The sequence below is a fragment of the Diospyros lotus genome, chromosome 6, assembly GCF_014633365.1.
Source record: "Diospyros lotus cultivar Yz01 chromosome 6, ASM1463336v1, whole genome shotgun sequence".
Lineage (NCBI taxonomy): Eukaryota > Viridiplantae > Streptophyta > Magnoliopsida > Ericales > Ebenaceae > Diospyros > Diospyros lotus.
Window position 1 is genome coordinate 15632507 of NC_068343.1, and position 60769 is coordinate 15693275.

The 60769-nt window shown below is 34.6% G+C and overlaps 4 protein-coding genes, 1 long non-coding RNA gene and 1 other non-coding gene across 9 annotated transcripts; 4 read left to right on the forward strand and 2 right to left on the reverse strand.

Moving 5' to 3' along the window:
• The first annotated feature begins 7736 nt into the window (after positions 1–7736).
• On the forward strand, positions 7737–21214 carry LOC127804931 (probable glycosyltransferase At5g03795). Of its 2 annotated transcripts, XM_052342035.1 has the most exons (6): positions 7737–8142; positions 8234–8512; positions 9721–10007; positions 16713–16945; positions 20578–20735; positions 20846–21214. In XM_052342035.1, the coding sequence occupies exons 1-6, from the start codon at positions 7954–7956 to the stop codon at positions 20945–20947; spliced, it is 1248 nt and encodes a 415-aa protein (XP_052197995.1). In that variant the 5' UTR covers positions 7737–7953; the 3' UTR covers positions 20948–21214. The 2 variants fall into 2 exon arrangements, with proteins under 2 accessions (XP_052197995.1, XP_052197996.1); XM_052342036.1 differs by lacking the exon at positions 20846–21214 and having other exon boundaries at positions 20564–20693.
• Positions 21215–32306: 11092 nt separating this feature from the next.
• Positions 32307–36321, forward strand: LOC127804999 (probable 1-deoxy-D-xylulose-5-phosphate synthase 2, chloroplastic). 2 transcript variants are annotated; one of them, XM_052342154.1, is made up of 10 exons: positions 32307–32449; positions 32569–32739; positions 33147–33311; positions 33647–33797; positions 33943–34214; positions 34317–34590; positions 34663–34970; positions 35082–35363; positions 35452–35736; positions 35837–36321. In XM_052342154.1, exons 1-10 carry the CDS (start codon positions 32366–32368, stop codon positions 35993–35995), a joined length of 2151 nt encoding a protein of 716 aa, XP_052198114.1. In that variant the 5' UTR covers positions 32307–32365; the 3' UTR covers positions 35996–36321. The 2 variants fall into 2 exon arrangements, with proteins under 2 accessions (XP_052198114.1, XP_052198115.1); XM_052342155.1 differs by having other exon boundaries at positions 35849–36321.
• On the reverse strand, positions 32670–35261 carry LOC127805000 (uncharacterized). Its single transcript, XR_008023792.1, has 3 exons — positions 35113–35261; positions 33694–34949; positions 32670–32818 (listed from the first exon to the last, which is right to left on the reverse strand). It is a non-coding gene; the product is annotated as an uncharacterized LOC127805000 (long non-coding RNA).
• A 10649-nt stretch (positions 36322–46970) lies between the features above and the next one.
• Positions 46971–47043, forward strand: TRNAE-CUC (transfer RNA glutamic acid (anticodon CUC)). Its single transcript has one exon. It is a non-coding gene; the product is annotated as a tRNA-Glu (tRNA).
• A 1474-nt stretch (positions 47044–48517) lies between these two features.
• On the forward strand, positions 48518–59329 carry LOC127804043 (probable carboxylesterase 11). The gene is made up of 2 exons (XM_052340755.1): positions 48518–49800; positions 58304–59329. The coding sequence occupies exons 1-2, from the start codon at positions 48953–48955 to the stop codon at positions 58839–58841; spliced, it is 1386 nt and encodes a 461-aa protein (XP_052196715.1). The 5' UTR covers positions 48518–48952; the 3' UTR covers positions 58842–59329.
• Positions 52930–58305, reverse strand: LOC127804044 (uncharacterized). Of its 2 annotated transcripts, none has more exons than XM_052340756.1 (3): positions 57963–58305; positions 53899–53982; positions 52930–53513 (listed from the first exon to the last, which is right to left on the reverse strand). In XM_052340756.1, the coding sequence occupies exons 1-3, from the start codon at positions 58137–58139 to the stop codon at positions 53409–53411; spliced, it is 366 nt and encodes a 121-aa protein (XP_052196716.1). In that variant the 5' UTR covers positions 58140–58305; the 3' UTR covers positions 52930–53408. The 2 variants fall into 2 exon arrangements, with proteins under 2 accessions (XP_052196716.1, XP_052196717.1); XM_052340757.1 differs by having other exon boundaries at positions 52931–53513; positions 53926–53982.
• Positions 59330–60769: the final 1440 nt, after the last annotated feature.

Here is a 60769-nt window from a genome sequence, read left to right on the forward strand (position 1 = left end):
AGAGCTATAAAGTCCTTTAATAACTAGCTCCCAATATTGGCCTCTATTTCTTGTGCCACTAGAGCAAGATTCGCAGTCTGGCCATCAGTATTTCTTGTTGAACTTGGATCATCACTCGTCTCTTGTTGTGCCTGTCCCTGTCTCATCTGGTTGGTCATGAGCACATATATTGCCCTTAGTATACCTGCCTGGGTCCCACACATCTTGTTCATTTCCTAGCACAAGTCCCCGGTAGACTAAAGTGATAGGGGTAGGTGGTGGAACATCCTGGTCTCGACCCTTACTCGACAGTCTCCCTCTTCCCCTGCGTGCACTCATTTCTTGCATAACCACATCGCTTGAGAACTCAATCCAATTATAACTCACTCTGGACTACTATGCATAGCCCTAACTCTACCCGACACTCCTATGTGTACAAAGTCTCATCTCATCCCAACCTTGCTTTAATACCAAACTGTAACGACCCACATTTCCGAGCTCTCGCTAGCAAATGAGATCCGTGAGGAAGTTATAAAAGGAATGATACAGAACAAATTTAGACATAAACAACCCTAAATAACCATATACATCCCTTTTATTTAACAAGGCTCACAAGATATATACATACCACACTGCTCACTAAACAATTTGGTTAGGGCTTAACTGCCTATATTACAAAATAAAAGGGTAATGTAAACAAACCACAAAACAAACTCTACTCCGCAAGCCCTCAAAACCAACACTTAGGGATCTTATGGCTACGACAACTCTTTACACAACCTACCCCAAAAACTCATGCACTACTAGGCTCAGCTCCATCTTTAGCTTTGCCTTTATATGGAATGACGCAGAGTAAACAAAAATGAACCACAAGGCCAAGCAAATTTATACAAATGAACAGTTGGGAACATCATAAATTAGAAGCATGAATATAAAATGTAAAAGTGAATGAACTCCCTAAAACAAACACATAATTCCCTGTCCATCATTCTCCATACCAGATCTCATCATGTCATTCTATACAACATTAAACAACTATGAACTTTAGTGCCACAACCATAATGTTAACATATAAACATACATATTGTGGACCATTATCCCCTTACGCTCTAGCTTTAAACCAGGCGAGCATTGTTTTGGATATTCTTCTCCCCACACAGCATAGCCGTAACACAAAATAATAGGCGCACAATTGTATATATTCATGCACATACACTCAGCCACAATATATATAATTTGTGCACACCCACCTATTAATCTCCCCTCATTTCATTCATAGGAAGAATGGCCAACGCAAAAAGATTAATTAGGCAAAACTCTAGAAAATTTATAGATTTTAGGTGGAGATTAACTAGAATGTTATGAGCTCAAAAAGTAACCAAATGATACAAGTAATATATCAAAACTAAGCTTAGTATGTCTAGTTTATGAATCAAAAAGCGGATCTCAAATCAGATATAACCATAAAAAGTTATACCTCAAAAACCAAAACATGGTCAAATTACGCAAGAGTAGTAAATTCTAGATTTCAGTCAGAGACTAAAAAGTTTCATTTAGCTTACATTGATTTTTTTTTCCCCCTTGTCTACTTTTACATTGATTTTTTAGCACAAGTCAAGTTAAGCTTAACTTAATCAAAATCACCATCCATAACATTGTAACTAATAAGAGTGATGACTTGGGGTGTTGAGAGACGAAAAAGTCTCATTTACCCTTACACTGATTTTTTAAACCCTATAGTGTACTCATACATTGATTTTTGAGCTTGGGTTGAGTTATGCTTGACTAGACCCAAATCACGATCCATAATATGATAATTGATAAGGGTGACTGACTTGGGGTGTTGGGAGACTAAAATGTCTCATTTACCCCTAAAATGATTTCTAAGCCCTCTTATTTACTCATGAATTGATTTTTGACCTTGGGCTAAGTTAGGCTTTACCTAACTCAAATCATCATCCATAATATCATAATTGATGAGAATGATTAGCTCGGGGTGTTAAGAGACTAAAAAGTCTCATTTACCCCTACATTGAATTTTTGAGGCCTCTAATTTACTTATACACTAATTTTTTAGCCTAGTTTTGTTGGGCTTAACATGACCCAGATTACCATCCATGATATTGTAGTTGAGAAGAGTTATCGATTTAGGATGTAAATAGATTAAAATGTCTCTTTTAGCCTTACATTGATTTTTGGGCCCTATCATTTACTCCTACATTGATTTTTAAGCTTAGGCCAAGTTAAATTTTATTTAACCCAAATCACTAGCTATCATCTCGTAACTAATTAAAGTGATCGACTTGGGGCGTTAAGAGAATAAAAGTCTCATTTACCCTTATAATAACTTTTGAGCCCCTTCATTCACTCTTATATCAAATTTTAAGCCTAGGTCGAGTTAGCCTTGACTTGACCCAAATCACCATCCATAATGTTGTATTTGATGAGAGTAAGTGACTTGGGTCTGGAGAGACTAAAAGGTCTCATTAACCCATACATTGGTGTTTAAACCTCTTGCTTACTCTTATATCAATTTTTTTAGCCTAAGTTAAATCAGGCTTGAATAGGCCCATATCACCACCCATAATGAGAGTGATCGACTTGGGGTGTCAATCATCTACCTCTATATTTATTTTTAAGCCTGAGCCCAATTAGGCTTCACCAACCCATTATCATTGATTTTTCAATGCCTTTTATCTAGGAACTTATAGTATTCTCATGGAGTCATGAAAGTCTTTGTGATTTTCATTTACATAAAATAATATTTTTTTAAAAATATTTAAAAAATAAGTTTATATGAAAACTACACGTCACTCGTTGAAGGTGAATCTTCATTTTTTTTTTTCTTTTTTCACGAGCTTAACTATTCAATGATTTAATAAAATATGACATGTATAGTAAATTTATCTCGTTTGCCTTTTTTCCCCTTTGAACATAATATTGAATCGCATAACGTCCTCCTCCATCTAGATTGCTTAGATGTCGTACTTAATTTTGAATAGTCAGATGTATGCCAATCTTTATTTGAACGTCTGTATTCATCTCGATTCTCGAATGTTTTGCTTCATTTTGAACTACCAGATGTCCTCATTCATCTCAAATTGACTGTTGAACCATTCATCTCCCCTCAGTATGTATTGTTATTGTTGGTAATTTATACTTTATGATATTGTTTTATTTTGATTCTTCGATCTTAAATGTTTTGACTTTTCATTTTAATGTCAGATGTTTCAATTAGGATTTAAAATCTTTTGAATGCTTGTCTCTTGACATGGATGTTTTTATTTAGATCTTTGAAAAAAATTTAATTATTTGTTCTAGAACTTCCGGTGTTTATTTCATATTTTATGCATTTTTCTCATATCTTTAGATTAACTCAAGCATGATTGATTTTTTTTGTTTCAATTTTTTGAAACCATTTATGTAAACTATCATAGTATTCTCGTGATTCATGAAATCTCTGTGCTTTTTTATTTTACATAAAATATTATATTTTAAATAAATTATTTAAGAATTATCTTTAATTTTTTTATTTGCACATGTATGGCACGAGGTAACTTATTTGGCGAAATAATAAAAGATAGTAAGTATGATAAATTTATATTCTTAGCCCTAATTTTGTTTCCCATTTATCAATTTGAATGCAAATGTTAAATTGCCAAACATCTTCTTTCATCTCAATTCTTCGAGCATTTTGCTTCATCTTGAATTGTCAAAATCTTATTCAAATTGTAAATGACATCCTTTTTATTTTTTTTATTTTCTTTCTCTTAGTCAACCCATTTCCTTTTTTGGTAAGTGGTCCACTATATCATCTCTCTTGCACGGTTGGGCAAATCAAATGGAAGGGGTTCAGAGCCTTAAGCTCCCCTGCTTGAGGGGTAATTAATTTGGCCTTTTGGCCAATTGCCACTCCATTTGTATATTTTACATAAATGCTTAAAACTTATATATTAGGCTAGTGGTTCACCCATGGATATTGTAAAAAAAAAAATAATTATTAAAGTGAAAATTATATAATTTATTTAGTAGTTATAATAAATGAAAATCATAATAAAAAATAAATAAAATAATCGTGTTATAATCATGAAAATACAACAAAAGGATCACATATTTTGAAAGATTTCCTTATATGCATTCAAGGGTAGACGAATAATTAAAAGCACATAACTCTATCCCGAAATCATGTAAAAAATAAACTTAAATTAACATGTAATACAATAAATAATGCGTAAAAAATAAAAAAATTATACAATAACAGGAAAAAAAAAGAAATAAACGATAACCAACCTATTTATTCTAAAATATGTATTCAAGGATAGATGTTTTTTTTTTTGAATTTTCACGTGTATTTGTCTCATATGTGCTTACCATACAAACCTTTAAGGCCTAATTTTTCTTAATTGCATTCACATCACTCACTTGACAGAATAATGGTGGTATGTTACACCAGAAGACCAAACTAAGTAAAAAAATACGGTTAAATTTTATTAAATAAAAGTAAAGAAGAAGAGAAAATTTGAGAAAAAAAATCGAGAAAGGAAAAGAGAGGAAATGGAAGGGTTGAACGAGAATGGAGAGGAAGAAGAGAGAGATATTTGCTTTCTTTTATTAATTTATCTTTCTTCAAATTCTCCTATTTCTCTTAATTTATCAAATTACATGCCACCATTAAATTTCTCTTTTTTCCACGCTTTGCTACACAATTTGAATCTTACTTAACAAAATTTTCAAAACACAAATTTAATTTACATTTAAGTTCTCTAATTCCAACATATAGCAAATCTTCAGAGTAGACTAAGGGAGAAAATGAGAATTAAATAAATGACAATAATCAATTAAGTTGAAAAATAAAATTATGACATTTAAAATTATAAAAAATAAATTTAAATTAATTAAATTGTAAGTAAAATAAAGATAATTTAAATAATCAATTAATTATATAAATAATAATAATCAAATTTTTAAAATTGATTATCCATACATGACTTTACATATTTCTCCTAACAATTAATTACCACATTTAAGATTGGTCAAATTTTTAAGAAAGCAAGAAAAAAAAAAAGTTAAAAAAGAAAATTATAACATTTAAGTTATATATAAAATTATAATATTTAAAATTATAAAAAAATTAATTTAAATTAATTAAACTATATATAAAATAAAGATAATTTAAATAATCAATTAATTATATAAATGATAATAATCAAATTTTCAAAATTGATTATCCATGACTTTACATATTTCTTCTCGCAATCAATAACCATATTTAAGATCGGTCAAATTTTTAAGAAAGTAATCAAAAAAAAGTTAAAAGATAAAATTATAATATTTAAATTATATATAACATTTAAAAATATAAAAATAAATTTAAATTAATTAAACTATATATAAAATAAGAATAATTTAAATAATTAATTAATTATATAAATGATAATAATTAAAATTTTAAAATTGATTATTCATACATGGCTTTACATATTTTTCCTGACAATCAATTACCATATTTAAGACGGATCAAATTTTTAAGAAAGTAACAAAAAAAATAAAGTTAAAAAATAGAATTATAACACTTAAGTTATATATAAAATTATAACATTTAAAATTATAATAAAATAAATTTAAATTAATTAAACTATATAAAATAAAGATAATTTAAATAATTAATTAATTATATAAATGATAATAATCAAATTTTCAAAATTAATTATACACACATAACTTTACATATTTCTCCTGACAATCAATTACCACATTTAAGACATGTCACATTTTAAAAAAAAAAAACAAACAAAAATAAAGTTAAAAAATAAAATTATAACATTTAAGTTTTATATAAAATTATAACATTTAAAATTATAAAAAATAAATTTAAAATAATGAAACTATATATAAAATAAAGATAATTTAAATAATTAATTAATTATATAAATAATAATAATCAAAATTTTAAAATTAATTATCCATACATGACTTTACATATTCCTTTTAACAATCAATTATCACATTTAAGACATGTCACATTTTTTAAAAAATAACAAAAAAAATAAAGTTAAAAAATAAAATTATAATATTTAAGTTATATATAAAATTATAACATTTAAAATTATAAAAAAATAAAATTAAAATAATTAAACTATATATAAATAAAAATAAAAGAAATTTACTTGGCAGTCAGTATTTGACGATATAACCTAATATATCAAGATTTCTCCCGATTTAAAAAAGTCTCATTTTTTTATAATTTATTTCAATTAAATTTTATGTTAATATTTAAAAATTAATAATATGGATAAATTAATAATATTTATCTTGTCTTTTCATATACTAACATGCTTACACATTCTTCAAAACACTATTCTATCATGAAAAAAACCATTTACATGTTTTAAGAATTACATGTTTTTCACAAATATAGACTTAATTAATGACTTATAAAAATTTCATTTTGGATAAGCAAAAAAATTAAAAAAATATAATAAAATATCAAAATAGTAACTGGAAATGGGCGGGAAAAAAATTGACGGCTATTTTGTTATAATATATATATAGATAGTGTTTGTTAATTAAAATATAAATAAAAAAAATTATAAATAAAAATATTTTTTATTATATTTATTAAATTTATCTGACGACTATTAAAAAAGAAGCTATGTGATTTTTTATCTAGATTTTTTTAGATAAGTTTATCTCTCTCTCATCTAGATAAATTTATCTTAGTCTTTACAAATATGAAAAAATGACGTATGTGTCTTTCAGTACATTTCAAAATATTTAATAAATAGTTTGATAAAAATATTAAAATGTTTTTCAATTTTATCTTAATCATTCTATATGTTTAGTCTAAAAAATATTCTAAATTTATTTAATCATTTTAACAAATATTAAATAAAAAAATCTCCATTATCCACGCATAGGCCATGAACGTCCCTCACAAATCTTTCACCTTTCTTACTTAACCATGTCACACATAAAATAAAATGAAGTCGTGATTATATATTTTCCTCATTATATATTTTCAATGCCATGACAACACCTCATTCACCTTGACAATTGCCATTCATTTTGTTATTTGGCTATTTTTTTGTATTTTCATGTCATATGTCTCATATTTTGTCACCTTTAGGAGCTTTTAATTTATATTGCATAATAATATTATCTTTTTATTTTTTGTTAACAAGAGGCTTATCATGATTTTTTTTATATTTATAATGACGTCTAACTTTGCTAAAATGTTGATATTTTAGATTTATAGTCTCACAATTACTTGTAATTTAATTATAAATTATCAATCATCGGTACTAATGATTTAGAAGTTGATTGATAATTATGGCTTGTCGACCAAATGAATGGATTTTTTCGATCGATTGTGATTTTAGTTATCGTTTTATCTTTTGTCATAGTAATAATTGATTGATAATTAATTATAAAATGTATTTTAGCAAAATTTTATGATTATATTATATTAAGTTTAATATCTTTTTAATAGATTGACAAAAGTATTGAAAAAATTACTATAATACAATGTTTGAATTATAAAATTTGAATGTAACTATTGACACTAATAAGTTATTTAAACTATTCTTTGAATAAATAAAAGCCACCTTAAATAATACTTAAGAGGTAAAAGATACATGCAAGTAAAAAGAAATACAAAATTTTGAATCAAATTATTAGATAATAAATTTCCCTGAGAATTTTATTTTCCAATTATGAGCCTTTTCTCCATCTCCCCTCTTTAGAGCGTCTGCAGCGACTAACGAGGCTCCTTCGAGAGAGAGAGAGAGTTACATACATACATATATATAGATAAAAGACTGAAAGAGGGATCCGTGGCTTCTCCTCGGCCGATTCCCGTCCCTCTGCATCTCAAATTAACATCAACGGTGGCGGCGTTGTTTCGCTTTCGTTTTGCGGTCACAGCAGGTCAATCAGTGGTGTTCCAGGGGCCTGATTAGCCAAGTTTTTCCGGCAATGTTGGTGGCGAAGCCTGCCCAACCGCCAGCCTCCTCCGCAGCTGTCTTCTCCCTACGCTCCTCGCTCCTCGCTCTTGCAATACTAACCCTTATCTCCTTCACGTACCTCTCTCTCAAATCCCTCCACTTCCCTTCTCAATACAGCTCCTCAACTCCTCCTGAGGCTCTCCTTGCCCCTGCTTCCAAGGTACTCCTCCATTTTACTTCACATTATTTTTGTTTTCGAGGGAATTTCTAACTGATATCGTGGTTTTCTTTTGCGCTGGATGTGCCTTTAGGTGGTGGAAGCGAACGATGCCGAGGATTTGTCGGATGTTTATCATTTACCGGGGATATTTAGGCTGAACTATGCAGAGATGGAGAAGAAATTTAAGGTGTACATATATCCCGACGGAGACCCCAATACTTTCTATCAGACGCCGAGGAAGCTCACCGGCAAGTACGCCAGCGAGGGTTACTTCTTCCAGAATATCAGGGAGTCTCGGTTTCGTACAGACGATCCGTATCGGGCAGACCTGTTCTTCATCCCGATCTCTTGCCACAAGATGAGAGGCAAGGTGCAAATTTTCGTACCCTATTTCCACTTGATTTTCGGACAATGATTTCCATTATGCGAGCGAATTGATCAATATTAGCCCGTTAAATGCAAGATCCAAGTGTTCTTTAGGACCAGAATAATGGCATTGCTGTTTCTTTCAATTAAGAAACTTCCATGAAAGAACTATTACCGGAGCCTTTATTATTTCTAAATGTATATACCCGTAAAATTGCTTTTTTAATGAGATTTGCAACCAGGAATCAAAATACTGATTGCTCAGCTTCATTCCTCTAATACTCTGTATGTATATTATCTGATAGTGCAAGTTTTATAGGAGGAACTGGAATTATTATGTGACTTCTTTTTTGGAAAAAAGGTTTGGTTCGCTCTGTTGAGAATGGCAAAGGATTCTATCACATTCCTATTGGTACTGAGTGCAACTACTTTGGCTTCAAATCTGAGTGTGAAAAATGGTTATAATGCTACAGTTCATCTTGATACTATGTGTTTTTGCTTTAAATCTTGAAGTAAATGATCGAAATATGGAAGAACGCTTTTCTTATGAATATTGTTACCTTTTCTGGGTCAATTACTCAATATCTTTTCAAGTACCTTTTCACCCATGTCATGACAATGTGGAGAAAATTAACACTTTTTTTTATTAAATTCATATACAATTTGTCTGGAAGAAAAACTATCACAAGGATGTTTGCCAAAAAGTGGTTGAATGATGGTTCCACTTGAAAAAAAAAAGCAGCTGTAATTGAACCTTCTTACTTTTAAATGACAAAATCTGCTGTTGTACCACAAGAAAGTCACCATTGCAAAAATCTAGTTGCCATTGTTCCCTTCTGGCTCTCTATCTAACTGATAAAGTTAGTTGAACAAAGTGGGTGACCTGCCAGTTTGCAGATGAGTCAACCCCAAGATCCAACGTGGTCTTGATAATTATGATTTGGTGTACCGGTGTCAACAGGGTGAACTTGCATAATCTGAAGACTTATGTTATGTCTCTTCACTAAAATGTTCTAATCTTTATCTTGACTCCACCCGTGATCATGTTTGATAAATATTGACATCTGTGCCCAAATTCTCTTACAATAGTTTTCTACTGTACTGCAATGGTCATATGAAGCCTGTAGATAAGCTACCTTGCATTGGGTTGTTAATTTTCTGTCAACGGGAGGGTTGTTGTCTTGCATATAATAATTGTATGATGGTGTGCAGGGTACATCCTATGAGAACATGACCATAATTGTCCAAAACTATGTGGAGAGCTTAATATCGAAGTATCCTTACTGGAATAGAACGTTAGGTGCAGATCATTTTTTTGTTACGTGTCACGATGTTGGTGTAAGGGCAACTGAAGGTGTTCCATTTCTTGTAAAGAATTCAATTCGAGTTGTGTGTTCCCCAAGCTATGATGTGGGATTTATTCCACATAAAGATGTTGCTCTTCCTCAAGTGCTGCAGCCATTCGCCCTTCCAGCCGGAGGAAATGATATAGAAAACAGGTAAAATTGTGGAGTTTTTACTTGGTCATGCTGATTAAGCTAATAAATAGTTGTTCATGTACTAATCGAACACACACACTGGGATGAAGAAAAGATATGATAGATATCTCGTTCCTACTTGGTGTTTGTTTTGTCTTCTTTTGGTTGTTGATAGTTACCTGTTCATATTTTCTCCCATGAAATTATGAAACAGCTTTTAGTGAAGCCTATTAATTAAATCTAAAGATTGAATCTGCTTGAAATTTTAGTATCAGGCTCTATTTGAAGAAGGAAAGAATGAGAAGAAATTCTTTAGATTAGTTTATACCTTCCTCTTTATTATGCCTTTATGTGGCATTTCATGTTGGAGAATGGTTCATGTCTAACTTATTAACTGCCTCATAGGCTTAGGGCAAAGTATCTTTTAGTTTGCCACAACTTGGTGAAAAGCATGGTGAATATGATCTTGCGCATTATGGGTTTTCCATATATTTTCTAACTTTTAGATTTCTGCCTTTTAGTTTTTATTTTTATTCAATACAAACTTATGGTTTGTTATGGGCATAGTTTTAATTGCCTGTACATTAGGGGAGACCATCAATGAAAGTAGTGAATATATAAGAAAGGTGTACACAGTTTGACTTTCTAGATCATGATTTTATTGACTAAGCTGGATCTCATGGTTGCCTCATTGGCTTGGAATTTCACAATTCTAAGCAAGGATTTTAGTGCTGATTAAGATGCTATCAATCACACCAGAAGTAAATGACATGGGACTATATGACATTGCAAAGTAAACTATTGGATTTACTAATGGAAGATCTAGATGCTCCTTGGTACAGATTCCAATTAAAAATAAATAAATTTCTCTACCAATGAATATCAGATTGTTGTTAGACTTGTATGAGGGGCACTAAGCTATTCTTTTGGAGGTCGGGTCATTAGGGTCTAAGGTCTGTCAAGTAAATGACCTGACTGCTATGCAATAACCGATATGCTAACTCTTCAATGATGAAGGCCAAAAGTGAAAATTAGCAAAGAACTGAGGGATGAGAAGAAGAAGAGAAGAAACAAAGAAGAATACTAATAGTCATTACAGAGAAACAATGAGACAATAGAGAGAGTAGAGAAACTAGTATAGTAGAGATGAAGAAATGGGGCAGATTAGGAAATAGAGAATTAGAGAGACAGGGAGAATCTGAGAGCAATTCTCCAATATATCTGTATTCAATAATCAACAACCAAATTTGAATAGTCCTTACCTTGTTGAGGCACTTATATATTCCCAAAACTATCCAAACCAGAAATCTATTAAATTCTAAAGTAATTAGAACCCTTGGTATTCATCATCCAATTAGGAAAAATGGAAAAGGAGAAACTGCTTCATACTACTTATATTTAGGTATTTAATCTGATCCTAAAATCAAAAAGGATGTCAGGCAAGTGGAGGAACAACACTTTAGTGCCTATTATAGAGGAATCAAGCTAATTAGCCATACTATAAAATTTTGAGAGAAAGTGATTGAGCAAAGATTAAGATGAGAAATCAAGGTGTTTGATAACTAATTTAGTTTCATGCTTGGTAAGCAACAATGGAAGTTATATACTCGTTAAGGTGCTTAATGGAAAGATGTAGAAATTAAAAAAAAAAGAAAAAGGATTTACACACGGTGTTTATGTATAACAAAGTTCTTAGAGAAATCTTATGAGGGTGTTAGAGAAGAAAGGAGTTCAAATTGCTTATATACAAGATATAACAGACATGTATCATGGAGCAGAAACACATGCCAAGACATGTAGAGGAGATACTTCAATTACAATTGGATTACGACAAGGATTTGCATTAAACCCTCATCTCTTTGTCTTGATGCTGGATGAAAATGAACTCACTAAACATGTTCAAGCATAATTGCCTTGGGGGGCGTTTGTTAATCAAGATATGGGGTGCAAAAGCCAAGATATGGGATGTATCACGGACTTCTATCATTTCCAACATGTTTGTTAAGCTTATCTGACCATTCTTGGGAAAACCATTTTGTGACCTCTTATCTTGATTTTTCAAGATATGCATCTCTCTCCTTCCCCTCAAGATAAGCATATCTTGGTCCCTGCATATAAGAAAAAAATGACGCATGTGTTCTCTAATGCATTGCAAAAGATTTAACAAACAGTTTGATAAAAATCTTGGAATGCTTCCCAACCTTATCTTGACCATTCCATATCTTGATCCGAAAACCGTTCCGGGCTTATCTTGATATACCCTTATCTTGCTCATTTTAATAAACGTTACCTTGGTGTATTCCATTTGCAGATGACATGGTCTTGGTGGATGAGATAAAAGAAGGCATGGATACTATACTTGAGATATGGTGGAACAATTTACAATATAGATATTGTAAGTTAAGTAGATTGAAAACTAGATATATGAAATGTAACTTTAGTAGAAATATAACTGTGGATGATGTTATGGTAAAACTTGAAGATCAAGTCATCCCAAGAAAAGATCAGTTTAAATATCTTGGAATTGGATTAATCATCCAAAAAAATTAGGAGATTAATTGTCCATAGAATTAAGACATGATGGCTAAAATGAAAAAGTGCCTATTTCATCTTATGTTGATGGTAAGCTTCCACTAGAGCTAAGAGAAAAATTTTGTAGGATGGCTATAAGATTAGCTTTGTTTTTTCTTTAGATTGGGCAGTAAAGAACATGTGAGAAATGAGGATCATGCCATCACAAAGATGAGGATGTTATGGGAGATGCCAGCCCATGCAAGAAAAGATAAAATTAAAAATGAGGTTATTCGTAATAAGGTTAAAATGACTCCTCTTAAAGAGAAGATATGCCAGACATGATTAAGATAGTTTGATCATGTGAAAAGAAGATCAATAGGCGTTCATATGAGGAGAGTGAATGAAATAGAACAAGTCTTTGGCAAAAGATGTTGACGAAGACTAAAAAAAACTTTGTGGGAGACTTTTAGTTATGACATGAGTTATAAGGGTTTTACAAAAGATAAGGTCATAAATAAAAATGATTGGCAAGCAAAAATTCATGTAGGTTATCCACGTAGTGGCATTAAAGTTGGATATGTTGTATTTATTTTTACTACATATATTTAAGTAATAATTACATGAGTCATGATACTATGTAACAGTTCTTCTACCTTTAAACATTTGGCATCTTCTCCCTCTATAATATTTTCTAGTTGCTTTCTTGTTTGTTACTTTGTTAGTCTGTACAGAATTGTAACATCATAACGTGCAATTGAATTACCTGAACTCGTTGAGAATTTCAAATTTTATGTAATCAGTGGCTAGCATTGGTTTCCAAAACTTTTTCTATGTGATAAATAAACAAGCAATAAATATTTTTATGATCACCTTAAGGGGTAGAACTTGTACAAGAGAATTGGTATTACCTTGAAGGTTCAACTACTTGACACAAGTGAAGGTAATTATCCAAAAATTGCACAAAGGGTGAAATGCAAAATGAGTGTCTCTCTTGAGAAATGGTATACATAATTGACAGAAAAAGAAGAGAGGAAAACGAGAGATTGGAAGGAAGAGAATCATTCAATTCTATTAAGCTAGGACTACAAACATTCTTATTGAAACACTATAACTGCTATGTACAAATTACCTAAGTTAGATACAAGGTACAACTAATATATGCAATGCACCTAATACAATCAAACTAATATGAATTTTCATCACTCCCCCACAAGCAGGCGCATATATATCATATGGGCCTAGCTTGGAACAAATGTACTCAATCCTTGGACCTTGAAGGGCTTTAGTAAACATGTCAGCCAGTTGATCCATAGTCCCAACAAATGCTGTAGAAATCTCACCAGAAATCAGTTTTTCTTGCACAAAGTGACAGTCTATTTCAATATTCTTGGTCCTTTCATGAAAAACAGGATTGGAGGCAATATCAAGAGCAACCTGATTGTCACACAAAAGCTACATAGAACCTGAATCACCAATCTGCAGTTCCATAAGAAGTTTTTTTTGCCAAATAAGCTCACATGTAGTTAATGTCATGGCTCTATACTCAGCTTCAGCTCTAAACCTAGCAACATGTTGCTTTTGACTGTTCCAAAAAACCAGATTGCCTCCAACCAAAACACAACAGCCAAAAGTGGACCATCTATCAAATGGACAACATACCCAATTAGCATCTACATAACCAGTCACCTGTTTATGACCTCTATTCTCAACTAATAAACTTTTTCCAGGTGAACTCTTAATATATCATATATATCGTAAAATACTCACCAAAGCCTACTAATGACCATCACAAGGAGAATCCAAAAACTGACTAACAACACTAACAACAAATGTAACTCATGTCACTATATAATTCAACTTCCCAATTAGTCTTCTATAACACCCTGGATCATGAATAGGCTCCCCTCACCAGGAACAAGCTTAGAATTAGGATCCATTGTTTTATCAATGAGCCTAGAATCCAACATGTTTGTCTCCTCTAAAATACCAAGAGCGTACTTCTTTTGAGAGATACAAGTGTCATGCCCAGATCTAGCAACCTCAATGCCCAAGAAATGCCATAGCGGACCCAGATTTTTAGTTTGAAAATGAGTCTAGTCTTCAATTGAGAAACGCCTTGCTCATCATCACCAATAATGACAATATCATGTACATAAACAACCAAATAGATAAGACCATCAGGAGCATAGTGATAGAAAATAGAATGGTCGGCTTCATTCGTAGTCAATCCAAAAGATTGCACTAGAGAGCTAAAGCAACCAAGCCAACACCCAGGTGATTGCTTTAGACCATACAAGATTTTTTGGGGTGACAAATTAGGTGAGACTCCCTCTTAGCAACAAACCCAAGTGGTTGCTCCATATGAACCTCCTCAAGAAGATCACAATAGAGAAAAACATTTTTGATGTCAAGTTGATGAATAGGCCAATGTCTAATGGCAGCCATGGGAAGAAACAAATGAATGGAAGCAATCTTAATCATAGGGGAAAAGGTATCTCCATAATCAAGACCAAAGATTTTTGTATAACCCCTGGCAACCAGACACGTTTCCAATCTATCAATAGATCCATTAGGACCAACTCTAACAATAAAAGTCCATTGGTAACCAACTAAAGACTTTCCACGAGGAAGTGGAACTTGTTAAACTAGGAGCACTGATAGTCCAATTTCAATTGCCAAAATTCACACAAGCAATCACCAAATACTTACACAACAGAAAATGTAAAAGACAGAATTGAAAAGATGAGTTAATTAGATCAAACCACACAAGAAACACACGGTATATCCTGGTTCAGATCGACGGAAATCAGCCCTACATCCAGCTTACTCCAATCCAAAGAGCAATCCACTAGAACAAGAAATCAGTACACAGGAGTCCCTCTCTTCTCACACCCGTGAGTATAATCCTCTTACATGAAATTACAAAAGCTATTCTACTCACAGCCTTTCCTCTCTTTCACTGCACTCATTCAACAACATGAGAATAGAATGATTGATCCCAAGTGACTGCCCTATGCCCTCATATTTATAGACATTTTGGGCAGACTAACCTAGGAGTACATAAGACATCACAATCTCCAATATACCCCTAATACATTAATTACCGTTGGACAAAACCCTAATTAACTAATCTGCCACTTGCATATCATAACTGACTCCACTGATTTCTTCTAAGTCTCCAATGCTAAACTCAGGCAAAACCGTAACAAAACTAAATCCCAAAAACCATTAGCAAGCAAAGTAGAGATCACCTCATCCATAGCATGATGCCTAATAGGATGAGCAAGAGCCTCTGCATTTGTTTTAGGAAGAGAATGGATAGAAGATAAACAATGATATATCAAGAAAGTGTAAATAGGATGAAGATGATGAGAAGAATGAGTACCTCTGTATAGAGAAGGGTAAACTTGGCCAGAAACTGAAAGAATAATGGCGCTTGTAGGGAGACAAGCATCTGAAGTAACTGCAGCATTTGGAGGAACACAAGGTCAAGAAACCACACCATGTGAAGGAGCTGGAAGAGAAGGTCTGGAACAATGCTGATATGTCAATAGAGGACGAAGACGAAGCAAAGAAAGGACTAAACTCATTAAACGCAAATTAATAGTCTTTATATTTCCTTTATTATCTTTGTCCTAAATATTTGGGTTTTTACATATTTGGGTTCAGGATTTGCAATTTGGAAGTTTAACCTTAGTTCTTAGTGTAGAGCTGAAAGATTTATTACCATACTATAGAATTCCCATGGAATTATATGACACTCATAATTTGTCGCCTGCATTTACCCTTACTGTTTTTTGTCTAGCAAATTTTAGCAATTTCTTCTTTTTCCATTTTGTTCTTGATCATCATGCCGTTTGCTTCTATTTCATTAATCAACTATGTTGATTGTGTTTTTTGACCATTCTTTATTTTGTTTTGTTCAACCTATCTTCCTTTGTTAAAAGCATCCTCCTATAGTTTCTAGAAAATCCCACTGCAGTCTGTCACCCTATGTCAATGCAAGAAGGAAACCAGTTGTCTGGTTCTTTTGCAGTTGAGACCAAAACTTGCATATTCCCTTCTGTCATTTCTGTTCTTCCAATTTAGGCCTTATTGGTGAGATTAGGTTTTAGTTAGCATAGGAAGTATTAATTCAACTTCTATATGATGTAGGTGGAACACCTTATCTCTCAGGTCATTGCTTGAACTAACCCTTTTCTAATTCTGCAGGACAACTTTGGGTTTCTGGGCAGGTCATAGAAACTCTAAAATTAGAGTTATATTAGCAAGAGAATGGGAGAATGATACAGAACTTGACATTTCAAACAACAGAATAAACAGGGCTGCTGGGCCTCTATTATATCAAAAGAGATTCTACAGGACTAAGTACTGCATATGTCCTGGTGGTTCTCAGGTCAACAGTGCTCGAATAGCTGATTCGATCCATTATGGATGCATTCCTGGTAAGACTATTCTTCCAGAAGTTGAATTAAGGCATGAAATTCTTTCCATGTAACCTTTTCCTGTCTTATCTCCTAAATGCCATAGAAAATGCTTGTGCCTACTGGATAATTATTTAATTATTCCATAAGCATAAACCTTAATCGCATTCATATTATGATGTTTATCTTTCTCTAATGTAGCATTAGTTCTTCTTTCTTTCTTTTGTTCTTTTTCAAACAGAATTAATACTTTCAAGGAAAAAAGACATCCCGCTCCTTGAATTGATGCATTCACCAACAAATTGTAATTGCTTCACAATATGGCCTATCTGTATACCAAAACAAAAGCATGCGAGTTCAAGAGTTCCCAGTACGAAAATAAGATGTTAGTAATATAACCTACTTCAAAAATGTGTGAAGGATAAGCTACATTTAACATCCCTAGTTTTACCCTTTCATGTACACGAACAAATATCAAAAGTGAGTTGATAGTGAGATAGCCCACCTCTGTACTTCAACATCTCTACACCATCAATAAAAAGGAGAGCTAAAACAAAACTAGATACTGTGAAATGGGTCCTGAAGAGGACGAAGGTAAAGCCCCTTGAATATTCATTGTTTGTGGGGACAATAAAGGCGTCCTAAATACAAAGTTCATAAAACAGACAAATAGAAATAAATTTAAGCATAAAATAGACAAATAGAAACAAATTCATGCTTGAATTTTTCAATACAACCTTTCAAAACTCATTGAGGGATAGCATTAAAAAGTGAACCTTGCATAATTCAAACATCACAATTAATTTGTCATTTTCCATTTAAATTGAACATTTACAATTATTGTGCAAACCACAATCTGACCATAGTGTTGCATTGCCTTGTGAACAAGGTGGTGAATTGTAACCATGAACACATCTGTCCAATTGGTGAACCACAAACCATATTATTGTCTATAGCCAGCCTATTTCACAACAGTCCAAGGGCCCCAGTGAATATTGGTCCTTGTCTATAGCAGCCTATTTCACATCAGTAAATTTTAGTTAGTGCTCAAGACCTCATTTCCTTAGTTTCTTATGGCTCCATAGACATTGGAATAATCCCAATGAAAGATGATAAAGAATCTATTGCTGGCATTGTAATTTGTAACTGATACAGAATCATTTGGAGAGAAGAATAAAGTATAAATGATAGAAAAAATGGAGGAAGAATATAGCCAATTCTATATAAAAAATTATTAATACCAAAATCTATTTAAGTCCTTAAGTCATAGGTGTTCATACACTCCCATAACAATAACATACAACAACATATCTAGCCTTTATCTCACTATATGGGATCAGCTACATGAATTCTAAACTTCCATGTATTTATGTCTTTTTGTCATATTTTCATTTAGGTCCATACATTTCATATCAAACTTTAATGTCTCTCCCAAAGTCTTTTTGGGTTTTCTTTTACCTATTTTTTTGACTAATTGTTCCATTTCATCAATTCTCTTCACATGAGCGTCTCTTGATCTTCTTCTCACATGACCAAACCATTTTAGTTTAGTCTCTCTCATTTTCTCCTCGATTGGCACTACTTCTACCTTATTACGAATAATCTCATTTCTAATTTTATATTTTCTTGTATGGCTGCACATCCATCTTAGCATCCTCATTTCCGCTACGCTCATCCTTATCTCTCATAACAATATCTAAATAAATTAAATATTGATCAAAACCAAACCAAATATATATATATATGCACACACATACATACATATATTCTTTTTCCAGTGCAAGGTAAATTTTTATTTTATTTATTTTTTTTTGTATGAGTAAATTCCGTAAACATTTCTGATGATAAATCATAACATCTAGAAAAGCTGAGCAATTTTAATATCCAGCCTTGCAAACACCTTTTTATTCCAGGTCTTCATATCTTCTTTAGCATCTTTAGTTTCATAGTAAGCTGAAAACTGGGGTCGTCCTCCATACCCTTCACCAACCCTTTAACTCCAGAATCCCCTCTCTCAACTACATGTTTCTTACTGGATATGAAGTAATTAAGAAAATGGCCTTGAGACAGTCTGAGGTAGGCAAGATTGACTTGCATCCTTGAGTACTCCTCCAATATCCAGATATCAAGAATTCATCAATCATAGACATACAATAAGCAATCTCTTCTGTCTCACCAGGTAAAATTCCCTCTTCCTGTTGGAAAATCCTTCCAAGATTTCTGACCAATAAATCTAAGAAGTTTAGTGTCACCGAATGTACCTTGGTAAAGATGAACAAGGGTAGTTCCAGGAGTCTGCTGCTTACACAACCTGCCACCATATTAATTGGATCTTAGATTCCCAACAATCAAAAGAACGACATCCCCTGAACTCATAAAAGGCAAGAAACAGGGTAGATACCAACAGCCATCTGTCTTGCATAGTGTCCTAGTTTGCCACAAAACATTACCCCTGCAGTATCTGCAGCACATGAGGACCCTAAATGCACCCACCTACCACCCCTCAAGCTCCTCATTACTTCGCTCTCCATTTTTCTTTCCATTACAGAAACTAAGTGCCTGTTTGATATTGCCATAAAATCTTTGCGTTTCTGAGAGTCAATTTTTTTTTTTAAAAAAAAAGGTTCTTGCGGGAATAATCTTGATTGTTTTGAAACTAATTCTACTTGTTGCTTCTGCATCTGCTTCATTTTTGCCTTCATGCAGAAGTGCCTTATGCTATCAGCAAAAGCACTTGTCTACCAACCAACATGTCCAAACTATGTGGTATATATATGGCCGCATGTTATATGCAGACCACCTATTATCCGAGGGACTTAAAAAGCAAAAATTAGGGGAGAGATTAAATGAAAAGAGTTATATTTTCTTTCAGCTCCAGTAACTATTGCTGTAAATCCTGGTTGGAATTCCCTATCATAGGAATCTACATCGGCAGCCTTGTATACAGGCACAATTTAATCCTAACTATAAACATAATTTTTGAATCCAGATCCTATCATGACTATAATTGCCTAGTAAAAATGAAAACAAAATAAAGTAACAAGTTAAATTCTAATTAAAATCTAATTTCTAAAATCAAAATAGGAAAAAAAGAAAATATTGTTATAATTATCCCTATCAATTACTGTTCTTTTATTCTTTAACAAAAACCACCTGTTTACACAAAGGTAAATTGGCCAACCTCAGATGCCACTACCAAACTCCATGATGATTTAACTGATGCCAGATGTCTGTCTGGTTTATGAAGTATGGAAAATGCTAGTGTTACTCCATGGACTACATCATGGGCTACATAATGTAGTTAAAATGTCCAAAATACCCCTCACCCAAAGTGAGAAAGTGAGGCGACATGAAGTAGTGAGGCGCATGACTAAAATACTCGTCACCTAAGGCAGTGAGGCGGCACAAGGCGGTGAGGTGAGGGGTATTTTTGTTATTTATGATGTATTGTGTAGCTCATGGTGTAGTCCATAGAATACCAATAGCATGGTCCATGAAGTATTCTGCAAAATTAGAATGGCGACTCCTGAAATCCTGGTGCAGCTGCCACCAATTCTAGTGTTAAAATCATTTTGTTTTCATGATAGAATTTTATTTATCCTTGCTAAAATGCCTTTGGAAGGTGTAACCAGTTTTTAGGTTCTTTATTGCAGTAATACTTTCGAACTTTTACGATCTTCCATTCAATGACATACTTGATTGGAGAAAATTTGCTGTTGTACTCAAAGAGATTGACGTGTATCAACTGAAGCAGAAGTTGAAGGAAATACCTTACACCCAGTTTGTTGCTTTGCACAACAATTTAGTTAAGGTAAGAACGTCTTCATTACTGATTTTTATATTAATTAGTCCAATCAATTCATGGTTCAAGAAAAGAACAAGGATTGGTTTTAATGAATGTTAAATGTGATGATTTTTCAGGTGCAGAAGCACTTCCAGTGGAATTCGCCTCCCATCAAGTATGATGCTTTCCACACGGTCATGTATGAGCTCTGGCTGCGCCACCGTGTGATTAAGTACTGATGATATTTTAAATGCACATACACTTCTACTTGTAGTTGGCCATTTACACACTCCACTGCACTGCACGGTTGCCCTTTCGCAACCCTTTAAAGCTTTTGTATATTACAACCACCTTCAGGTCCTCATGAAGAAAAAGAAGATGGTAGGATACTTGAGTCAAATCAATCACTAATCCTTTGTTTCTTTCTGCTCAAACTGAAATTGCCTCACCTTTGTAAGCGTCTCTGGGTTTAATTTATTTATTAAATTATATTTTTGTTTTGTTTTTGCTCTGGTTTGAAGATGAAAACAGTTAGGCTCGACAAAGGTTTATTTGGATGGATAATTATGCCTATACATCTATTCTTAGACAAAGTGAGATGATTTGTTGCCCCGGCGCGGGCTAACTGGGGGCTGGAGGCCCATCGGGGGGGGGGGGGGGGGGGGGGGGGGGGGGGGGGGGTGGGCCCCACCACCCCCATGGGCCCACGCCCTGTTTTTAAAAGTGCTTGCATCGAGTAATTATTATGTTGCTTGATACGAGTAACATAATAATTCTATCCTAGATAAATATATAAGTGTATTGAGATTTTTTTTTTTTTTTTTTTTTGTGCCAAGTGATATATGAAGACATCTTAATTTCTTGTGATGTTGGGTATAAAACTCGCAGCAACCAAGATGGCGTCCACAATTTTGTGGGGGAAATGCCATTGTATTCATGACATTGTGGTATTTTGTACAAAAATGTTGTATTGTACAATAGAAATGGTGGTGTACAAAACATTTTTCCCACCGTTTAGGGTACTGATGACTTTGGATACCATAGCATTGAAGCAAAAAATAATAAATATCCCGTAGATTTCATTTTAAGAAATATTTTTGACGTTTAGGTTAAACAAAGGGATGAAATTTTTATTTTTCTTTTTTTTTCTTTCTTCTCCCATTTGTCCTTGATTTTATAAAAATAAATAACAATTAATAGTCATTAGAAGAACCAAATTTGATTTTTCAAAGAGAGAGAGAGAGAGAATGAATCCTGGAGGATTTATTGGTGGGAATTCTCAAATGGGATAGAATTAAGGGTGTGTTTGATTAGAGGATGGAAAGTGGGAGTGGAATTTTAATTTCATAGAATTTTAATTCTCACTCCATCCTTAGGAATTTTAATTTTATGGAATTCCAATTCTCACTCCACCCTTAGGAATTTCAATTCCTTGATTTCAAGGAAAATCTCTATTTTTTGAACTATAAGAGAATTCGAATTTTATGAAAAAAAAAAAAAAACTGTTTAATAGATTTTCTTAGAATTTGGGTAAAAAATGAATTATACTCTCATTTTCCACCCTTATCAAATGCACCCTAAGAATTTTCGGATAGGTTAGAATTTGTCGATTTTTTAATGGGCTAGAATTAGGGATGCCAAAAATTTTTGCCTTGTACGAAAAAAATCAACAGTAAATTTTTGGGATGGGGAGGTAGGGAGGGATTATTAATCCCCATCTTGCTTTATAGTATATATACTAGTGGATCACCCATGCGATGCATGGATATCATAAAAAAAAAATGTTAAAGTAAAAGTTATATAATTTAGTAGTTACAATAAATGAAAATCACAATAAAAAAGTAAAGAATAAATAAAATAGTCGTGTTATAATCATGAAAATATAACAAAAAGATTACAGATTTTGAAAGATTTCCTTATATATATTCAAGGGTAGACGAACAATTAAAAGCACGTAACTCTATCCCGAAATCATGTAAAAAATAAATCTAAATTAACATGTAATACAATAAGCAATGCGTACAAAATACAAAAATTACACAATAACATGAAAAAAAAAAATAAACGATAACCTATCTCTTTATTCTAAAATATGCATTTAAGGGTATAGACATTTTTTTTTTTTTATTTTCACGTGTATTTGTCTCATATGTGCATACCACACGAACCCTAAATCCCTAATTTTTCTTAGTTGCATTCACATTACTCACTTGACAGAATTGTGGTGTTATGTTACACCAAAAAATCAAACTGTGTAAAAAAATGCGGTTAAAATTTATTAAGTAAAAGTAAAAAAGAAGAGAAAATTTGAAAAGAATAATCGAGAAAGGAGAAGAGAGGAAACGGAAGAGTTGAACGGGAATGGAGAGGAAGAAGAGATAAAGATATTTACTTTTTTTTATTAATTTATCTTCCTTCAAATTCTCTTATTTCTCTCAATTTATCAAATTACATGGCACCATTAAGTTTCTCTTTTTTTTCACGCTTTGTCACACAATTTGAATCTTACTCACTTAACATAATTTTCAAAACACAAATTTAATTTGCATTTAATTTCTCCAAGTCCAACATATAGCACATCTTCAGAGTAGACTAATGGAAAAAAAGAGAATTAAATAAATGACAATAATCAATTAAGTTGAAAAATAAAATTATGATATTTAAAATTATAAAAAATAAATTTAAATTAATTAAATTATATGTAAAATAAAGATAATTTAAATAATCAATTAATTATATAAATAATAATAATCAAAATTTTAAAATTGATTATCTATACATAACTTTACATATTTCTCCTAACAATTAATTACCACATTTAAGATAGGTCAAATTTTTAAGGAAGTAAAAAAAAAAGTTAAAAAATAAAATTATAACATTTAAGTTATATATAAAATTATAATATTTAAAATTATAAGAAAATTAATTTAAATTAATTAAACTATATATAAAATAAAAATAATTTAAATAATCAATTAATTATATAAATGATAATTATCAAATTTTCAAAATTGATTATCCATGACTTTACATATTTCTCTTGGCAATCAATTACTACATTTAAGACAGGTTAAATTTTTAAGAAAGTAACAAAAAAAAGTTAAAAAATAAAATTATAATATTTAAATTATATATATATAATTATAACATTTAAAAATATAAAAAATAAATTTAAATTAATTAAACTATATATAAAATAAGAATAATCAAATATTCAAAATTGATTATCCATACATGACTTTACATATTTCTTTTGACAATCAATTACCATATTTAAGACATATCAAATTTTTAAAAAAGCAACAAAAAATAAAATAAAGTTAAAAAATAAAATTATAACATTTAAAATTATAAAAAAAAATAAATTAATTAAACTATACAAAATAAAGATAATTTAAATAATTAATTAATTATATAAATGATAATAATCAAATTTTCAAAATTAATTATACATACATGACTTTACATATTTTTCCTAACAATCAATTACCACATTTAAGATATGTCACATTTTTAAGAAAGCAACAAACAAAAATAAAGTTAAAAAATAAAATTATAACATTTAAAATTATAAAAAAATAAATTTAAAATAATTAAACTATATATAAAATAAAGACAATTTAAATAATTAATTAATTATATAAATAATAATAATCAAAATTTTAAAATTGATTATCTATACATGACTTTACATATCCCTTCTAACAATCAATTATCACATTTAAGACAAGTCACATTTTAAAAAAAGCAACAAAAAAATAAAGTTAAAAAATAAAATTATAACATTTAACTTATATATAAAATTATAACATTTAAAATTATAAAAAAAAATAAATTTAAATTAATTAAACTATATATAAATAAAAATAAAATAAAAAATTTACTTGACAATCGATATTCGACAGTATTACTTAATATCTCAAAATTTCTCCCGATTTAAAAAAGTCTCATTTTTTTGTAATTTATTTCAATTAAGATTTTATGCTAATATTTAAAAATTAATAATATAGATAAATTAATAATATTTATCTTGGCTCTTCATATATCAGCATCCTTACACATTCTCCAAATACTATTCAGTCATGAGAAAAACCATTTACATGTTCTAAGAACTACATGTTTTTCACAAATCTAGACTTAATTAATGACCTATAAAAATTTCATTTCAGGTAAGCAAAAAAAATTAAAAAAACATAATAAAATATCAAAATAGTAACTGGAAATGGGCAAGAAAAAATTTGACGGCTGTTTTGTTATAATATATATATAGATGTAATCTAAAATTATAGTTATATATTACATATAATTCAATTATATTTTTATATAAAATCACAACTTTCATTTTATAATTATATATAGATATATATACTCTAATGGCAAACACTTTCTAGCTTCTAAATTAGTAATTTATTTATTTATTATTATAGAATAATTAATAAAAAAACATTAATCATTTTTTTTGGCGAACGAGAATTCCTATTCTTGCTTTGTCCTCCTTTTGAGCATAGTTAGGGTTCAATTTTAGTGTCTTATTGGGATTATCATCTTTATATGATTTCTCGTTACTTGTATTTTCGATTTCGACAGAAAAAATAAATCGTAGATGAATATTTTGTCTCACTGCGCAAGGTAAGAAATTGAACCCATGATCTACTAGTGAGAATCTTAGTTTATTATAATCCAACCCTTTAATTTATGCCTTGGGAGTAATTTTTTTTTTTTTCTTTTTAGTGTCCTATTGGAGACAAGGAAGGGTTTGGGATATAAGCTCAAGGATAGGGAAAGTCACCTCATCTCGTTACCATCCCTAGCTAGAATTAATTTGAGCCCTTGATATTTGAAACTGGTGACATGCTAATCCAATAAGATGGTGCTCTTGATACTATCTCTTTATTATACTACAATCTACAAATTTAAGAGTATTTATAATCTCTATTCACATGGTTGTGTCCATTTTCTTCATGTTTTTCATCCTCCAATTTTTTTTGTTTTTATTGATCAATGTGTCTTTGGTGTCCCTCCAATCGTGTAGAATCTACTGTCACATCACACTCTTCGAGTATGTTATTAAACTAAAATTAAAATATATTTTTTAACTTTTATTGTTAAATAATGTTCATCCTCTTAATTCATGTAGTAAGTTGCCTCGACTACTTTTTCGTAAGTTTATAAAGAAAAATTATTACTAGCGAATCCCACCTCTAATTCATTTTGAAATGTCATAATTTATTCTAAATTATTAATTAAGGGTGAAAAATTAGAATTTTAACACACATAAATATATTTATATTTAACTTCAATAATATTATCATTTTATATTATTTTTAAGTTATTTTCAATTTAGGATTGTCGTTTTTCATGATTTTCGGTACTCGTGTTTTCAATTATGTTAGAAAAAGTAAATTGTAAGTTGGGTATTTATCCCTTATGCAGGGTCATGATCAAACTAACAACTGATTAGATTGACATCGATATATTATTCATCCGACCACTCAACCTATGTATCGGAGACTTAAGTTGTCTTTAACTTGCTCTTAGGTTTAAGGGACCTATTAATTTATTCTAAAATATTGATTACAGATGAAAAATTAGAATTTTATTGCATATAAATGCATTTAGATTCAACTTTAGTGATATTGACATTTTATATTATTTTCAAGTTATCTTTTGACTCACCTTTCGGTTTAAGGGATTGATTGATTTCTTTTTTCTTTGCCATGGCTATCACCTAACATTATCCAACTTAAAATTTTAAAGTATACAAACCAAAATAAAAAAAATTGTGAAAATTTTTCAAAGACTAGAAGAACCATAATTTGACCTCGAATAAAAATATCATCTCAAAAGGAAACATGTTGAGCATTCAGAAATCATTATCAACAAAAGAACAGATAAATTTAAGACAAAAGCGAATCTATTTCACCAAAATAAAATTTATAAAGGAATTACACAAAATTCTCATTTACAAAAACTCTCATACTCTCTAATCTATCTCTCTAGATACTCTCAAGCTGAAAAGATGTTCTAAAATTGAGATACCATATACAAGATGGGAGAAGGTATTTATAGGAGGAGTCGTTCTACAAGGCCGGACGGGTCTACTGAGCGGCTCACAGAGAGGGGGCAAAAAGACGATTTTGTCCCCGCTCACTTTACAAATTTACAAAGCGGCCACTACCCCTTCTCGCTCTGCGCGTCTTCCCTGCCTGCCATGGCTGCCGCTCGCCTCTCCACCGCGTCTCGTTGTAGTCACCCGGTCTCACCTTCGTCACCTCGGCGCCTCGCCAACAATCGATACAGCTATTGTCTGTTAGGCGGTGAGGCGAGGCCGGGCGACTGCAGTGAGAAGCAGCGAAAAGGCGAGTGGCGGCCATGACAGATAGGGAAGACGCGCAGAACAGGGGGGAATCCATGGGAGGTGGAGAGGGAGAGCAGGGCGTGAAAGCAAAATGATCTTTTTGCCCCCTTTCGATAAACTCATCGATAAGCTTGTCGGATTCTCTAGCATTTTACTTATAGGAGATCTGATGTTGCCTAGCTTGCTACCAAAGTAACTTGCTGCCAAAGGTGCTTGCTGGCAAAGTAATGAACAGTGGCCGACTTGCTGCCAAAGTGATGAACAGTTGCTGGACGCTGGACATCTTCAAAATATTGCTCAATGGGTTATAATATTGATTTTATTAAGGTTTGATCTCATTGAATTTGGCCTAAAATCGATTGTTTTTGCAGATTAATTATGCTGTTCAATCTAAATTACTAAATTAATCATGTGTTTTTGCACACAATTAAGATTATCATGAAATGAATTTTCCTAAAATCTAGATCATAAGAGAAGTCATACATAGACACACTCATGGGTAAAATAGTCTATCATGAATAATTTATTAAAATTCCAAGACACCATTAAGAGAAAAGAGAGAATTATGCTGTATTTTTGCACAAGAAACAACGAGAGAGTGTCCCATCGCTACTAGTAATTTATTGTAATTACCGTAAGTTTTTGGATTATAGTGCAATAAGTTAAAAATTAATGATAAAAGTAAAAATAATAAATAAAATATAAAATAAAAAAATAGCCAATTACAACGGACCGTCCACCTTTACAACTCCGTTTGTTAAAATAAGATAAAATTACATCAAAATAACTTATTCAAATGGAGAAAAATAAATTTATTTAAAAAATTTAAGACAAAAAGTCATATAGTTTCTTTTCAGATAAATTTAACAAACACAATAGAAAACACTTTTTGTTCGGTATACTTTTCATATCTCATTTTTTTTTATCTATATCTTGATTAACAAATACTACCTTAAAAGAATAATAACAATTATTATTCAAGAAATTAGTAATCTCACTTAGACGATGCCTTTATGATTTAAAGCCTTCAATTAATTCAAAAAAATTTGTCTCATCTCTCGTAACATCTCTTGAACTATCCGGATTCATAAAAACAACTTACAATTACAAGAATGCCCTTATATCTAATTATACATAATTCCACGTTAGGTGCATAAAGATTGTGTTAGAATGTCATTTCTAGTTGTTTGTCATTAGGTTCCTGTTCAAATATTCCTTCCCGTAACAACCATATATTCTCGCATGGCAGCGGACACGCACGCACGCATGCATGCCCCTACCCAGCCGGAAGCAACCGCGAGCGCGCGTGTTGAGGGGAAGGAGACAAAGGGTGGAGGTGGTGGCATCTGGACATGGCGGCCGGCCTCTTGATGCTCTCTTCGGCCCTCCCATTCCACTTCTATCTAGTTTCTAGAACTAGAGAAAGAAACCAAGAGACACGCTACAACATTACACTCCCATACCATACATATGCATATAAATAAAACTATTCACTAGGAAAAGCAAATTATATATTTATCCATGTTCTAAGTGTTTAAAGTGACTGATGTAGTTGTCTCTTCTCAATATTCTAATAATAAAAGGAAAAATTATTAAGACTTGGCATAGTGATAGTGATAATAAAAGGTTGTAATAGTGGCTTAACTATTTTGTAACTAGGGTTAATTAATAGCCTTTCTTAAAGCATGAGTTTACATACAAATTTATTGTGTTTATTTGACCATAGGCATGCATAAGTACGTATTCGATCAAATTTATCGTGTACTTAGATGTTAGTACGTACGCATGAGTTGTTAATATTTCTCTAAATTGAATAAATAAATGTTGATCGGGTCATGTTCGTTTGTTCAATCTCTTCCTAATTTTAATTTTAAATTTGAAAGGTTTATCTACAAAGAAAAGGTTAGAGACAAACAATTAAAAAGTGTTTTTATTCGGGCTAAACAGTGTTTTTAATGGGCTAATTAAATTCAGTGACCATTTTAATAATTTACCCAACATAGCCAAACTGCTTGGAATATAAAACTGAACTAGAAGTTCATTTTTATGTAATAATAATAATTCTAATTAAAGTAACACTTTTGTAGTACTCCTTCTTCTAGTCCCAATCCTAATTTTTAATTCAAGCTTTGTGACGCTATCTCTATTAAAATAAAATTTAAAGAATTATCCCCAACACTATGGTGTCTGTGGGCTATGAAATTAAGATTCTCACAAGGAGGAGATTGAAGGAAAGCATCAAACAATTCCGACCTCTTCCTCGTAACAACCTTTATATGTCTAATAATTACATAATACATATAAAAATTGCGTGATCAAATGCTGTGGAAAGAATCCGCTTTACCAGTTGACCACAAAATGCTGTGAGCCTTCACCTTTGGCTCTTTGTTTTCTTCCCCAATTGCTATCAAATTTATATCGGGAAGAAGAAATAAAGTATGTTTACTTATTTATCAAACTAATTATTCCGAAAGCATGTATTTAACCATTTTCTTTTTCACAATTTTTGTTAGAGGCATCTGACTGTCGAGTTATTTGAATTATCATCTTTGTATATATGATTCATAGTAAGTTTAAAAGTTATAACAACGTTAAATTCGATCACTCTTAAACTAATTTTTTTCTAAATGTTTTGAATGGTCAATGTATTGACATTCGTCGAAAAAGAAAATCATGTACTTTTGATAATGCGTCTCTTTTCTTGTGCTTATTGAAAAAATTCATCATCTTATATCTTAAAATTGAAAATGAGATATAGTATTGTCAAATTATTATTTTAATAATATTTTAAGAATATAATTTTCCATTTTGATACCAAAATGACAAAGAGAACAACAATAAGAGAGTAAAGTAAATAGGTATTGTCCTTGGACATGACATAACGGTAAAGTATAAGAAGAATAATAGGAGCATTAGAGATTTAAATATTTGTGGTATCTTGAAAGACAAAATTATTGTTAGAATGTAACATTAACTGGAAGGCAATAGTAAGACTAGAAGACAAGTCACCCAAGTGAAAACAGAGTCATGATGCGTCTTGTTATCTTTTTAGGAGTCCTGTCAGTATGACTTAAAAATGAGATTCATGGAGAGGGTAGTTATTTCTCAAAAATTTATTCCGAGTGTGTATAAACTATAATCGCATCCGAATTTATCTGAAAAGCTAACTGGGGGGGGGGGGGAATGCCACTCTCTTCAAAATTATTCAAGTGAATTTCGAACATTTTAATCATAAAAAAAAGAGTAAAGATATATTAGAATAAGTTTTGAATAATTTATGAACATAAGACATATCCTTCAAATAAATATATGTGGTGTTAAGTGGGTTGGCACACATTTGGGGACCAAATGATTCCTCAATACCTTTAACCATTTTTAGAATTTGTGCCTTTTTTGTTTTTGTCATCATTAGTACCACAACGGGCTTAGTAGCTTGGTATCTATTTGCTTTTATGGGTTCTTTGTGTAAAGATATGCCTAAGTCTGTCTGATCTGATGGGCATTCAAACAAGTTTTACCCTTGTTGTCTGATCTGATGGGTCTTGATTTAATGATGATGATTATTAACATTATGAACTTCTATTATAACTTCTAATACAAGATTTTGACAAACAAGACAAAGAGTTTGAAGTTGGGTAAGCAAGACTCATGCATAGTCTTCGCTAGCTCGCAAAGGGAAGAAAACCAACTTCCTTGCTTAATTGGGTACCCCAGACGGTCCAATTAATGTTCTTGATTTGCCATTCCACCAATCCAATAGATTTGAAGTGAAAGTGACAGACCATGCAATATGTATATCGCTAATTGGGTAATCTTCACCATTCAAAAGAGACCTAATATTAGTTCTAATCCATTGATTTCTTAAAGTTGATTGCACCTTACCATTGAGACTATAGTTTGTTCTTATCCAAACACTCTAAAAAGAAAGTCTTTCTTGCTAAGAAAGGTTGATAAATCGCTTTCTCAAATATTGTTTTACATTTACATTAAAAAAATATTTTTTTATTTAAACATTAATTTTTTTATTATTTCAAAAACACCATTAAATTTGTAATTTTGAGTCAATTACATCTTTGAACGTTTTGTTATTTTAATTATACTCCAGAATTTATTATTTTCAACAAAATTATCGAAGTGTTTAGACTACGTTCTCTTTGCTTTTTAATTTTTAATTTTGAGTTTTGTATTCATTTTTAATTTTCTATTTTGGTAATCTGTTTTTAGAAAATGAAAAACACGTTCTCTTCGTTATTTTAAAAAACTATTTCTCAAAACAGAAAGTTAGAAAACTCGTTCTCTTTAAAATTTTGAAAATAATTTTTTAATAATATTTTATTCAATAAATTTGATTATTCAGTAAATTAGAAATATTTAATTTTAATATATTATTAAAAACATATATATACATTTTAAAGTTAATGAATTTTGTAATATTTAATCCATTACAATAATAAAATATAAATAAATAAATAAATGTATTTTGAGTTTAGAATTTATTTTGGATGAAAATACTCAAAACAATTTTTTGTTATTTTGAATTTTCTTTATAATTTTTTTTTTGTTTTCAAAAATATAAATTTTAAAAACAGTAAAGAGAACGCGTTTTCATTATTTTAAAAAATTAAAAACTAAAAATGACTTGAAAACAGTAAAGAGAACGCAGCCTTAATTAACTCTAAATTATATAGTTTAGGGATATAATTGAAACAACAAAAAATTTAAGGGTACAATTGACTCGAAAATACATAAATTAGGAGTGTAATTAAAATAATAAAATATTTAAATAAAAATATATATAAATAAAGAGGTTAAAATATTTTTTTGACCCATAAAAAATGTTTGCTTATGTAATATAATACATATATATTGCATATATTCTTCGACGAAAATATTTTATAAATATATTAAAACTTAGAACATAATAGAAGTTCTTAAGATTTACACGAGTTCTGGTTTTGGTCTATGTGATTTAGATGCAACATTAAAATGTCTTTTTGTCATTTTTGTGACTGTGTTTTCAAACAGTATTTTATCAAAATAATATTAAGTCTAAAAATTAAAAATTCTAAGAATATGGTTATCTTGGTAGGCCGATGAATGCCATTACTCAAAAAAAAATAATAATAATAATTAAACATAATGAACAAGAAGGCGTTACCGAACTTCTTCTTGGTATTTTATGCTTGGGCTAATTATAAATTGTCCCTCGTGAGTCGTGTCCATCCAGCTTACACCTCGCAGGCTCGCTAGGCAGGGACAGCCTTCTCCTCGCTCCTTCTGCAGCCAATCTTGTTCGGCCATGGCGGTTTCCTCTGGCTCTGTCATTCGGCTACATCCTTCCATATCTCCACGTCCAACACAAAGCCATGCCGCCAGAAACCAGGTCTGCCCGTCAAAATTCCAATTCGCTTTCAGTACTAATTTTCTCTCTTTTTCTTCTGGGTTTGGCTCTGTGTACTTGCATAATCATTCTGCTCTTGGTGGGGGGGTTTGGGCTTTCAGTTGTGGCGCTTGCGAGCTTCGGCAGCTGGTTCGGACGGCGATCGGGAGGGGAAGAAGATGATAAGGAAGGAGAAAGAGGGCTGGAAGATTGATTTCTCCGGCGAGAAGCCGCCGACGCCATTGCTGGACACTGTCAACTACCCAGTTCACATGAAGAATCTATCTGTCCAGGTGAAGAAGCGTTAATTCACGGCGATGTTTTCCACGTCTTGATTTGTCTTACTTTAACTGCTTGGCCTGCTTCTTGGATCTTGGATTTGTGGATTGAAAGCGAAAGGTTGGGGTCAGAGTAGCAAAACAAAATGACGTAAAAAAAAAAACTTTTTTCTTTTAATGGGTAAGACAATAGAGAAACTAAACACACATAATGACTTTTGATAATTGGTTATTCATATCCCAACAACTCTTGGTTATCGAATCATGGGACAAACTCTGAACGCATATCCACGATAATCTGGTTACACCATCACACGTGTTATTTGGTGTGTTCCGATGGATAAGACAAGAAATGGATGAAAAAGAAACAGCAGTTATGTCTTTCTTCTTGTTCTTATTCTTTTTTGTTTCCTTTGCTTCAGGATCTTGAACAATTAGCAGCAGAGCTTAGAGCGGATATTGTGTATAGTGTAGCGAAGACAGGTGGACATCTTAGTGCAAGCTTAGGCGTAGTCGAGTTAGCTGTGGCTCTGCACTATGTTTTCAACACCCCTGAAGACAGGATCATATGGGATGTTGGCCATCAGGTCAGTAGCTTTTTTTTCTTTAAAATGAAAGAGAAAGAAAGAAAGAAAATAAATTGTTATTGTAGTTGAACAAGTTTGAGGTGCCTTTTGGTTGTATGATTTTCATTTGGTAAAAAATATGATATTCATGCACGTTTCTGTACAGAAAAATTCATATAAAGTGACATGATGATGGTATTTCTATAATCATAAGCCACTATAGTCGGTTACTTTCTCCAGAAAAGAAGTGTTAAATCTTCCAAATTCTGATGAAAATGGAAGCCTAGGCATTTTTATTGCATTGATATATCTGATTTGTGTCCATGGTTGCTGATTAGAACCACGAAAAATGGCAGGCATACCCACATAAAATTTTGACAGGGAGAAGGTCTAAGATGCATACCATCAGGAAAACTTCGGGGCTAGCAGGGTTCCCAAAAAGGGATGAGAGCAGCTACGATGCCTTCGGTGCAGGGCATAGTTCTACAAGCATCTCAGCTGGACTTGGTATGTGTTTGAGTTCTTTCTCACTACATCATCTTTCACCCTCCCCTTTCCAACCAACAAATGAGAATGTCCTTCCCCTTATAAATGCCGATGGACAGGAAACTTGAAGTACTCAGAACTTTTGGGATCAAAAAACTTTTTGTAGGCATGGCAGTTGCAAGAGACCTTTTAGGGAAGAGCAACAATGTTGTTTCTGTTATTGGAGATGGAGCCATGACTGCAGGACAAGCATATGAAGCCATGAACAATGCAGGGTATCTTGATGCTAACCTGATTGTGGTGCTAAATGATAATAAGCAAGTCTCGTTACCAACTGCTACTGTTGATGGCCCTGCAACCCCTGTTGGAGCCCTCAGTGGTGCTCTAACAAAGCTCCAAGCAAGTACCAACTTCCGGTCGCTTCGTGAAGCTGCAAAAGTATGGCCTCTAAGTCTTTAATGTCACTACCTTCCTGTTATGCTTCCTCTATCCTTACTTGATGTACCAACGATATCTGATATGGGGTTTTTCTCTTCAAAGAACATCACCAAACAAATCGGACCTCAGGCACATGAAGTAGCTGCAAAAGTTGATGAATACGCAAGGGGTATGCTCAGTGCTTCTGGCGCAACTCTCTTTGAGGAGCTAGGGTTGTATTACATTGGTCCAGTGGATGGGCACAACTTAGATAATTTGGTCACCATTTTTGAGAAAGTAAAAGCAATGCCCGCACCAGGTCCAGTTCTTATACACATTGTAACAGAGAAAGGGAAGGGCTATCCACCAGCTGAGGCGGCAGCTGACAAAATGCACGGTGAGGGAATTACTTCCTAATGTAAATGTGTCTTACATTCCTCATAAGATCCTTATTGGCATGCTCTTTCAGGGGTGGTCAAGTTTGACCCGAGAACGGGACAGCAATTTAAGTCCAAGTCCCCTACGCTTACATATACACAGTACTTTGCCGAATCCCTGATCAAAGAAGCGGAGGCAGATAATAAGATTGTAGCCATCCACGCGGCAATGGGTGGTGGGACTGGCCTCAATTATTTCCAGAAGAAGTTTCCAGATCGCTGTTTTGATGTGGGAATTGCAGAACAACACGCGGTTACATTTGCAGCTGGTTTAGCAACAGAGGGTCTCAAGCCATTCTGTGCTATCTATTCATCTTTCCTGCAACGAGGTTATGATCAGGTGAGCCTAAGACGTTGATGATATGGAAATGGTGAAGTGTGACGGTCTATATTATTTTACTTTGATTATAATTCATGTGATGTTCACCCCAAGTATTTGATGGATATGAAGGTGGTGCATGATGTAGATCTTCAGAAACTACCTGTCCGCTTTGCAATGGACCGAGCTGGTTTGGTAGGTGCAGATGGGCCCACACACTGTGGAGCATTTGATATCACATACATGGCTTGTTTGCCCAACATGGTAGTCATGGCTCCATCTGATGAAGCGGAACTGATGCACATGGTTGCCACTGCAGCAGCCATTGATGACAGACCAAGCTGCTTCAGGTTTCCAAGGGGCAATGGAATTGGAGTAGCCCTTCCGCACAATAACAAGGGAACACCCATCGAGGTTAGTATTCCAATAACCAACTTGAGAATTCTCTAAGCAACGAGTTGGAAGTAGAAGCTAATATTTTTTGACATTGATGACTGAATAGATTGGAAAGGGAAGAATACTGATGGAAGGCAACAGAGTTGCAATTTTGGGATACGGGACAATAGTTCAACAATGTGTAGAAGCTTCAGGATTACTGAAATCTCAAAACATATCTGTGACAGTAGCAGATGCAAGATTCTGCAAACCATTAGATGCAGATCTGATCAAGAAATTGGCTAAAGAGCATGAAATCTTAATCACTGTGGAGGAAGGTTCCATTGGAGGTTTTGGGTCACATGTGTCTCACTTCCTGAGCTTGAATGGAATTCTAGATGGACCCCTAAAGGTAATTGTTCTAAAAAAGAAAAGGGTATTCCAAGCTCCGTTGTTGTTTTTTTTTTTTTTTTTTGTTTATATGTTTTCCCCTGGATTCTACTTATGTTTAGAGGTCCCTGCAGTTGAGAGCAATGGTACTTCCTGATAGATACATTGACCATGGATCACCCCAAGACCAGGTTGAAGCAGCAGGGCTCTCTGCCAGACACATCTCCGCAACAGTGCTATCGCTTTTGGGGAGACCCAAAGAAGCTCTCAAGTTCAAGTGAGTCTGCTAATGGAAGCACTGGCATCAGGGAAAAGCACCATGTGTTTGATGGCCCCCTTTGGCCTGGAGTGGAGAAGAAACTCAAGCAGTCAAGTTCATCCCCAGATGTAACATTGGTTCTAAAAAGAATGAGGTCCAGGATTCGTTCAAATTCTTTCCCTGGTATCTATTATCAGAAACATATCTATGAAGATCAGGTCAACAAATCAATTGTGTTTCTGTATATACATTGTCTCCTTTTGTAATGCAGACAGACGTGATATTATATAACTGGCAACAAAGTTTCATAAAGAATCCAATGAAAGCAGCAAGTTTACTTGTACAGAAGAGTTTCGTTTAATAACCAATGATGCAGAAGCTTGCTTGTATAGAAAAGACCCCTTTCTATTGCATTATATCACACACACATCAGTCAAACGTTGATCAAGAAATTACGTGCAAGCAATAGAAGTAAACTCATTGATGATAAGAACTTACTTTTTACCTCTCTGTCATGGGGCCTCACCAGTCCAAAATTTTGACGAACACACGTAGGTTGGATCAGTCACTGGGCAACAACTTATGATATAAACCAAATTCTGGGGGACTTCTTTATTTATTCATGTACCTTCAGATAAAAAAAATTAAAAATTCTGGGGGACCAATCAGCCGTCTACAGTGAGTCTTCTGTCCAGATTGACACGACGGACTTACAAGAGAAACGAATCTTGCAGTTTATTCACCAATTGTCTCTGGAACAAGGAATCTCTTGTCCGCAGTGACGGACATACAAGAGAAACGAATCTTGCAGTTTATTCACCAATTGTCTCTGGAACAAGGAATCTCTTGTCCGCAGTGACGGACATACAAGAGAAACGAATCTTGCAGTTTATTCACCAATTGTCTCTGGAACAAGGAATCTCTTGTCCGCAGTGACCGAATCTCTTTTGAATATGATTAATTTCTCTCCCGGAAGAAGCAGTCGTTGAATTACTAGAGGCGGCAGTTCCGGTGAGGAAATTCATCGAACGGTTTACGCGCGTCACCGCCGCACTCGCTTTGTTGGATGAAATAAATCCTCTCGTGTGCCTAAAATGAATTACAACTAAGTTAAAAGAGTAAATATAATTTTAAGAAAATATTAAACTAAGGTTGTAACAAAAAATCAATCATTTCCACTCTTATTCTATTATTATTATTAAGGATTGGAAAGGATTAATAAATAATAAACGTAGTAAACCCCTTCCCAGTCCTTTACTCTAACGAGGCATTGAGGATTGATACGTGCCCGCCTCGAGCAGGGTTCCCCCCCCCCCCCCCCCCTTTAATAATTATAATTATAATCATAATTAATAATTTATTTTTTTATTTAATTGTAACATAATTTATAAATATTTTACATCTTTTTTAACCATGTCTATTAGATAAGAGTATAACTGAATCGATCAAATTATTCAAAAAGACTTGACATAATTTAATTAGGGACGAAATAGAAGGTCTAATTGGAAGGGTGTTATAATTGTTACTTGCCTTAGCATCGGACAATATAAACAGTCCGATATTTTTAATTTTTTTAATCTGTTCGATTTGAGTATCTATTCGATCGAATTTGTTTGATTTTAGAAAAAAATTGGTATGTTCAATTTAAGTAATTTGATCGATTCGATAATATTCATATCTAATTGAAAATAATCCTCATTTATATATGGATGTAATCGAATCGATCAAATTATTCAAATTGAATATATCAATTTTTTTTAAAAATTGAACCAACTCGATCGGATAGATACTCAAATCGAACAGATTGAAAAATAAAAATTAAAAATTAAAAATATCGAACCATTTAGGTTGTCCGACATTAACGCAGTCTAATCAATAATAGACTTAAAATCCCCCTACAATTAAATCCCTCTTTTTGCTTTCCCTCCCCTCAAACTAAATCACGTCAAGCTCCTCTGAGTAATTTGATCGATTTGATTACACCCTTATCTAGTAGACATTGTTAAAAAAAATATAAATTCTATTATAATTAAAAAAGTAAATAAATTATTAATTATGGTTATAATTATAATTATTAAAGTAACTATAACTTTAATTGAATAGACCAAAATTAATAATTTATTTAATAACAATTTATAATAATATTTAAAAATATATAAAATTATATGTATGTTTGCATGTGGGATAATTTTTTTTTTTTTTTTTTTTGGGGGGGGGGGGGATTGGCCTGTTCTGGAGGAAGAGGGAATGGCCTGAGCGAGCGAAAGAGGAGGAGGGTTGAAATTAGGTGATGGTGGGGAGGGGGCTCACATCGGGCATTCTTATGTTGCTCGACGTGGGTAACATATCAATCTTGTTACTCTAATTGCCTACTGTAATGCCTCATTTTTCCGAACGTTTAATAATTTAGAAATTTTGAGAATCTTTTTTTTTTTTTTTCCAACATAAACTCAATATAAACATTTCCCGACAATCCCGTTCTATCTTTTCAGCATACCAAAATAAGAATCAATAAGTTGAGACAGGTAATCATCATAAATGCCGAAACAATAATTGAAACCTGATATGGTACATAACTGAATTTACTTAATCATAACTTAAGAATCTATACCATCGTATCATCAAATACTTAAGTACATGAAGACTTATCATCAAGAGATAACAACTGAGCACCTTAAATACAATTTGACGACTCCTCATAAATACATTAAATCGTAACAATTACACATGATCTTCTGTAATACCCGAGAATAATTTAAGGATAAAAATTGTATTTGATAAAGGGCATAAATGGAATTTTGGGAAAATAAGACTATAAGGCACACTAACACAGCTTTGGACGACCGAATTAGTCAGAGAGAGTACCCCGGACCCTAGATAGCCAAGGAAAATTGTATAGTATCGACGAGTGATTTAAATTATGATTTTTAGTGATAAAAGAAATGAAATCGAGAACAGTTTTCGGTACAGCAAAAATACAGCTGCCAGTTAGGTCGTATTACCGAATTTTTATAAACGATATCCAAAAAGTCAACAGAGAGTGTCAAGAACTAGTATTCGATGTATAGAATAACCCTTAAGTGGTTTCAGGTGGAATTGAATGGATTTGAGGTCAAATCAATCAATCGGGCCTAAGTGTAATTTTTTAAAAATGCCCGAGGGAGGTCAAAACGATAAATTTTCAGAAATTTCAAGGGAGAAATGAGAAGTTATAATTTTGAGGGTCTTAGTGATGGTGCTAAAAAGATCAGGGGCTTGAGGATAAGGGCCAAAATGCAAAAGAGAAATTTTAAGGGGCTAAAATGCAATTTTCAGAAAGTTGCACATGCATGGCCGATTTGGCCGTAGATTTGGCCAGGAAATCCGGCGATTTGGCAGCCTAGGTTCGTCAGGGCATGGCCTAGGGTAGTCTAGAAGGCATGGGGAAGAAGTTTTGGCCGGAAATCGGCCACGTGTGGGTCAAATTTTGGCTATAAATAGCCAAGGGTTTCGGCCAAATTTGAATCATCAAATCGCTCAAGTTTGAGAGCGAATCGAGGGAAACCAATAAGGGGATTTTGATCCTTGAGGCAAGAGGAGCATTTCTGGGGAATTTGGTGAGTTTTCAAGGCGTTTTGAAGGTGTTTCGAGGGTGGCCGGAAAAGCCCTAGGTGGACCACCACCGCGACCTGCAACTCGATTTTTAAGGCACTTTCCGATGGCCTTTCAACCTGAAACCGGTGCCAATAGGATCGACTCTTCATGGGCTTTCAGGGGGTACCCGTTTCATGGTGATCGGAGCAACCGCCGGTGGCCGGCTCAAGGTTGAAGATAGTGGCGCGTGACTGCCACGCGCCAGCCCAAACCAACCAGCCACTCGCCCACACGTGAGGGCACGTGAAGGCTCAGGTAATTCTGAAAATTTTTTATTATTTTAAGAAAAATAAATAAGGAATTATGGTGGAAGAAAATTTTGAAAAATGTTGGGAAAAATGGTCATTTTGTAATTTTCAAGGTAAATAAGGCTTATGAAAAATAGGATGAGGTATTGGAAATTTTCCAGAAAATTCCATAGGCTTATAAATATTTTTTTATGAATTTTTGTGGAGAAAAATTTAGAAAAAATGCTTGAAGTGGTATTTACTTGAAATTATCGAGAGAAAAATAGGAAGAAATTAGAGAAAAATAATGAGAAAATTGGGAAAATAGATATTAATTTCCCTTTGAATGCATATGATGTCTAGGGTATCGTTGAGACTCGAATTTGAACTATAGAGAGCCTAGCACGAGAATTGAGGTCGATCGGGCACGCATTTTCGAGGAATCTTGAATTTAGCCCAAGGTGAGTGGTTCTACTCGAAAAGACTTATAGTAGCATGTGAATGGCTTACTGTGAGTGTTCATCCCTATGACTTGGTTATTGTGATGGTCTGTCCAAACGGTTACTTACACATGCATTGAATTTCGTACGATTGCATACATCGAATTGTTGATTTTAAGTTATGCATGTTATGATTTTTCTGCATTGGCATGTTGTGTTGTCCATGTGGGACGTGGGTTGTTAACCTGTGACGTAGCTCTCGAGTGTCAGCACTCGGAATGCGTGCCAAGGGTTAATGCTATGTGACCTACTTGGGACGAGGTTGAGACCGACTTCACCATACGGTACTCAAGTGGCGGGGCTGCGAGTGGACACCACCCCGATTGTTGGCTCAAGTGGCGGGGCTGAGAGTGGACACCACCCTAGGTTCCTTTGAGCAATAGCATTAAGGTTGAGGTGTCGTGGATTTCGGGGATAGTGCTGATGTGACACTCTTGGGGCTAGGGTTATGTTGGGTTTTGGAATGCTTTTGAGTAGGAGTGTAAAGCCTAACAATGACAATGGGGTGATTCCTGGGTTCATATGTCGAGGTTGTCCCTTTTAAGCAGGATTGGTTTGCCAATGGGTCGGTGTGGTCGTGTCGCCTTTAGAGAGATTGTATTTTTCCCGGTTAGGGCTAAGTGCTATGTGGGATTCTCTTAGGCTGGGGAGTGTCGGGATTTATCGGTTTTATATATGATTTTGCATATCTGCATGAAAATGTTTTTGAACTCTCACTTAGATGATTCAGCATCTAATTTGGACTATGTCCTTGGAATATTCAAACGTTCCAAGTGAAAGCAGTGGCGCCAAGGGAAAGAATGTCATCGAGATGTAGCTGTTATGTTCAGTTTTCGTAGGTTTTGTCTATGATTACAATGTTCAGAGATGATGTAATATTTTGATATTTTCATGTGAAACATCGATTTGGTTACTATAAAAGGAATTGTCAGTTATATATATCATTGAGGTTTCAATCTTGCTTCCGTTGATGTGATTGATAATACCTGTCTTAGTCTATTAAATTTTGATATGCTGAGAAGGTACGATCGGGATTGTCAGGAAATGACTATGATGAGGGTATGTATGTTGAGAGGCTTATGTTGTATGATATTAAAAAAAATATATATATTTCCGAAATCTCGAGGTAATGCACGTTCTGGAGAAACGGGGCGTTACATCTTCAATATAGTATAATCTTCTAACCATGACTAAAATCATGTCCTGATCAATTCTCACGAATGAGCATATACTGGAACAACTCGTCGAACCCATCGGCCATGTCATCACGTGCCGTTACATCTCAACCATCCTCTTGCCATAGCTACAAATTCTAACTAGAACGTTTGAATGTTCCATAGGTATAACCCAATTAGAAGATGAATCTTCTAGTGAGGGTTTAGAAATATGATACATTAATGCATCATGTAATAACATGAACAATCATATGCCCTAGTGTAACTTCATTGGCCCACCAATCTGGCACAGAACCCTAGGCAGAATCCTGACACATTCGGCAAGATAATCCTAATGTTGTTCCATCAATTGGCCTTGGTGAATTACAGTTACACTATCAGGGTAACATCCCAATCCCATGCACAAATATCAATGTGCCAATAATATCTGCCATGCAAAAATCATAATTCATCGATGCAACAATACATGTATAAATATGATAGGATGCTCATACAATACATATAATTTAACCACTATCGTGGCTATCATGCTCAACATAGACAATACATAACATGTATAAGCTTTTGGAGTAAAACCACTCACCTTAGCAAGAAGTTCGGACTACCTCGAAAAATGCGCATCGCCTCGATATGAGTGTCCAGCCTCTATTTTTGTGCCAATCCTCAAAAGATGCACCAATCATTATTCCTCAAGTACAACAATCCAATAAATGATATTTAATCACAAAATATTTCAATATTCCAATTTCTTTCTATTTCCTTCATTTTCTTCCATTTTCCTTTCTAAAAATTCAAATAAATACCATCGAGACTATTTTCTCCAATTTTCTTCCACAACAATCCATTAAATTCTAAGAACTTCAAAGAAAAATTCCAGAACTTACCTTCAAGCTTCGTTTGCACACAAAACGAGGCTAGTCGATGCAGAAATCGAGACATCAAGAAGGCAAACACCAAAACTTTTTGCATAAACCTCCATAACTTATTTTTCTCGATTTTCTAGAATTTTTCCCAAATTTTTAGGCCTTCAACGCACCCCCACGCGCTAGGATGACTGGCCACGCGTGAAAACCAGTGCGTGTAGCCCACACGCCGATCGTCTTCTCCGGCAACGGTACACCGCATTCTGGAATTTCGATGCCATCTTCTTGATCTCCTCCAGTCGATCAACATGGCCAAGTTTTGGCCTGAAAGGAGCACGGGAGGACCTCCGATTGGCCGGCCAAAGTGTCAGCCAGGTGAACCGCCTCCCTTCTCTGGCGACCTTCGAACAGCCTTCAAACTATCACGAAAACACACCAAATTCTCCAGAATTCATCCTCAAGCCATGGGCAAAAAAAACACTTTATTCCCTTTGTCCAATTTGTTCGAAAACACGGCTAATTTGAAGCAAAAATCTCTTCCAGAATCGGCTATCAAGAACCCCTATTTATAGGCATTTTTGGGTCTTCAAACGCCCGATATCAATCAACCCAAGTCCCCTAGAGCCTTTACCTTCCCCAAGTCGGTCCAAAAACCCATCGAAAGGATCCAATCTCGTTATCTCAGTGGCCAAACTTTTGGCCACTTTTGGCCGAAAGTTGGCCCGATTCTAACGAGTTTTAGGCCGTTTGTCGGCCAAGAAACTTGTCTTGGCCTTGCCCCGAGGCCCCCTAACCACTTCCTCAGGTCTCTCGTGGCCGAATTCAGCGATGAGATGGGCTGGTCGGCCATGGCTGTTTGGGGGTTTTCTTGAAATTGCACTTTGGCCCATCAAACTTTGGCTTTCTTACTTTGGCCCATTTTCACATAACCCCTCAACTTTGTATAATTGCATTTAAGTTCCTCAGGTCCTAAAACTTTCATTTGACCCTTGAAAATTTTGAAAAAATATCGTTTCAACCTCCATCTGAAAATTTTAGAAAACTACACTTAGGCCCAAATCTTCATTTTGGCCGCTAACCCTTTCGTTTCCTCCTAAAACCTCTAAAGGGTTGTTCCTTATGAAAAATCGAAACCCCATCAAGCTTTCGTTGACTTCTCGAAAGTCCCTTACAATGATTCGATTTTACAGCCTAAATAGCAGCTGCATTTTAGCTCTACCGAAAATCATTCCCAATCTGATTTTTTTCGATACCATAAATAATGCCTCGAAATACTCATCATAGCCATATCATTTTTCTTTGGCATCTCGGCTCCAAGGCACTCCCTGTAGTCAATTCGGTCATTCATGCGGTAAGAAATTACCTTTATACCCTCAATTTATCTGAAAATTCTCTTTTTGCCCCCAAGATAAATTACTCTTGAGTCCTTTAGAATTTCTTGGGTATTACATTTACACTTCACTTTCTTCCCTCCTTTTAGGAGGAGGGAGGGATTGGCCTAATTTGGAGGAAAAAGGGAGTGGCTTGAGTGGGTGAAATGGGAGAAGGGTTGAAATTGGGTGATGATGGGGAGAAGGGCTTGTGTTGGGTATTCTTATGTTGCCCAACGCGGGTAACATATCAATCTTGTTACTCTAATTACTTGCACTTCACTTTCTTACCCTCTTTTTTTTGGGGACGAGGGGGAAACAGGAAGGGGAGAAGGATTGGTATGTTCTAAAGTGAGGGGGGAGTGGCCCGAGTGGATGAAAGAGGAAAGGGGTTGAAATTGGGTGATGGTAGGGATGGGGGCATCATATCAATCATGTTACTTTAATTGCCTGTACTTCACTTTCTTACCCTCTTTTCGTTCTTAATTGAACTTTTCGGATTGTTGTGCTCATGAGTAATGACATGGATAATAAGGTTGATTCATATATAATATTAAAATATCACATCATTTAAATTTGATTCAAAAATTAAATTCGACATAAGAATTAAATGGTTAAACTTTATACTACAATACAAAAAAGTCATTGAACTTTGTGCTAAAGTATAGAAATGTCACTGAACTTTATACTAAAATATAAAAAAATCAATAATCTTTTTGTTATGTGACATTTTAATAGTATACATGATCTCACATTATCACTCATGTTAGCATTTTGTTAGTTTCTTTTAGATAACTAACGGTAATTATAAAATTGAATATAAAACTGAAGTTCAGCGATCTTTTTAAATTTTAATAAATAATTTAATAATCATTTTACTATAAATTGAAATTCAGTGACTTTTTTGTATCCAAGTGCAAAGTTAAGTGGCAGCATTTGTGTTATTGTTAAAACTTCTCCAATCTTGTGTATGTTTAATCTTGAAGTATTGGGATTTTTAGATGAATTAAAGGTATTTCAAGGAACCTTGATGTAGAGTGAACCCGACAATGCAAGGTTTCAAAGCTAAATCTAGGGTTGTAGCCCTCATTCTTATTTCCATACGAATAGGTCTTGCTGCTCTTTATGGTTTGGTAACTAGGCTAGAAATATATCCTCGCTAATAAACTTTTCTGTTTAATCACTCATGCCCCTTAATTTGAGGGGGGACCTATCGCGCTCTTCAAGTTATAAAAAAGAGACCTATTACGCTCCTCAAATTTCAAAATCTTGTGCATGACATATACGCGCTTGAATAAAATTTTATATTAATATAATATATATGTTAATAAATTATACACATTTATTTTATCTTTGATAAATTATACACAACTATTTATTCAAATTTTATATTAATACATACATACACAAAGTGTACAATGATGGGGGCGGACGTTGACGATGAAGGCAGTAGACGATGGAGGCATGAGCAACGGACAACGGTAACGAATAATCTATGTGCGACGAAGATGAGGGATCTATCGATTTTCATCCTATGATGAAACCTGATCATTGATGTTGCGACTTGGCTTTCGCCTCGCCTTGCAGTTACTTCAGCTTCTACTTCAATCTCTGCCTCCAATTCTTCTTCGTCGTTTCCCTCTTCCAAATCAATCTCTCTAATTGCGCTGTCTCCTTCAATTGATTATTAATACTTTGATTATATTATAAATTAATTTATAATTAGGTTTCATAGAAGATGAAACCCGACCAGGTTTTGTCTGCCAAGGCAAGAATGGTCAGTCAACGATTGCAAGGAATGCAACGACTCTAATCAAACATCCATTAGCTGTGACGAACGCGGTCGTGGGCGATTTAAAATGTTGGCCATGTCAAGTAGTGATGCATGTATATAATCAATATATCAATATTATCATTGTATCACTTCCTATACAAATCAATATATTTGAGATTGTGTATATCAATCGTTGATTATATTATTATACACAATATTATCATTTCATATAAGCAATATTACCTTACATCACTGCCTATACAATTTTTCTACGCTCTGAATAAGGAAGAAGAAGATGATGGTGCTACCTTCATGTTCCTCAACCGTGCATAATTTCATGTGTGGTGCTAGCTAAAAAATGAGTGCATGATGGGTCCAAAATTATTGAGGGTTGTAAGAGTTTTCAATTTAAAATTTGAGAAGCAGAATAGATTCTCCTCAAGTTAAGGGATATAAGTGATTAAACAAAAAGAGTTTACAGACAAAAATATATTTTTAGCCAAGCCAATTTCAAATGGATGTATCATGAGTTACGTGTACCCTCAATATATTCCTATCTCTCACCTACAAGTATATCATCCTCAAAGTATGGGTTTGTATTTGTACCATGAAGGATGGAAGAAGATTGATTACAATGAACGCATTAAGCAGCTTAGTGATGTTCTCGTTCGTTTCATTCGTGGGAATGGTGGCAATTACAAGCAGGCAAGTATTTTTATCGCTCTTATTTACTCATATAATTTGTGTTTCTGTGATTTATTTATTTATTAGGAGATTCGAGCTTCACCCGACTAATCCACAGAGGTGGATAATTTTTTCCACTGATGTACCCTCTAGGTAAATCTAAATGCGATTACAGATTATATACATTTAGAGCTAGACATTCAGAAAGATTTATGTGAGACTTGTCTTCTAGTTTTATTGCTACTTTTCAGTAATAATTATACATTTTAAGTCGTTGCACTAATTCGAATCCTAATATTTTATATGAAACTCTAAGTACTTTACCATTGCACCATTTTTATGGAGACATGTTTTTGATCTTTTTGGCTTGTAAAGACATGGTTCAACTGGAATGGCCTAGACGCCTAAACCTATGCCCAAATTATGCTTGGCCACGCTACGATGTGACACCTAACAAAAATTATGCTCAAACCATCTCTCAAGAACTATAAAAGCCCTTGATTTGTAATGACGGATGCATATTAAATCGTTATTTTACTCATTAACTTCAAGTCGAGTATTAATTTAACTGTCAAAGTGTACATCAAAAAAGAATATTAAGTTAATTTCTCAACTTTTACAGCAAGAAACCTTAAGGCTTATTCTTCTAAATATTAATATTTATGTTTCATTAACTCATCTTATCCTCACAGAGTTTCATTTGATTTGTTTATATATCGTCCGTTGTTCTGGACTTATTTGAATATTATTTGCGGGGACATCCATCAACGCTCCGTTGTAGTCTAGTCGGTTAGGATACTCGGCTCTCACCCGAGAGACCCGGGTTCGATTCCCGGCAACGGAAATTCGTTTTCATTTTCAGGCCGAGTCGGGTGACTAGTGATTCTGGCTTTCATTCCTTTTGAAGCAACTTACCTACCTCGCTGCCTTATCATCAAATGTGGACTCTTCTTGTTCAAAAGGCACAACTTGTATTACTGTTCATGCGTGGAGTATTGTATGGAGTCGTAGGAAGCGGGCGTATGCTTGTTTAACGAGAAAAAAATAATATTACTAGGGATGAAGAAGATGCATATGATATGAATTCCTCCACTTGAATAATTCTCGTCCTGAGGCCCACACCGCCCATAATCTTCATTAAAATTTCTCCAATGTTCTAGAAAAAGTGCATACATATATACATATAAGCGCGTTTAAAAATTATCAAATTATTTTTGCAGCAGATAACACCAGGCATCCTCCTTCAATCCATTGACTCGGTTTGCCCTTGAATTTCAAAATTGTCAATCCCTCCCTTGCCCTATTCATTCATGCTTGCTACAACGTTTGTTTTTAGTAAAATATATGATTAATTAAATCTTGAAAGCAGAGGTACTACTGGTATAAAAATTGAATATAAAATTACCTTTTAATAAGATTATTATGTACCAATCGATAGACAATGTTAATTATATTTGTGTACGTCTACAATTTGAAACCCAAGTCAAGGATGGTGATGGGAGGGAAAATAAATTGTATTAGGATTTCATGTCTTAAGATTGGTTGGTTGGTTGATATTGAGACTTGAGAGCCACTTCGGGTATTTAATAATATGGGATGGTTTGATCGGTTACCTCCAAATATATGCATTTGATCGTGCCATTGCATGGATGGGTGAGCTAGCTTAGCCATACGCGGTACCGGATGAAATGAAAGTTCAACTTCAATGGTGCAACTTTGAATTGACTACCAAGGTGATGACGGTTAAGCTTATTTATTTATTTATTCTGAATAGTAAGCTCTCCGAACTACGGTCCGCCGCCACGGCACGGTCTGAAGGAAAAGTCTCCCTCCTTCCATTCGTATCTTCCAGTAAAAACTATATTTCTATTAAATTAAATAATATTGGTGATATTTTATTTTTATATAAAATATATTTATTGTATTACATTTTTAATTTCTAAATAAATATTTTGTTGATTAATACAAATATTTAAAAATTAAAAATAATAAAATATATTTACTGCACCTGTTAACGTTACTTGGACACATGCATATATACGAAACTTCCGATATTGGGCAGTATCTTTTAAAACCTGGGGAAATGATATTATGATAACAGAAGGGATTATAAAGGCATTGGGACTATAAGCGTGGGGGGTAAAACTGAATATATATACATAAAACGTGTCAGAAGTGAAAAGATTGATGAGATCTTATCGGAACAGAAATAAATAAAGACAGGCGTAAAGAAAGAAAGAAAGAAAGAAAGAAAGAATCAATCTGGTTGTGGTGTAGCACGGGCAGAAAGCGTGGTCGGCCGCAGCGGATAATAACCCGGGCCCATCACGTTGTTTACCGGGCACTGGCACGGGAACGCCCCGCTACAAGACAACAACAGGCAACAGAGAGAGAGAGATAGGAGAGACCGAGAGAGTTCCCAAGAGCCAAAAAAGAACAGCGTCAGAGTTGCATTTCCATAATTTGCAAGCATTGTCTGGCTTGAGCGCGTAGCGCACCTCCGCCCAAAACTGCAACCGCCGCAGCCGCCGCCACCAATACCGCCACCGCCAAGCCCCCTCCCTTCACTGCTTCTCTCCATTTCCTTCTCTTTCTCTCTCCGCACGCCATTGGAAAAGCATTCTCCCGGCGAGGCTCATTCCAGAGCCCTAATTCGATGTGATTGTACAATTCTTCTATAAGAATTTATTATACGTTTTCATCAAGAGAGGAAGCGTTGCATTTATATACACAGGGAGAGAGAAGAACGAGAAATGCCAAGCGTCGGGGTGAAGCTTTACAGCGTCTTCTTCAAATTCCTTCTCAAGCACCGTTTGCAGAACCACATTCAAAACCCCAGCAGCAGCGACTCCTTCGGTCTCACCTCGCGCCCGGACGAATCCGTCGCCGCTGTGAATCCGTCCTTCACCGATGGCGTGGCCACCAAAGACATCCACATCGACCCCATGACATCTCTCTCCGTCCGCATCTTCCTTCCCGATTCGTGCTTAGTCTCGCCCGATCGTGACTTCAAGTCGCAGTCCAGGGCTAGGGTTAAGGCTGTGGTAAAACGGACCGATCCTGAGCTTGGATCTGCTCCGATGGATCCAAATCACGGGCGTCGAAACAGCTTCGAGCCCTCGGGGACGGGCAATGCGGTGACGAATTCCGGGAATAACAGAAGGAACAGTTACGGTTCTATTGCTGAGGATGTAAATTCGAAGTCGGATAGTGGTGTTTACAGAGGTTATTCGCCGTCGATTGGGAACTGTAGGAAACTGCCGGTGATGTTGCAGTTCCATGGCGGAGGGTTCGTGAGTGGAAGCAACGATTCGGTGGCGAACGATTTCTTTTGTCGGCGGATTGCCAAGCTGTGCGATGTGATTGTTCTTGCTGTGGGATACAGGCTTGCGCCGGAGAATCGCTACCCAGCTGCTTTTGAGGACGGCTTGAAGGCTTTGCATTGGTTGGGGAAGGAGGCGAACCTGGCAGAATGTAGTAAGACGTTCGGAAATACGCGTGGAGCTGGAACCGATTTGAGGAAATCTGTCAATAGGATTTCCGATGCGTTCGGGGCATCCATGGTGGAACCATGGTTGGCAGCTCACGGAGATCCATCCAGGTTGCTTTTTGTTCCCATTATTTGATTATGATTCTTATATATGAGTTCTTGTTTCCATTAATCACATGGAAAATTCAATGTACTCTCGCTATGTGAAGTGAAAGTCGGCTATTTTGTCATGGGACTATAATTAATGTGTATATGAAATGGCGGAGTAGAATTTACTAGCCTAACGTGGTTTGAATCTTCCATTTTGGAAAGCCACTTTGGGGTCAAACAAACTAGATCAAGCCGAGTTTTGTTTGTCAAGAACTTGAAGTTGTTACATGTATCAGAGTTTGATCTATTGGACAGACAATAGTACGGGGTAATTGATAAAACTAAAATTACATGTTGTGAAAAAAAGAAATAGTTACTGGATCATTCAAGTTCTAGAAAATGAAATGTTACGTTGCTTAGGTCTCCCACCCCAACTTTTTCGTGCTTTCTGATTTGTCAAGTATTTTGTATGAGCTGATCCCTCAGTCCAGTTCAGGACATGTTTATTCTTTTAAGAAATTTTAGGCTTGTGTTAGAAGATAGAAAAAAAGAAGAAGAAAAAAACTACCTACCTGACTGTTCTAATGTGCGTGGAAAGAGTTTCTAATTGAATTTGATTTTGTGGCTGTGGATGTGATTGGATTGTTTATGTTAAGTTACAAACACTTGTTAATCTTTTTACTGATCATTGTTGCATCCATATTTTACATCTGAAACTATGTTGCACCCTATGCATAAGAAATCATAAGGATAACGGCATGAGATGTGTGCTTGGCATCCATGACTGATTTAAATACTTTACCTTTTTATCTTTCATAGTATTTGAAGAAAAAAAGAAGTTTATGTTTGATATAAAAGACAAAATCTAAGATTTTAACACAGCCAATAGATATAAATTTCATTTTCCCCAAATTTTTCTTTAATTTTGAATATATTTCTTGATAGGATGGAATTGAACTAGTATTCAGCAAAAGAAGTAGAGGAAAGACCAATACAAATTTGGTGAGAAACACTGAGGTCTAATATTAATTATATGGGTCCTACATAAGTAAGGCATGGATGGAAATGAATGGAAAGCTAGAATTCATGTAGCTGCATAGTGGAGTAAAGACTTGTTATATTGTTGTCGTTGTTCTATTTATCTCTAATATCATTTATTTAGATTATTGTGTAGCACTATTCTTTTTTTCTGGATAACTTGTATAAATGTATGGCACTATTTTTTTAAATGTTGTCCAATTATCCATTTCCAACTTCTGGGTACTTATCCAAGTATCCTCGTATTGAAATTTTAGGCAGGTTATATGTTCAGTCACATTCACACACCAACATGCATGACTGAATCTGAACTAGCAGATTGGACTAACATGTTGTTGCATTATCATTCAATAATTCAATTATGGGAGATATGGTAAATCGAACATTGCCTGGAAGAACTGATTTTCTTTTCTTCTATATAGTCATTTTCATGGTGCCCAATATGTTTCTCTAGTGTCAGATGTAAAACTTAAGCAGATATTTTAGAAGTCATTGGGATAATGGACCTCTTATGGAGATGAAATTTTACTCTTGGACCTATGGCTGCTGAAGTCAGTGTTGGTTCTTAGTTCTTGTCAATTGGCAAAGATGCATCATGCAATAATGGAGAAAATCAAATGGGTAGTGTGCTTCAATTTAAGAAACATATTAGCAAAGACATTTTGTCTTCCACCCCATTCTTTCCCTAAAAAGAGGGTCCACCGTCAACATAAGTTTAACTCTTTTTTTTTTGGGGGGGGGAAGGGGTACCCCAACTCAAAAGTTATCATGTACTTCTTGTGTTTAGAGCAAGATCTCTATCTAAGTGTTGACATCAAATTCCCTACAGCAGAGCCCGCTCTTGATGTAGAGGAATTGCTGGGCAGTTTCCTCAGCTAATTCAGAACCCCCTCTTTCAATTGACTGAGCTACTGATACAGATGTTGGCTACCCACAGACAGCTTGTAGCATTAGGAAGTAAATGAGATGCCTTAGAAGACGTGAATTATGTTTCATCTGGAAAAGGTCAAGAGAATGAGGCCTTGTCTTAGCAAAATGTGTTGTTCAATTTAGTTATATTGCTGTCAATCTACTTTCTTTCAATCTCAAAACCAAAGTAAATTATTTTTCAAGGTGTGAGGATTTTTTTTTTTTGAGTGATGTCACATGTGCCATCACCTTAGTAATGATACAGCAGACTCTCTTATGGCATTCCTTTGTCCAGAGGTGGAGCCTTATTGAGGTGTGAGGATTTTTTTTTTTACTCAGTTATTTTCATTTACCCCCTTAATTTTCAAGATTTTTTTCATTTACGCCCCCCTTCCTTCTAACTTTCAATAATTTTTTCATTTTCTGTTAGGATCCTATGGTTTAGAATGGAATTTAGGAAGGAATTTGGAAGAGATAATCAGAACAGAGAGAATTGGAGGGAGAATTAGACTGAAAGAGAGGGAAATACAGCAAGAATATAGGGAGAAATCCAGACAGTAGCAGAGGAAGAGAGAGAAATCAAACGGATCGGGAGAGAAAACAGAAAAATCAGAGAGGGAATTGAGAGAGAATTGATGAAAGGGAAATCTGAAATTCAAATGTCATTCAACTATCTATCATTCTCTACCTATTGTACCCTATTTATAGGCTATAACAGCAAGTATAACAACAATGTACAACCTACTACAACATATATAATACATAATTACTATTATATCCATCCTTGGGGTCTTGACTTCCTGCTATATCTTTCAAGATTTTTTCATATGCCCCAATTTTTCAAGATTTTTTTCATAGACACTATGGATTTTCATGTGGCATTTAGAATGTATTTATAGTTTTTGTAAGGATGACCCCCCAGTATCCTATACTAAAGAAAAAATAAGTGAAATAGTTTTGTAAAAATAAAGAGGTACATATATTTTCTATTTTTAAGCATATATTTGATTGAACCTGTTCTATTATATATGAATGCACATAATTATATTTAATATTATATATGAATGCACATAATTATATTTATATATTAACTCTTTGGCTAATATATGTCACACCCTATCCCTGCCTTTGTCTACTGGTTGAAATGGGGAAAAAATTGCCATTCCTTTGTTTCTACCTCTTTGTGCCTAATATTCCATTAAAACTATGTGATTCTGAAATATGATCCATCAATAATATAGTCCGGATGATAGTGTTCAGAAGATTGAAATGATTTGCTCTTCTTGTAAGCTTGCATCCTCCAACATCTCTTGATAAGAATCTTTTACTTAATGAAATGAAAATAATTGTAACATAGAAAACTTATTTAGACAAAGAATAGTATTGAAAAGAGATGTTACTTGGTGCGTGGGGTTTCGGCATCTTTCATGGATTGCTCTTGTCTAAGTATTGGGAGCAAGGTCTAATAATGGGGCTCAAGGATTTCAGCTATTTCATTTGTCCATTTTTTCAATGAGAGGACAATCAAAGAACAAATAAATTTTTCTTCTATATATTGGGCTCTGCTGAACAATTCACTCATTTGATTGTTCATGGCACTACATTGAGTTAGATTGATGCATCACCTGTCTGAAGCTTCCTGCTTTCTGATGAAGTTTTACAAAAAATACTAGTTGTGGGTATTAGGAGTTAAGGGGAGAACTGAACCTGCCCCATGATGAAGTATCTTGTAGTAGTTCCCTGGTGAAGTGCCTCTTAACTGGATATTTGAATGAAGAGTGAATCCACTGCACAGAATAGAGACGAATTTACAGGGAGGACTATTTAATTCTTGTATACTAACAAATGAAGGAAAGTCAGTAATAAGTATAATGCTGATTCAGCAATATGAATCATAATTACAATGCTCAAGATTTTCTGGTACTTTCAAGAGAATACGTCCAACATGACATAAGGGAAGAATTGTGTTCATAACCTGTTGAAGTAAATTGATTATCAAGAGAATGAAAAGAAACTTTAGCCCAATATAAGGTTTTTTCCCCCTTTTGTTTTAATTTCTCCAGGTTTTTCTTTCCTATGCTAAAAGGGCAGGGAAAGGCAATTGGTATTTTTGCAGTAGATGACAGATAATAGAAATTGATATGAAGAGAGGGGGGTTCAGCCGAGTAGTACAAGGTGCTCCCCTCCCATGCCTTTTACCATCAATTCAGCTCTCACACTTTGGCCTCCCAAGATCTTGGCTGACATGCTAAACCCCTGAATAACCAAAAAGAAGAAAGAACCAGTTATGGACATTTGGGTTTGCGTGAATATTGAAAATAAGACAAAATTCTAAGGGTAAATTCTACCCAGACCTTGTGGTTTGTGCAATTTTCAATGAGAGCCCTTGTGGTTTATTTTTGACATTTGAGGTCCGTGTGCTTTACTTTTTTTTTTATAAACACTTTCTGTTGCTCACATTGTTTAAGAAAGTACAAAATCTCTCTCTCTCTCTCACCATTATTTTTTCTCTTTATTTTGCGCTTGACCTCCCTGTATCTTTTCTCTCTCTGAATCTGCAATTTTCTTCCTCAAGTTCACTTCTACCTTTTCTCTCCCAACATTTCGTTGTTCTTTTCCCTCTCTTTATATCATACAAACCAGTATATGTATTTGTAACAGAATCAAATTTATACCTATATGTTATAAGCCATTTTAATCCTCAACTCCTGAGTTGCGGGCTCATGCAATAGCAAAATGCGTGGCTTTGACATGGAGATTGAAGTGAAAATAACAGGAGGTTTCTGATCACCAAATAATATTGCATTAGGCATGAGGTGATTATGGTTGGGGTTTCCAAATTTCCCAAGCTTTGCATGGACATTGTCTTGCTTACTCACTCGTTGATTAGGATGAAGCCAAAAAAGATAATGGACTGGCGTTTACCATTGTCTGAAGATCAAAAAAGTGCTGCGAATATCACCCAGTCCTCAATTTTTGCTTTCTTTCCCTCTTTTCTCTTTAAATCTAGGATCTTTCTGTTGTGGGTTTGTTTCCCGTCTAATATACACACACATGCAGCAAGAACAGGGGAAACTCAGATCATACTGTGCATAACACGTCGTTATGTCTTGGATTTGTTTTCTCTCATCTTCCCTCTTCTTGTCTTTCTCTAGGATTGGATGGTTGGATTACGCTGCATAACACGTCTTTATGTCTTGGATTTGTTTTCTCTCATCTTTACTCTTGTCTTTCTCTAGGATTGGATGGTTAAATCCAACCTAAGAAAGCATTTCCTATAACCTGTGTATTGCAATGTCCCTTCTTATTGTCGGTTTGGAACACTGATGATCTACTTCTTGTTGTGGGTGTTTTTTGAGTTTGTTTTCTATTTGATTACAAGTTGAGGCCATTGGATATGCTCAATTCAGCTTCTGATTTGGTTTCTTGAGCTTGCTTTGTCCTTTGTGGCCATTGGTAAAGCAGCTAGAGAAGCTTGCTAATATAATGGTGAAATCAAAGAAGTTTTTTTTCCTGGGGTGGGGGGCCTAAGAGAGTGAGTGAGTGAGGTTTTGTACTTTTTTTAACAGTGTTAGGAATAGAAGGTGTTGTACCCCCAAGGTCGGAAAGAAAAACAATAGCCTCCTATAGCGAAGGGAACGCTTTCAGAAGGCCCTTTCCGAAAGGAATTGGTTCTTTCTGAAAGAATCCTTTTGGAAAGAACTCTGTCGGAGCCTCTCTTTTCGAAAGAAAGCATGCCAACTAGCACATGTCCTTCGGATCTGTTGACACATGTATCCGCGATGATTCTCAAGATTCGAGCCCTATAAAAGCCAAGCTACAGTATTCAGAAGGGGACTTTTGGTAATCATCCTTCACCCTGAACTTTTCTTTTTGAAGTCTTAGTTTTCTTTCCATAACACACTTTCTTTCGGTAACTAAGTTAAGTTTTAGAGGGTCTTTGCGGGTGGAAATCCCTCACGAGCCTTCTGACCTTTTGTTGGTTGTTCGCAGTTCTCTTCAAAGATCCCCCATCCTTCCCGAGAAGACTTTAATCCTCTCAAGAGCTAGGTGACCACCCTTCCGAAAGAGCATCCGATTCTTTTCGAAGGCTGTCCACCCTCCTTTCCGAGAGAGGTCCCAGACTCTCTTTGAAAGCTGTCCACCCCTCCTTTCCAAGAGAGGTCCCAAACTCTCTCTGAAAGTCGTACCCTTTCCGAGAGAGCTCCCAGACTCTCTCCGAGAGCCGACACTATCCTTTCCGATAAAGGTTCCAGATCCTCACCGAAAGCCTTTCTCGTCCTTTCGGAAAGATCCATTCTCTAGGAAAGCCTTACTTCTTTCTGAAAGACTCTTTCTTCGGGAAGCCCCAGATTCATTCGGAAGCACTAAGGCTCTTGGAAACGTTACTTTTTCAAAAAGATGTCCCTGAAGAAGCAACCTCTTTCGGAAAGATCTTTTTTGGCAACCTATAGCTGGCCGACTCTTCACAGTACTGAAGTCTTCCATCGCAATCTTTCCCGCTTCACAAAATTAGAATTGTTGTATTTTTGGCAATTACAATTTGGCGCCGTCTATGGGAAACTAAAAAAATGCCAAGCTTGAGGTGAGAACAACCAAATCTGCTGGTGCTAGAAACCAGTCAGGAAACATAGAAAGGAACGTTGACCAACACATCCCATCTGGGGGGCTTACTCATTGATGAGGTCCTCCTCGTATGAAGTTGTGGCATGTAGTGAATGGATTTCCATAAACTCTCAATAGCCATAAGAAGGGATCTTTAAGTGACCATGGGTGCACCAAGGTCCTCGGTAAAACGTTGCCAACTATTTTGCTCACTAAATACAAGGGATCAAGGGAAGACCATGGCGCAATCAGAGCATGACATGACTGCCAAAGGAGTCTGGCCTTTGTTGCCAGTAAAAGAATCATGTCTACCTCCTCAGAATCGTCATTACCCAAATCAGACTATAGAGAGCTTCCAAGAAACACGACTCTAAGAAACATGAATTGGGATCATTCGAATGTTTCCTTGTGAGCATACCGCTGAGGATAAGACAATCAGAAGACATGAGTGGACATGAAAAAAGGTTAGCTGTGAAGAATTTGTTAAAAATACAACCTTCGGGAGAAGTGAAAGTCCAGCTTAAGTCCTCCATTCATGATCACCTACAACTAGGGTGCCGTGGTCGACCCAATAGAGAACCTCTAAAGGTCATGGCGGAAATTTTGGAGTAGGGGAAAGCATTGATTGTTAACAAGCAAGTATGCACCTAGAGGGTCTTGATTCCTGTCAGCTTGCTTAGGTAACCACTCCCACTAATGTTTGAACAAACGCATTGAGGAAGGAGAAACCCCTTGACCACTGGCATGGGTTGACAACACAACATGTACCATACATTCCTTCCAACCTACATTTTGAATGCTCCAAAGAAAGGAGAAATCGATGTACCTACCTAGCATTCAATGAGAAGCTATGTAGATCATTGGAGCGGTACGTAAATCATTTTGAAAATACTGTTTCTTAGGATTACTACTTCGAAAGCACAAAACCTATAGGTCAAGATGGTAATTCCAACATACCTCTGTGGAATAACATGTATACCGTTGAGACAGTCTCTCTTTTGGCCAGCAATCTCCTTGATGAATTTGAGTGCCCGAGCCAGCATATATGTTGAGCGGATGGATTAATCCGCTACCAAAAATGCCCCTTAGGGCTTATTCGAGACGCCAGTCAGATAATCAGAGACCGGAGCTACCAAACGTACATTTCCACAAGTAGACACCTGTCAGCTATCCACCTTGCTTTGCCGCGACTCTAGCATTCCGCATCACAAATCTCAATTGTTGTATTTTTGGTAACAACAGAAGGGGTGTCTATAAAAGAAAGGAAAGCACCTGGACACATGGACCTTAAATGCCAAAGTGAACCACAAAGGATCTTTTTGGAAATGACCCAAATCAAGGAGTCCGTAGAATTTATCCAAATTCTAAATTGTCAATTTAAGCCTTAATTCTTTGCAGGTCGCATCAAGTGATTGTGTATGTCTGCTTAGCTTAAGAGCGGTAAAACTAGAAGAGTCTTTTATTGTAAAAATGATAATTATAATGTTTTTGTAACTATAATACCAAGTGATAGGGGTGTAGGGATTATTTATGACTTGAGGTGGTACAAATTACTTTTCTCTTAATATTACCATGTCCTTTTGGAGCATCAGCATCACCTTAACGACTCTGCTGATGAATAATTTACTCACTTGATATATTTTTCTCTGCAAAATGTTCTCCAAGAAGTTGTCTGGGTAAATAACTGATGACAAAGGACAAGATTGCTTGCAATCATCAGTAGCATAGTTCATAGGTCCCAACTCAACTACAAGAACAGTTTGCCCTGATTCCCCTTTCATTCCCTCTTCCTTTTGGGTTGCATACATTCTTCAGATTTATCTCTGATTTACTTGTTCTTGCTTTTGTTTATATGCTTAGACTGTCATGTGATTGTGTTTTGTCAATGCTAGGCTGAAAATTATGCACTTTTTGTTGACATGTAGTTGCTCTGCTCCTGGGGTGGCTGATATTATTGATGTACTTGTCACAGATGTGTCCTCCTTGGGGTGAGCTGTGGTGCAAATATTGCAGACTATGTGGCTCAGAAAGCTGTTGAGGCAGGGAAGCTTCTGGACCCGGTAAAGGTGGTGGCTCAGGTGTTGATGTATCCATTCTTCATAGGGAATGTTCCTACACGATCAGAGATAAAACTGGCAAATTCGTACTTTTATGACAAGGCTATGTGCATGCTAGCATGGAAACTGTTTTTACCCGAGGAAGAATTCAGCCTGGATCACCCTGCTGCCAACCCTCTCGTACCAGGTCGTAGACCGCCTCTAAAGCTCATGCCTCCTACATTGACAATTATAGCAGAGCATGACTGGATGAGAGACCGGGCTATTGCGTACTCAGAGGAGCTCCGGAAGTTAAATGTCGATGCACCTGTTCTTGATTACAAGGATGCAGTTCATGAATTCGCAACCCTTGACATGCTCCTTAGGACCCCACAGGCCCAGGCCTGCGCGGAGGACATAGCCATCTGGGTTAAGAAGTACATCTCACTTCGAGGTCACGAGTTCTCGTATTGAATTGAATTTTTGAAGGTAACAAACAAATAGTTCTATCTAGCGTTCTTCTTGTGTACCTGCCATCAAAGGGAATTGAAATGAAATCTTGTCCCCATTACTCATGGGGTGGGTGGGTAGTTGTATCTACTGCCTCTTTGCGCCACGGCTTCTGAGCTGTACTACGGTTTTGGCATTGATGGTTCCTCGTTCCGTTTCCTGTAAGATAAAAGAGAGAAGCTATCTGAGAGATGAAGATTTAGATGAGGTGTGAGATAGTTTACATGCTTTTGCGGGGCCTTGAAAGCGTTATTTTCATCCTGCCCTCTGTATCAAAATGTACTACTGTTTCCCATGGATAGAGTGAGTGAACCCAGCGATTTTCTCCTTCGTCCATTTTTGTTTTGTTTTTTTGTTTTTTTTGGGTTTTTGGTTGGAACGAGATACTCTGCTTCAACATTGTACTAGTTCCTGTGTATAGAGTTTAATTAAATTCATTCTCTTTTAATGTTTGTCTTCTTCAATTTAATTTCCTCCTCGTTACCAAAATTTATCTTAACTTGACAGCGATGAGATGGCTGTCTTTGAGTGACTTGAGTTTTTATCATCGTTAGGAGGTAGACTAATGATAGAGATTATCGGATAAAGTTATGGACAGAATAAAATAATAATGAGACTAGACTGGGTGGATAATATTATCCCATTTTTGGTAAAAAGAATATTACAGTTACCCTATACTACATTCATGGAGTGTGAAAAACATGAATGTAGTATTAAAAACCAATAATTACAAAATGATCAAATTTTCAATTGCCCATTATTTGTATATATATAATTATATATGTAATTTTTATTCAATTGCTTTTTCACATATATAATTATATTTATATTATAATTCTAGTTATATAGTAAAGTAAAAAAAAATTAAAAAAAGCTCCGACCGACATGGCCAGAGCAACTGTGAAACCCATTGCTGGGTTACGATAAACCAAAACGTTCAAATAGGGTTTTGGAAAAATGAAGAAGGGCGAGACCAGAGGCAGAGGCGACTGTGGCGAAATTCGATGGCAATGGTGCATGGTGGTGATGAAGAAGAAAAGGGAGGATGGAGAAGAAGAGAACATGAAAATAACTTGCAATGAGAGGGCAAATTATTAATCCCACAAAGTCAGGATTAAAATAATAGCAAGGGAGCAAAGCAAGGTTTTGTTTTTTTGTTTTTTGGTGGAATTATTTAATGTTAAAGTTATTCTTTACTAAAGTATTATTGACATAGTAACTTTCGCTAATATGAGTAAGATAAGAAAATATTAAGATAAAATTAAAATATTTTTAAATTAAAATATAAAATAATTAAAATAAAATTAAAAAATATTTCAAATTTTTATCAAATTGTTAAATTTTTTAAATTACCACATGCGTCATTTTTTTTTTTTTTTTTATCTATAGAGACCAAGATATACTTATCTTGAAAGGAAAAAAAGAGAAATAAACATATTTAAAAAAATCAAAATACGAAATCACGAAACTTATTTTTCAATGACCACTAGATAAGTTTAATAAACACGTTAAAAAAGACAAACATTTAAAATACTTCCCATATTTGACCTTTTTCGCCGTTGATTAACAAATACTACCTCAAAATGATAATATCTTCATACCATACATAAAAGAATTTTATCTGTCTTGAGTACAAATTTATAAATTATAATATAAACCCAATTTACATAATAAAATAGAACTTAACTAACCAAAAATCTTCGTGGTATTATAATTTGAGTTAAACTTGTTAGAAAAAAACATACTTCTACCCTACTCAGTCAAAGAAAAAGAAAAAACAAAAAGTCTTACCACCTTCAATAATTAGAGAGATTCTATCATTTCAATTGCTGCCTAACAGTTGGGGTAAGTGCGCCTAATAAGCAATAACTTGGTCCTTAGGCAGTACACGT

What these genes read in the sequence shown, in the direction of transcription:
- LOC127804044 (XM_052340756.1), bottom strand. Translation starts at nt 58,139, where the DNA reads ATGTATGCAACCCAAAAGGAAGAGGGAATGAAAGGGGAATCAGGGCAA. An exon ending in TGCAGAGAAAAATATATCAA is followed by an intron (nt 53,983 to 57,962) that starts GTGAGTAAATTA and finishes TTGGTTATTCAG; the next exon opens with GGGTTTAGCATGTCAGCCAA. An exon ending in GCATGGGAGGGGAGCACCTT is followed by an intron (nt 53,514 to 53,898) that starts GTACTACTCGGC and finishes TATTCTGTGCAG; the next exon opens with TGGATTCACTCTTCATTCAA.
- LOC127804931 (XM_052342035.1), top strand. Translation starts at nt 7,954, where the DNA reads ATGTTGGTGGCGAAGCCTGCCCAACCGCCAGCCTCCTCCGCAGCTGTC. An exon ending in GGAAATGATATAGAAAACAG is followed by an intron (nt 10,008 to 16,712) that starts GTAAAATTGTGG and finishes CTAATTCTGCAG; the next exon opens with GACAACTTTGGGTTTCTGGG. An exon ending in CCATTATGGATGCATTCCTG is followed by an intron (nt 16,946 to 20,577) that starts GTAAGACTATTC and finishes TCTTTATTGCAG; the next exon opens with TAATACTTTCGAACTTTTAC.
- LOC127804043 (XM_052340755.1), top strand. Translation starts at nt 48,953, where the DNA reads ATGCCAAGCGTCGGGGTGAAGCTTTACAGCGTCTTCTTCAAATTCCTT. An exon ending in GCTCACGGAGATCCATCCAG is followed by an intron (nt 49,801 to 58,303) that starts GTTGCTTTTTGT and finishes TACTTGTCACAG; the next exon opens with ATGTGTCCTCCTTGGGGTGA.
- LOC127804999 (XM_052342154.1), top strand. Translation starts at nt 32,366, where the DNA reads ATGGCGGTTTCCTCTGGCTCTGTCATTCGGCTACATCCTTCCATATCT. An exon ending in CGCTTCGTGAAGCTGCAAAA is followed by an intron (nt 34,215 to 34,316) that starts GTATGGCCTCTA and finishes TTCTCTTCAAAG; the next exon opens with AACATCACCAAACAAATCGG. An exon ending in TGCAACGAGGTTATGATCAG is followed by an intron (nt 34,971 to 35,081) that starts GTGAGCCTAAGA and finishes ATGGATATGAAG; the next exon opens with GTGGTGCATGATGTAGATCT.